General features: G+C 45.8%; 3 protein-coding genes and 2 long non-coding RNA genes across 12 annotated transcripts; all 5 read right to left on the bottom strand.

The window, feature by feature from the left end:
• Positions 1-21,166: 21,166 nt before the first annotated feature.
• Positions 21,167-31,296, bottom strand: LOC146754259 (rho GTPase-activating protein 32-like). 6 transcript variants are annotated; one of them, XM_085527867.1, is made up of 8 exons: positions 30,799-31,296; positions 27,654-28,210; positions 27,167-27,562; positions 26,464-26,871; positions 24,738-25,097; positions 24,057-24,255; positions 23,225-23,370; positions 21,167-23,003 (listed from the first exon to the last, which is right to left on the bottom strand). In XM_085527867.1, exons 5-8 carry the CDS (start codon positions 24,835-24,837, stop codon positions 22,546-22,548), a joined length of 903 nt encoding a protein of 300 aa, XP_085383993.1. In that variant the 5' UTR covers positions 24,838-25,097; positions 26,464-26,871; positions 27,167-27,562; positions 27,654-28,210; positions 30,799-31,296; the 3' UTR covers positions 21,167-22,545. The 6 variants fall into 6 exon arrangements, with proteins under 6 accessions (XP_085383993.1, XP_085383991.1, XP_085383992.1 ...); XM_085527865.1 differs by having other exon boundaries at positions 27,167-27,842; positions 28,072-28,210; XM_085527866.1 differs by having other exon boundaries at positions 28,072-28,210.
• Positions 31,297-34,348: 3,052 nt separating this feature from the next.
• Positions 34,349-35,395, bottom strand: LOC146754258 (uncharacterized). Its single transcript, XR_014939052.1, has 3 exons — positions 35,343-35,395; positions 34,902-34,970; positions 34,349-34,774 (listed from the first exon to the last, which is right to left on the bottom strand). It is a non-coding gene; the product is annotated as an uncharacterized LOC146754258 (long non-coding RNA).
• Positions 35,396-36,374: 979 nt separating this feature from the next.
• LOC146754257 (uncharacterized) lies at positions 36,375-40,573 on the bottom strand. Of its 3 annotated transcripts, none has more exons than XR_014938961.1 (4): positions 40,310-40,573; positions 39,414-39,603; positions 37,202-37,283; positions 36,375-36,605 (listed from the first exon to the last, which is right to left on the bottom strand). It is a non-coding gene; the product is annotated as an uncharacterized LOC146754257 (long non-coding RNA). The 3 variants fall into 3 exon arrangements; XR_014938962.1 differs by lacking the exon at positions 40,310-40,573 and adding an exon at positions 39,730-40,232; XR_014938959.1 differs by lacking the exon at positions 40,310-40,573 and having other exon boundaries at positions 39,414-39,723.
• A 4,010-nt stretch (positions 40,574-44,583) lies between these two features.
• On the bottom strand, positions 44,584-46,999 carry LOC146754256 (myosin-binding protein C, fast-type-like). The gene is made up of 3 exons (XM_085527825.1): positions 46,584-46,999; positions 45,847-45,960; positions 44,584-44,947 (listed from the first exon to the last, which is right to left on the bottom strand). Exons 1-3 carry the CDS (start codon positions 46,594-46,596, stop codon positions 44,658-44,660), a joined length of 417 nt encoding a protein of 138 aa, XP_085383951.1. The 5' UTR covers positions 46,597-46,999; the 3' UTR covers positions 44,584-44,657.
• Positions 47,000-61,419: 14,420 nt separating this feature from the next.
• On the bottom strand, positions 61,420-62,975 carry LOC146754255 (uncharacterized). Its single transcript, XM_085527498.1, has 3 exons — positions 62,886-62,975; positions 62,345-62,434; positions 61,420-61,983 (listed from the first exon to the last, which is right to left on the bottom strand). The coding sequence occupies exons 1-3, from the start codon at positions 62,973-62,975 to the stop codon at positions 61,435-61,437; spliced, it is 729 nt and encodes a 242-aa protein (XP_085383624.1). The 3' UTR covers positions 61,420-61,434.
• Between the last annotated feature and the right edge of the window lie 7,628 nt (positions 62,976-70,603).

Genomic DNA, 70,603 nt, shown 5'->3' with positions numbered 1-70,603 from the left:
TACAGCACATGCATGCTATAAACTGCACTATATTCCACGATACTGTCTCATCCTTGTTGCTCTCCTCTGGTGTTTTCAGCCTGGGTAACGTCAACTGAAGCAGCACACCTTACAGCACACACCGACATAACTAAACACAAGTCACAAATAAGGGAGAAGTGGAGCAGATCATTCCTTTATAAGATTAAAAAACCATCCTGGGGATTTTCTTTGAAACTTATGCCATGCGGTTCCTGAACTTCCTTTTCATCCCAATGGTTCCCAAACACTTTGTCCTTCACAAGACCGTCTTCCCCCCCTGGGGAAAACACAGCATTTCCACTGCTCAAGCATTACAGCTGGAAGGCACAGGACAGGAATTAAAGCACACTTCACTAAGTGAAACTGTTAACTGCATTTAGAGACTGAAATAATGCAGAAAGCCTAAAAGAATGAATGTCCTCTCCTTGCAGAAATGGATGGAGGTTTCAAGAACCAAAGCTCACCATCTGTCTCCCTTTCTGTCACTGAAAGAGCACGCCAGCTCCTTCATAGCATGCCTCTGATCCTCTCGTTTTCCAAGGCAAAAACCTAAGAATGACTCTCACAGGACTCATTAAGGCTGCTCCCCCCTCCAAGCAAAGAGTAAGCACAAGTAGAACTCTGCACAGTGCTCCCAGGAGATGCATGGGAAGACATGTACTGAGGCAGCCAACGCAGCTACTTTCACCTCTCTGGGAAACAGACTGAAAAAGCTGAGGCTGAAAGGACAAATGATGTTTTCAGTTTACTGCTTTAACTTCTCAGCTAAACAGCAAGGATGAGCTGTCCACAACTACGAGCAGTTTTGCTAGTAATTCACATGGCCACTCACTGGAATGAGGGACGCGCTGCTTAGTGACTTGTGTATAGAAGCAGGGAGCACACACATGTCATACAGCACAGGGGTTTAACAGCCAGTATCCTTACGGTGCTTTTTGAAAGCAGCCAGGACAGTCAGGTCACAAAGATCACAGCAGTCTTGACTGACTGATCTTCACTCACAGAGGGGTTCTTGAGATCTTTCCTGTTGCATTATAAAACGATGAGCATCAGAGCTCACACGTACACCTGCACAGTGGAAAGTACCCAACGTTCATTGAAGTCATCCAGGATGCACGCAGCATTCAGAGATTCCTGGTCCTTTTACATACCCACAAAGCACTGTGTACTTCGAAGACAAGGAAGTGGTGTACAGACACACACCTGTGATTGCTTGGCCCCACTGATGCTGTTAGCAGCCAGGTTTGATCAGAGGCTGAGCAGTCAAAAACTCTTTCAGAATCTTATCCACCATCCTCTCTTCAGCTCCCCTGCTGGAGCTGTTTTCACATCCGTGAAAATCTATTAAACTCTAATGTTTGCTTTTGTAACAAAGTCCTCCAAGACTGCAAACAGCCTTCCTTTTCTCTCCCTTTTTACTGTTTAATAACTTGTACAGAAATAGCCATGCTGCAGATCTGACAAAAGCCAACCCACCACAAACCGTGAAACAAACATGCACATAAAAACTTGGGGCAGGGGAGGAAACCCTCCAAAAATCCACAACCTATTTGAGACTTTATAAAGACTCCTCCCAGCCTCACCATGGGGTGTTTGGCCTCAGCCCACCCCCCACAGAAAATATTCTCTTTTTTCCCCTTGTGAGAATACTGACAAATGTGGGTGGCAGCCTGGGGCTCTTCTCCTGGCTCACAGCATTGCCCAAACACACACAGCCCGCCTCCATGCTAAAGTAAAACTGCAGCATTAAAATATTTCTGCGTGCTGCATCTGTTCTCACCACCCACAGTCTTGCTCCTGCCTTGCTGCTCTTGCCTACTGGCGTGAGTATTCCAGCTTTAGATAGAACTGTTTTAGGGATACAGGCCAAGAAGGTTAACGACAGTTAGCTTTTGTTGTTTGGGTTGAATATGGTTAAAATCTGTGCCCACACCCAGTATTAATAAACAGGCTCAGTCCGTGGCAGTGGACAGGTTCATCCCTGCAGAAGAGAACTGTCAAGTGAGTGCCAGCAACTACTCCAAGTCTGTGCAGCACCGCCTGCAGAAAGTGCTCTGTACTCTTCCTTACTGACGTTCTTGGGTTGGATGTCTTTGGGAAAGCTGCCTGTTTTCTGTGCTAGGATGACCGAAATCAAGCAGCTTTCGACTTCCAAATCCATCCACAGTCCAACTAAATCTTGACAATGAGAAGTCCCTGTTCTATAGCTCTACTACATGGACACTCAGCTGCTGGTCCAAACGTGGCACTCTGAAATTATGCAGGTTCTCAAGCAGCTCTACAATTACTGGAAAGTTAATTCCAGAACTGCTGCAGTGAATTGTTTTTAGCAGCTATTAACCTATGTAAATGTCCATCTGTTCTGATTCCTTTCCACTGCTGAGTGTCCAGTGTCTGTTTTGTGATTTGAAGGTGACTGAACGTTACAGTCAGCTGTGAACAGGAAAGGTAACGGGTCACTAAAGCACACAGAAAGTCAGCATCGTTTGTAAGGTGGAAATGAAAAACCATAGTCTTCATTCTGATAGTCCCTCTCACTACCAGCCTTTATTACTGCTGAAATGAGAAAATCAGACTAGAGGGAAAGTTGTAATTAATGGAGTGGAATTAATCCAGGTCACTCTATTACTCTGGCTTTGCACAAGGGTAACTCTACTCCAGTAACTTCAGCTGAGTTTTTCTGGCACAAACCCACTGTAAGCAAAAGCAAAATTTAGCCTCTCGTTTGTTCTCATTAGGCTCCTGGCCCTTAAGCATCAGACTGACTGGAAACAGTTTACAGCCTTCAAGTTAGAAAGGAGAAAAATCTGACTAACAAGAAAAACACAAGTGTGCCAAATAAATATGGTACTGTTTTATAGACTACAGGATCAAAAAGATGCAGAAACACTTGTCTTAAAAGAAAGGTGACAGGGCTTAGCAAGAAAGCACTCTTAATGGCTATAGCTGCTACTGAAACTGCTGCCTCTTGTCACTAATCTTGGGCAAACTGCTTTTTTTTTCTTTCCTCTTAAATGGAAACCATAATCCTGCTATGAAGCAGAGCAGCCACGAATTAAGAGTTTTGGTAGCTATTATAAAAGGTTAGATTTTATGACAGATAAGACAATATTTCTGAGGTTTCTTAAAGCATGACTGTGATGAGAATGACGATAAAAGCACCCCGTGTATCAGGGTGAGCACAGGAGACATTACATATTTTGCAGTCTAAAAGTAGCAGAAAGCTTGTTAGTTTTGAAGTGACTTGGAAACGAGCTGGCTCCATTTTGCAAAGGTTCCTCCCTGTGCTGCCAATCACAGCCTTAGACTCCTTTTCTAGGTCTCTGTCTCTTTATTAGAGCAAATAGGAAGCGACAGTAATGACACCAATGATGGATGCAGTATCTGCGATACAGTTTTCTCCCATTTCTCTCCAGGGATTGGGCTGATTAACAAATCTGAATTTGTGTTTGCAGTCACGGACTATTTATGGGGCTTGAGAACGTCAGCAGTCATGGAACTTCATACCATATATTTTTCATCACCCCTTTTTTTCCCAGAGCAAACAGCCTGTTCAGGAATGACCACGGTTTTGACTGTAATCATTCATCTAACTGCTTATTTGTGCCTATTTGTCCCAGACACATAGAAAGGCTTGGATTGGAAAGGACCTTAAAGATCATCTCGCTCCAAACCTCCTGCCATGGGCTGGGTTGGTCTCCACCCCTTAGTTCAGGCTGCCTATCCAACCTGGCCTTGAAGGCACCATTCGCCTCCAGAGATGAGGCAGAGATGTGGGACGTGCAGAGGCCAATCCTCACCTGCATCGGTTAGGGTCAGTTCAACTCTTGCACAGCAGCCAAATCACTGGTTCTAAGATACAGACTTGCTCTTAAAAAAGCTTGTCTTGCCACAAATCTTTAGTTCTGAATAAATAGAGAAGCTATTTAGAGCTAAAACTAGCATTTGCATAGCCCTGCAAAGACTTCAGCAGACGCCGGTATCTGAGAATAGGAACAAAACGTAAAACATGTTTGAAAGAAGGATGGCCATTCTCAGAAATAACTCAGCAGAGAGCTAAAATAAACCACACCCCATGGCAATGGTTAGCTAAAATATTCTATCCTATCTTTTATTAACTGTAACAAGAACAGACTAAGAACTGCTGACAATACACACATTTTACAGAGAAAACGGGTACCATGAGACATAAAGGACAGTGACGCTGCAGGCCAGGACAGCACTTGTGCTGTTCCTGAGGATCACAGCTCACATGGTTCTGTTTTAGTAAGGCTATAAGTCACTGCATCTCTCAAATCTCTCTCTGCTGGACTGCGTTTCTATAGAGGATTCTTTGTTTGCACCTGGATGTGTTTAAGAGCCGTCTGGATGTGGTGCTCAGGGATATGATTTAGCGGAGGGTTTTTAGAGTTAGGGTACTGGTTAGGCTGCGGTTGGACTTGATGGTCTTCAAGGTCTTTTCCAACCTGGGTCATTCTATGATTTTCTGGAGAAGCGTGTTTGTCCCAACTGAACTTCACATTCATTTAGTCCACTTCCCCGTTCCTATCCAAGGAAGGAACCATCGAGTGTCTTTAACTGTTCTACCCCAGTGCAGCACCCAGGGCGCACTCCCAGGTGGCTTATTTCACTGGTAACCTTACACCTGCTAAAGATCTTGTTGATACGGCAGCATTCCCTGTATTTCCTTTTTCTGGAAGAACTGGCAGAGTGAAACTAACATAAACAAACTCTTGCACCGAGACACCGGCAGACTGGCTTAGCCTGTAATTTGTTTTCTTGCACTGTTCCTCCAGGATGACTGCATAGCTATTTGCAATACCATAAAAAGGTACAAGAGACCAAGCCCTGCCCTTCTCGGTCAGTCATGACCCAGTAATTTGTGGTGGCAACTATCCTAGTATAGTAGGAGGGATGCAACGGCACCATGCTTAGGTGTTTCATGTGTGCCAATAAAATGGAGCAAGCATAATGTTATCTGGAGCAGGAATAAGAACGGTCACTGTCAGGGCTCAGCTCCAGCAAGTCTTCCAGCTCATTAATCACGTGCTCCCAACCCCACTGTAAAGACAGGTTCTTCCCCCAGTTATTCTGCATTTAAATGCGGCCTTGTCTGTAGGTAATGTACAACCTGGGACTGTTCTACATGACGGAGATTTAGATACTACAAGGAAATTGTGCTTCTAAGACGTTTTCTTCTGCAAAACCATTAGCATGATTAGCATAAAACCCGTATGAGACCCCGCATAAAATCCAAAGCAAACATGTAGGGCAAATGAAATCAGTGCAGTAATACCACGGCTTACGTTTGCCCAGAAGGATTTCATTTTCTGCACCCTGAGCTGATGGGGCCGGCCCAGAGCAGGGCCATTGGGATGCTCAGGGGGCTGGAGCACCTCCCGGGTAAAGACAGGCTGAGGATGCTGGGCTTGTTCAGCCTAGAGAAGAGGTTCTGGGGAGTACCAATACTGATTTGCATACCTTTTAAGGCCTAAATCAGATGCTAAACACTACTGAAGTGCTGAAGATCTAAGACAACATCCCAAAAGTAGTTACTACCATTCATATGACTGAGAACAACTATTCTGCCAGGCAGGTGCTCAGTTGTTTTTCTTATTCTTCTTAAAAAGGGGAAAGAAGTACAAACCTTACTGTGAACACAGTGCTCCACTTCTGTCTTTGCTTCCAAACAAAGTGAACTTTATTTCCCCGGGCAGTTGATCTATCAAGCTTCATAGGTTCTTAATCGCACGTTAAACAGATGCTCTGTGATGCACTCTGCCTGGTGAAGCAGAACACCTACCCACTGTGGAATGTTCTCACTATATAGAAAGTGCTGTGCTAAGTAACCCGCTGGTTATTACCTCTGCAAACAGCAAGAAGCTGCTCCCTAATGCCAAGGGAAAAGATAGAAAGGGAAGAGCTACGTGACTATATAACAGAGAACCAGCAGAAAGCCATTAAGCCCCCTCACAGAGCTCCTGAAGCAGAAAGCTCGCTCAAAAGATGCAACAAAAGAAAGCACATGGAAGCCCCCGTTTGTCCTGAGCACACCTTGCACACTAACGTGTCACCCCGCTGACACACTGACTGAGCTTATGATCTCCAAGTGAAACACGGCCCTTCTATTCACATTTCTGTACCATCAGAAATGCCGATGATTTGTGTTACTTCTTAATTTCTGCCTCAAGCTTCTTCATTTATACTCTAAGCCGATGCAAGTTTTCCTTCCAGCAGGCTGTAGGCCACATTGTTCTGTATTAGAAGAGCATGATGAGTTTTATATGTTTTTATTCCAGTTACTGCAGAATATTAAGAAGGGTGAGAGCAAGAGGGCAAAATTCTCCCACCCAAATCTAAGCTGTCAGAATGGAGGGAAAAAAAAGGAGGAGGGGGGACTCTGTGATAATACTGTATGACTCAGAGGCTTTGCAAACCACCTTCAGAAATACGGCTGGGCAGGATGAAGGCTCCCTTCTCTTTCTCTGCTCCATTTACACATTCCCAGGACTTGCTGCAACAGGAAACACCAACATTTTCCTCCAAATCTTCAGGGAAAAAGTTTCATGTTTTTGCAGCTGTGCTGGTCAGAATGCCGCTCCCAGCAGCCCCTCAGCTCCCTCCTTAAACGTCCTCCCACTGCTCAGATTTCTTTTAAAATGATGGTGGAATCCTCACACAGGTTCCCAGCAGCACACACACACTGTTGTGATCCAGCAACAGGTAGCTCAGCTCCACCGCACCATGCTCCACTCCTCAACAGAACAGGGGGGAAATAGGATGGAGGAAAAGGAATCTCACAGGTTGAGGTAAGGACAGGGAGGTCAATCACCAGTTACTGTCACCGTCAAAACACTCAGCATAGACTGATTGCTGTAATTTATTACCAGCTGGAAACAAATCAGAGCAGTGAGAGCTAAAGCAAATGCAAACACCTTCCCCACATCCCCAGAGCATAGACAGCACTGCTCAGGCTCAGCTCAGGCCACCAGCACCACCCTTCTAGTCCTGGGTGGATCTGGCTCTGAGCTGAGCTGGGGCAGCTGCTGGAGACCACCAGAGGTCACTGCTGCAGCTGCCATCAAACTCTCGTCGTGCAGACCCGACATACAGACACAGCCCCATCTTTAAAAAGACACAACTTTGCTGTCTTGCAGTTGACAGAGCAGCTGCTATACAGCATTGCCAGAAGGAATCCAATGCAGCTCAGTGACTACAGCAAAAGACTGAACTTTTTTTTTTTTTCTATTTCTTTGCCTGTTTCAGGATCTGTAAGTTGCTGCAGTGCACGTGATCTGTCCAAAGCTGCAGATGGGAACAAAGGCTTTTTAATTTCCAGGTTGCTCACCTGGTGCAATCTACATTAGGAACTTTTAGAAGTTCCTCCGCAAAGCTGAGAGCATCACAGCAAATCTTCATCTCAACACCTACATAAAAAGAACAGTTTTCCTTTGCTCTCCCTGGCAACATTAAGCACATTTAAGTTGTCAGAGCTCACAAAACAGCCCTGAAATCTTCATCCAGCTTGTACTTTAATAAGAACAGAAAGACAGAGCAGCCCTATAAGTTCACTTACCTTGCCTGTAGCTGGGCACTGCCGCATACACAGCAAAAGGAAGAGGCTGGTCACTGGTTGAGAATATGAATACAGATGGGCTAAATTTAAGCAGAAGGGCCAATATTACAAGACAGCAGCAAGTGAGATACAAGTCCAGTTCAGCTCTTTTCCTGATAAGTACTCCAGCTGAATTAAAAAGACCAGCCAGCTGTATTATAGGATCACAATAGTGATGAAGTGCTACATGTGCATGTTAAATAGCTGCATTCGCACTTATAATGCTTGCCTAAGTACACACTTCCACAACAGTAGGGATACTCCAATATCTTAAAACATATGTACATATATGTTATTTTACAGCAATGAGACCGCACACAATATACAGTGCTAAGAACAGTAACATCCTTCAGTGCAGGTCTGCTGTTTGCAATGAACAGCTGGAAGCATTCCGCCTCCAGACTGGGCAGATCTCCCTTAGAAACTCTCACTGGCCAAGATTTGTCTTACAAGGGCTCAGAAACGAGAGCCGCCTGGGTTGGTTCTGTGTGTGAGCACAGCCCAGCAGCACAGCCCAGCTGTAACCTGAGGGCAGGTGTGGGACGGAACATTGCCCTCAGCAGCACAGAGCTGCCCTCACGCACCGATCTGCCTCACAGGTACTGAGACTGAAATAGCACACCCAGTATTTATAGGCCCACAGAGCACTCCAGGAGGGTTAGTCACCGTGTGTGACGATGGACACAGCCCTCCTCCGTCTAAAAATAGGAGGCTGCAAAGGACTCCTGCAGCAGCTCTGCTGAGTGATGCAGTACTGCTCACCATCAGCAGGAACACTGATTAACTCGGGGTTCCCCTGCGGTTACTCAGTGATATTCAACTCCTGCACTCCTTGCACTGAGCACAGCTAAACTACTACGCAATTAATCTGCGCAACCCTTGATTCTAAACGAGGGCTGGTAACTCTTGCTGACAAATGCACTTGACAGAACTGCTTTCCTGGCACCCCCAACGAGCAGAACACGTTCTTATAAGGCAGAGGTGAGGTCAGCTGAGCCTTTTGTGTCACTTCATTCTTACTGTACACTCACCCAGCGTCAACAGCAAAACATGGCTTTGCAGTCTTCAAAGCAAAAGTGAACTCACTGGATGTGAAAAGCACCTCTGCAGAAATCCCCAAGGCAAACAGGTCAGTGTTAAACAGCTGCTGTTCAGAAAGAAAGCAGGACTGACAGAATGCTGGAAGGTACCTGAGGCGGCTGCACTGAATCTGTGCTGTGCACAGAGCTCTGAGAAAGACAGCATTCGTTCTGAATCCCTTCCAGCACACACCTACACTGATGCATTTATAAGAAGGAATTCAAAAAACCCGACTTCTCTGTCCTTAACTTTCAACTGTACTTTTGAACTTTAGATGCTGGCTGAGGAAAATGCAGGTTTTCAGGACATTGCTCCACTCGGGACAGTGTCAAAAGGGCACAGACTTCAAGAACCTTTCCCACAAGGTGTGTCCCTTCCCGGGCTGTCCTCCGAAAGATGCACGAGAAACACCCACTGACCACAGGAGACAATAAATAGCCATAGGGACAAAGGTGACAGCTGTACAAACATACTTTCAATGCCAGGTTTATCCAGAGCAGCTAAACATTTGGTTCTTAGCCCTTGGGAGCCAACAGATACGGCCTGTCCTCACCATATCCAAGACTAATGAAAGGCAGAGCGCTCCAACATCTGAAAAGCCAAACATGGAGTAAAACAAAGAAGGCGGCTCCTGCCTGCGGCAGAGTTGAGGGAGCCCCGACACCGCTGGAAAGGCCGCGTTTGTTTGCTTGCTGTTTTTCCACCTCCTGGCACGTGCGTGCAAGCCCTCGGGCACAGCTCCGTTTTAGCATTAAAATTACAAAGCATCCGCGGCGCGTCTGACACCGCTCCAAGTCGGCAGCGGCACGCAGCTCTGAGCGAGCGGAGTGGGGCACAAGGAGCACCAAGGGCTGGCACCGGGCGGGCGAAGCGTTGCCTCTGCTGGGCATACAAAGGAAGTTCCTCCTTGTCCTATCACTTGTGTAAAAATGTTATTCCCCTCCTACTTATGTTTAAGTATTGTAAAGCCATAGCGAGGTCTCCTTGAAGCCGGACTGAAAAGCCCAGCTCCCTCAGCCTGTCATCATAGCAGCAGCACTCCAGCCCTCGAGCATCCTCATGGCTTCCTCTGGACCATCGCTAGAAGTTCACAGTTTTCCTGCGTTAAAGACCCCAAACCTGGACGCACTACCCCAGCTGGGGCCATACAAGAGCAGAGCATAAGGGGCCGTGCCAAAGGCTTTGCAGGATCCCAGGTAGATGCCATTAGTTGCTGTCCCTTTGTGCAGTGATGCCAACACTCCATCATAGGTCACCAGGTCACCAGGTTGGTCAGGCACAATCTACCCTTGGTGAAGCTGTGCCAGCTGTCTTGGATCACCTGCTCAACCCTCGTGTGTCTTTTTATTCAGAGGGCAGTGAGGCCCTGGCACTGTTGTCTGGAGAAGCTGTGGGTGCCCAACCCTAGAGATGGCCAAGGCCAGGCTGGATGAGGGCAGCCTGTCCTTGTGGGAGACAACCAGCTGTTGGAGGGAGTTGGAAATTTAAGGCCCCTTCCAACCCAAAGCATTCTATGACTGTATGAATTTCTCAGCTAAAGGCACAAGGAAAACGTAAGTACTAACATACCTGATATTAACAGGCTTTCTCCTGTAACTGCCGTGTTGTCTGCATTGCACCTGAGTCACAGTATGTAAACCCATGACCAGAAGAACCAGTCCCTCAATAAAACAAAAGCATGAAAACAGGAACATAAAGAGTCACATACAAGAGTTATAACTGAGTCAGCATCAACCAGGCTGAATCACTGCCAGACAAACAAGGAAGTTAGAAAACTCTGCATAACAGGTATTTTTAAGGGGAGTTTCCTCTTTCAGATTGCCTGAAGCATTTCAAATGGAATTTAATTTGTGAAATATTTGAGGAGCACTATGGAACAATGGTATTGAAAATCAATTATTCTTCAAAGTTAGGTGCAATTACAGGAGCAAACTGACATGCTTTCTAAGTCCAGTCACCGGACTACTGGCATAGAGTGACAGAAACACTAACTTTATCAGTACAAAAAATCAAATTCAGACCATATCTATTTAATGGCCTAAGGCATAGTGACTTCCATCACAGAATGTGTCAGAAGCACATTGATGCACACACATAGCTCCTTCGTGGGTGGTGTGGAGGGCACACTGCCTGTTTAGTGCGCAAAACAGCACTGCACAAAGACTGACACTGGAGACAGGATCAGCATGTTGGTGATTGGAATGGTGACCAGAATGGAAAACCAGGCCAGTAGCACTGTACTGTGATATGTTTTGGCAGTGTAACTTGAAATACCACTTCCACTGTCCTTAACTATTTTGTCTCAGAAATATTTAGGAGAAATGAAAATTCTGTTATTCGCCGTTTAAAGAGAACATGAGAATTATCCATCATTTCACTTGATTCATTCCTGAAGAACCCTGGAGCTGCACATTCAGTACTAAGGAGCCCAGAGTAAAAGGACAAACCACGGGCAGCGTAAAGAAACAAAAGGTTGCGCCTGGTTCTGTTTAAAAGCCATTCCATGAAGGAGATCCAGCAGTCTCTGTCAGTAGTTCTCACATCTGTGATATCATAATCCTGTGGGGTTTACAGTTATGTTTTGGTTTTTTTTTTCCCCTAGAAGGAAACTATTTTATTGCCAGGAAGAAAACATCTGAAATCTCTAGCCAGCAAAATCCACTAAGGAAGGAACTTACAGACTGCGATCATTCTAACTTGGGCTGGACTTTCTGTCCTAGTCCAAAGATTTCTTTATGCTAAATATCTCCTACACCCTCATCAATCTCTTCAATCAGCTTGACTCCTCACCAGCATCCCTCACCCACAGTTGCTCACCTGTTGATTGATCAAAGACCATCCTTCCCTTTTGATTTACGTAAGCCTCTCCCAAAATAAGCTCACAACCAACATTTAAGAAATTACAGTAATAAGCCACCTACTCTGTGCCACTGCCTACATTATTCAGTCATACATTCTACTTCTTCTTTCCCCCTTATGGCTGTCATGTTTGTTTTTTTTCAGATCATTCATTTTCTGAATCCACGCAGGGTTGGTGACAAGGGCTCCTTATCAGCTATAATCATAGTAAGCAATATTAATAACTGAAGACTTTTCTCCTGAAAACTGAGGTGTCAAATTCAGATGCCTGCATAAGAATGGCAGCTATCACGTAAGAGAAGTTTCTAGCTGCCACAGCTGAGGGACAAAAGCATCGAGCTGTGACTCAAACACACTCCATATGTTCAGAAAGCAAAGAATCCCTACTTTTCATAGTTCAGATAAGACTTCCAATAACTTGAACAGCAAAACCATCAGCTGTGATGCTGTGCCGGTTTGAAGCTGGAATTTGACGGTCATTCGATGTGAGCATGAGAGCAAACACAACAGGGAAGAATCACATGATGAACAATGTGTTCTTCCACACTTCTGCAAAGTTTCACCCAGTGAGAACACAACATCCTGATGTTTTTCCTCCTCTGGTCTCTCAAATCTACTTCTTCTGTTTACAGTAAAGCACCAAGAGAAAGTAAAAGGGCTCACATGACAAGTGTACTTGATAAAGAACATAATAGGATTCGGAAAACAGTAGCATTCCTTGTTAAACAATCGTCTTGCTCCCTATTTATGAAGCTCAGATTTTACTTGAGCTATTTAGGAAAGCACCTTACAGAACAGCAGCTGGTCACGTGTGGAAGGCTAGGACGCATAAATCAGGCCTCAAGTGCAAGGACAGATGAACTGCTTTAACCTCTGCTGTGCACCATGGAAAAAAATCCCACAGACATTTAAACTATTATTGTGGACTCACTCATGGAAAATATTCCACCTGATACCTGAAAACCTTAAACAACAACAGCAGAGAAAGGAATCAGACAGTAACAGAAGCACATGAGCCCTAGAAAGAACAAAAGACAAGGAAACAAAATAATATGGATGCAGAAAAAACACCAAAAGACCCCACTGACATTTAAATGAGATGCAATATTCTGATCTATCAAGTATAATGTACTTCAAGATGTCTAATTACCTTGATGGCCCTTAACTGGGAAACGAGCACAGTTCCTCGTACTTCATTCCTGGCATCAAAGACAGACTTGATCTACTTTCTCCTGCAGCTACACTTGCAAAATACAAAATACAAGACCGTTTTCCCTATGTGGAAATGAGGACTGTGAGCCTCAGCCTTCCTGTGAGACTGGGACGAACAGATTCTGCTTCAGGAGGGAAATCATCCTGATAGTGATGAAACTGACACCCTGAGCAATCAGATCTTGCCTGAAAAATAACAAACTTCAAGACCTTTGGAAGTGAACTCTGCACTATGTTTCCATCTGATTTGATTGTGTTTACAAGTACTAAGAGCACTTTAATACATGCCTGTGCACCACTGCCTGGGTATAATTCTCCTCTGGGAGTGTCATTTTAGATGTTTCACTTACAATGCAAGCAAACAACAAGAAAAGGTCTCTGATGCGTGGCCTTCTGCCTACAGATGCTGTTTGCCTTCACCGAGACCTGCATTCCTTCATGTCCCCTGGGGATTATTAATGTGAGTGGTTTTGTATTTGAAGATCCTTACCTGTACTTTACATATGTCTGAGCTGACACCGCACAGTAACTTAGTGAATTCTTCCAGACTTCAACACTTTGGAATGAAGCCTGCAGCAGATGCAGCTCAGGGTTCTGTGCTCTAATTGCTCTTTATAGTGTTTTTCCCACAGCGAAAAACCCTTCTGTTTCTCATTATGAGGAACACTGACCCTTGAAGGTAAAGCCTGATCAAGTACCTCAGCCATTTCACTGCAGTGCTCTGCAGTGTTGTGCAGTGCTGCATTAAGGTCCTGACAGAACAGTAAGAGCCTTTCCACAAAGCTGTGCCTTTCAGAGTCTGCTCCTTTGTCTTGCACCTCCTCCAATCAAAGCCTGGGAAGCCAAGAATTTGAGGACTTATGCAAACAAGAAGGAAAATATCAATTTACTTCATGTTCTACAAAAGTCCTTCAAACATAACAGGCTATTCTGAAACAAACTGAACAAGCAATTAGGCATCATATCCTGCAAGCCTGTGCTCTATGGGTGATGCCTCCTGAGCAGCAGCAGCTGGGAACCTCCACTAATTCAGCTCCTGCAGACCCAGGTGTGGTTTCTTTGTCTTTGCCGTTCTTTCTACTTGCCCTGCAGATGAACTTAATCTATTAATATATAACAGTAAGGAAAGATTTCCCCTAGAGACAGCAGTGAACTTAAAACAACAGGTAACTGGTTTTATTTTCATCTTACAGAGAAAGAAGTTGAAGTAGTACTTCTAAAATCAAGACCTGAATGTTTCTGAATAGCAACAGCGCTTTGATATCTTTTGTTCCTCCCATCTCCACATCACTGGAATCAGAACTCAAGCAAGCTTGATCTGTAAGATGTTACTATTGACAGTATGTCTGATCAGCTTCAGGACCTACACACAGGGACACACAGACATGTTTACCTTCAAAAGAGCAACTGCAGTGTCCTTCATCGTACACTTACATACATTATGCTGAAATATTTCAAACTTAATTGCACGTGGTCCAGAAAAGACACAGACAAAATGCAAACTGCAACTCTTGAACTCCAAATGTGACTGCAATCACAATTAATTAAATCGCTGCACATCAGGCCATTTCATGCATGTTGGAATTATCACAGCTCCAGCTGCCAAAAGGCAGACCTTGTGCTGTTGTGCTCTTATCCTGCATCTCTCTCAAGCACAGAAACCCTTCACTGAGCTTATGTAATCTGAAGAAAAGAGGAAGAAAATTCATCGTGTTTATAGCAGATCGGGGGAGGAGGCCTACAAAGATAATCAGGTCTAACTGCATGACAGCTTCAGGGCTGAGCACAAGTCAGTTCACGTTGAGGACACTGTCCTAACGCCTCCTGGACACTGCTGGAGAGAAATTTCTCCCCAAATCCAGTGTGAACCTGCTCTGGTGCAGCACTGTGCTGCTTGTGCAGCTCTTCCTTCCACTTCACAAAAGCACCCCATTAGTTAAGTTCTGCTCAGCTGTCCACATCAAGGATCCACGTCAGAAATCAGCACCTACACAAACACATGGTCTCACCTTCAGCTGTGGCAGTCCTGCATACAGAGTGCTTGTCTACATAGCAGTGGCCCTGCTCAGACTTTCTGGCTGCTCCCAGTCAGTCCAATGAAACTGACATTACAGACATTTGGTAACAAACAGCTCAGGTGTGGTCGGGGTGGCGCTGGTTGGTTTTTCTCCCTATGGCAGCCATGAGGTCTTCTCACCATTTGCTTTTGGGTCCCTCTACAAAGTGCAAAGAAACACAGTCCGCTACAGATGAGTCAAAAGAGAAGTCTTGGTCAAGTGCTCTAAATTGCTAGTAAAGAAGCCCTGCTTTCTAAAGAAGCCTATGAAATTACTCATCAAAAGGAACCTGAAACTGAATATATCCCTACATCCCACTTCCCAACATGAAAGGCATTTAAACACCGATACATGTACGTGACATCACTGTATTAAAAATAAAGGAGAGAGCGCTGAATGCTTTTTTTCAGAGCTGCTAGGGAACATCAACACAACTGTCAGCATCATCCCTCAGGGCACCTCCAACAGCACTGACAACTTTGTACTTTACAGGCAGACATGAAGTGAGAACTGGGAGTGCTGTTACAGTCCCAGTACAAAGCAATTGCTTTCTAATTGTGCAGCGGCACGCTTTAAGCTTCACAACCAGATGAAACTTTGTTTTGTGTATGACTCTACGATGACTAAGACGAGCAATTCCCTCCTGGTCTTCTAGAAAACAGACTGAAAACCTGTAATTTATTGATACTAAAAAAAATGCAAAACAAATTCACATCACAAAAAACAAGATGCAAAAATGCCCAAGCCTCTTACCTGTCAAGATAGCAGAACAAATGAAACCTTGCAAAGGGAGTATAGATTTTAGCCAGATTTCAGCTGTGACAATTCAAGAAAACATCTTCCATCTCTTTCTGCTTATCCTGAGGCTGTAATTTTTCTTGTCAGTGAAAACACCCCCCGGAGAGCACGCCATGCTCAGGGCTCCCACATGCCACCTTTACCAGATTATCCTCAGGATGTCAACTCAGGGGGGACCCTCAGCTCAACTGCCTACAAGCAACTTTGTTAAGGGACAACTCTGCTATGAGCACAAGCAGGAGTTTGGTCCACTTATTATTTGGCAAGATCAACGTAGAAGTGCTATTCCCACCAAACGCTCTCTCAGCATGACACAGTTGGGAAGGAGAAGCATTTTGCCATCTCTCTGTGAAGCTGCATGGCTCAACAACTATGTTGTGACACTGTAAAGCCATCCAGGACATGGAACTTTCCCTCTGTGCTTCAGCGTAACCATGACGTGCCTGGGGAGGGCAACTCCAGTCTGCCACTCCACCCTCGTCCTGTGCAAACACACACAAGCTATAGTTTAATTATGGGTATTTACTTTCATTTTAAAGGTTTACTGGGAGTTATCTCACATGCTACCTTGTTTCAACGATACTGTGCTCAACTTTTGATACCAGCAGTTGCTGTACCAATAAAAATAAATCCAACTAAGCAATTATCACAACACAATTATGGTCTAACTAGTACTTGCCAGAGTAAAGGCAAATAGAAGGATGAAGGAGTACAGCCTAGAAGAACGTGAAAACCTACGAACAACATTGTTAAGTATCCATATAGCAGGGAAAAATACCCAAGCAGACAAGAACCGATACACGAGAATTAAATGTTAGAGGCACCAGCTGCCAAGAGTGAGCTGTCTGTTCACAGTGGTCAAACTACACTTCAAAATGACGCCAGCAGACAACGAAACCAGGAATCAGGTGCTCCCACGTCCTCACACCAGGCTGCAGTAGGGCACATTTCTTCTTTCTGCAAACAAAGCCTTGTTCCAGTCACACCGTGAGACTGATTCATGTTATTGTTTGCACAGTCTGACAGTGGTTAAAGCACATTTAATAGAACAAATAATACTAATACCCTCGTGGTTCGCACATTTTACCAATAGAAGAAATTCTAGTTAATAACTTATGTCTGCATTAATCTGAAAATGATTGCAAAGAAAACCTATCATAAAGGAAAGCAGAACCTCCTTAGGTTGTTCAGAATGAACACTGACAGCCAGAGTGTTGGACCTGGGTGTTAAGGGGATGTGTGCAAAGTCATTCTTAACATAAATACTTCTGAAAGAACAGGTTTATGTGACAGCCTCACATGTTCAAGAATCAGTTATGAGCCTGCTATCCGCAGCACAAGGAGGCAGGAGGAATACTGATAAAAGTCTTCAGAGACTCCCTGGTTCCTTTCATTTGCAGCCCAATTTTGGGGGAAATGTAGGTCACATTTGCAAGTTTGCTATAAAAGCGTGTGAAATAGTTTTTTTTTTAAGAGGGAAAAAGCACCCAAGATTGTCACATAGTTTAAATCTACCTCAAGCACACAGGCCTTAAAAAACAAACATAAGCAAAGCTCTCTAGGCAGGAATCTCAGAGTGCCAGGAAGGCGTTTTCTTGCCTCATTTGTTATCAAGCCAAATACAAAAGTTTGTTCAGATAAGTAAAGCTGCAGAGCAGTTGGGACATAACGTATATCTCAGATTTAATCTCAGTTTTTAAGACTAACATCTGATAACCAAAACCACTCTGCTGTAAGTTGCAGACACAAATATGTAGAAATCTGCATGCTTTCCTCTTTCAGCATGCCACAGGACATGGGTTGCCTGGCTTATACATCTCATCCTCCAGGAAAAACAAAAGAAATCCATTCTTTTATTTCATCTATAGCAGGCACAGAATATTATGCAATTACAAGTTCTCAAAACATCATAAATTTAAACAAAGAGATTCTAGCACCTCCTACATGTAGCAGCCTAACCACAGCGTCTCACTCCACCCAGCTGCAGCTCTGCACGGGCACAGCAGCAAACCACGAGGAGGTAGGAAAGCCCAATTCAGCTGCACATCACAGTAACTGGCGTGCTGACTATCAGAGTGGTGGAATCCTTCCTCAGTACAAAAGCTAAAACGATCTGTAGAAACTGATTCATATTGCTACCAAAAGAATCTCTAAAGCTTCAGGACTTTAGAAAAGGAAGGTGAGCTCCTGTCTCAATAGGGCATCAGTCCAAAAGCGGACAGCAATCAGATGAGTTTTTCATAGCCCCACCACAAGCAGAACAGATGAAACAAGGCTCAGGAAGGAGAGACAAGTGAAGTCCTCTGATAAGCACTGCTCTATGAAAAAGAAGTTGGCAATGAGTGCCATGATTGTTTTCTGTTCTGCATGTCATAGAAATGGAAATAATGCTTTGGCACAAATAGCCATCTCTGAATCAATCAGCTGTCCACCACCAGAATCACAGCAGGTGCCGCAGATATGGCAGCTCAGCCTACAAGAGGTGATGGCATCCTTTTTGAGAATAGTTTTGTACTAATCTGACTGTGAAGCCCCACGGGAGCTGGTCTTACCCTCCACTATTGGTATGACTGAAGCTTTGCTGAGGAAATTTTAATTTCTCACTTTCCTTTTTACTATACGCTCTGGGTGTCTGGATGAGGAGCTATGAGATGTGGTTGTGGCAGCAACGGCGATGGGAGGGCGGTTGGACTGGATGATCTTGTAGGTCCTTTCCAACCTTGTGATTCTATGATTCTATGAGAAGCAAAATCACAGAAGATAAGCAGGCAGCAGGAGGGTCTCTCAGTGCCGTGAAACATCCCAAGTTTCTAAAGCCATCTTTCTCTAGCAGATGAGAATATTCTCCATTTCCTACAGGCCAAACTTAGTTAGGACTGAATAAAGAAGTTGAACCCACTGAGAGACCAGGCAAAGGCAGAAGAGGCAAAACTTACACGGTGTTCACAGTCCAGAACAGGAAGGCCTGTCTGTTTCAGAAAGACTTTGGCTAAATGACACTCTAAATGGATACATATAATAGTCATTAAGAACCTCACGTTAAATGAAATCCAGTGAACCCTGGCAAAACAGAAAATGGAAGCATTAAATGAAGAGAATCACCCTGCCACAATTAGCTTCTGCTTCTTCCCTCTCATTCAAAGTAGTTTCAGGTTTGCTGTTGTAAACTCAGCATTCACGAGCTGCTTCTGCACATCAAGTTCCTCAAATTTCAGAAGCAAGGTGTGCAATTTAAAGTTTGGTTCCATTGCAGTTCATTCAGTGCTGTTCTGTTCCAACACATACAAACCTTACTCTTATTTTCGGGCAAAAACCAAAGTGATGGGGTTTGCTTGCTGCTTGCTGTGGCAGATGGACTTACTGACTTTCTGTCTTTGTTATCTCATGGATTTCACTGTACAATGGAATTTTATCTCTCACTGTCTTGTTTGTAAATAGGTGATAATTCTTCCACAGCTTCCAAGTGAGCTGTTAAAATAAATGGAGAGATTTCTTGTAAAATATTTGGATTATCTTCTAATCTACAGGTCATATGCCTTCCCATTCTTGATTGGATAGAACAGCCAGCTCCTTTCGACTCCATATGAATATTCCCCCAAAACACACTTCTTGTGAGAGGTGGTAGAGGTGGGTGAAGCTCAGAAATAAAGGGAGGAACAGATTCTCCTTCAGGAACAGCAATAGTAGAGGCTACACGGTGCCTGGGTTAGTTCACTCAAGAAACTAACAACTATTCCCTCCATGTTGTTCTTCTGTGTTTGCTCTTATAAATGAAGCTTATCGTTCGTGCTTGCTTGTGGATTTGACCAGCTGCACTCTTAGATAGCTGAGAGAATTTCTATCAAAACACTATTTAAAAGCTCCAGCCATTCAAGGAACTTCAGGCTTAAGGTCTGAGATTTAAAAATACATATATATAAATATATATGTTACATATGTTATAGTTATTTGACTACCTTCTATATTTAGTTTACATACCACCGGGTCAGGGAAAGTATAAAGTCCTCCCAGCTCCCAGTCTTAGCCACAAGTTACCTAGAAAAGACAAAGCTTTCATCCTCTGCCTTGAGGATTAGATATAAAGGATCCTGACACCTTGCGAGGTATATTCTTTTTCTGTCAGCGTTTTCTGCTTGTATGTTTCTTTCTTTGTTTGTTTTGTATATGATTTTATTATTATTGTTCTGTTTTTCCTTGCTTACTATGGGAGTTGGAGAAAAGTACAAGGTATAAAACGTCCCATCAACTCTAAAGCTTAATGCCCTTCTTAAATGGTTTAATATGTTCTGAATTGGTCAACAGGGAGAAGTGTTTGGAGGCTGAATGAATGTCTTGCATGTTGCTGTGTGTGCCCTTTATTGCTGTACACTGTAGTCTATGTAAGGACTTGTTCTCCAAACCATCTGAATGTTTGTTTGCCATGATGCAGCAGCTGTCTCCTTCGTAAAGAAGGAAGCACGAAAAAGACCACATTAAATTCATTCATTCTTAGCAGAAAGGAAACAAAGAAAAGAATTTTTAACCTGCTGTTAGCCATGTTTGGAAATAAAAAATCACTGTTTAGAAATACCTGGAAAGTAAGTACACCATTCTGGAAAGTCAAATAAATGTGGTGCAAAGCAAACTGTCTCTGGCTTTGCCAAATCAGGCCTTCATTAGCCAAAGGATCCCTCCCTTTTTCTCGTAGTGATAAAGAAATTCCTTTTATGGTTCTACTATTTTCATTAGTTATTTTGGGAAGATTATCTCCAGTCCAGCAACTCAAAGGTTTTGGGATGTACCTCTGGTCCCAGTTCACCTTGCTGAACCTGTCAACAAAACTAACATCACCTGTCACAGAATGATAGAATCATGAGAGCTGGAAAAGACCACTTAGATCATCCAGCCCAATCATCAGTCCATCACCACCATGTCCACTAAGCCTCCTCTCCTCCTTCTTCACTGACCTTGGTGACTGCAGGGCTGTTTGTCTCACATCATTCTTGCTCATAGCTCTCACATATGCTATGCAGTGGTTTGAACCTTCCTTAACAAAGTTATCACAGAAGTGCCAGCAGCATCACTCCTTGACTCAGCTTTGGCCAGCACTTGAACTGGTTCTGTCTGACATGGGGCAACTACTGGCCTCTTCCTACAGAGAACAACACTGCAGCCTCTTTGCTGCCACAGTCCAGACATTAGACACACATGTGTAACCCCTTCCTTTCACTCCCAAAGTGCACGCACACACCAGTACCACAATGTCCTTGTGCAGCTCCAACACTCTGCACACCCCTGTGCACACACATATATGTGCATGCTCGTCCTTGCACACATACCCACAGACCTACACACACCTGAGCAACCCCACTGGTTTGGGCAAAGGACATCTGAACATCAAGACAGTAGTTTTGGTCTCTGAGTTTACACTTAGAGAAGTCTAATCTGGGACAACACAAGTCAGTGAATATTGGGCCAAATCCTTCTGTACTTAATTTTCTTCATCATCATTGTGAAGACAAATAAAACAACAGCACGTTTCTCATTGTTTTTAATGTTCTTTTATTTCTATTGTACAATAAAATTTACATATAAATATGTTCAATATAAATTTATTTTTCCCATGAAACACCTAGACATTTTATAGTTTGAATAAGAACTGCGTCTGCTTTGTGTTTCTTTCCCATTTACAAAACTCAGTGCTTTTAGGTTTATGCAAAATTGTTGAGGATGAGATCACATTGATCTGCTTGGTTCATGCAATCTAACCTGGATACATATGACATAGGAACGTGGTCATCCAAGAAATTCTCAGGAATCAGTGAAGTAAGATTTAGGGTGATTAGGCCCTGGAACAGCCTCCCCAGATTAAGTAGTCACAGCACTGAGCTTGCCAGATTTCAGGAAGTATTTTGGACAGTGCTCTCAGACACAGGGTCTGATTTTTGGGTAGTCCTGTGTGGATCCAGGAGTTGTACTTGATGATCTTTTTGGGTTCCTTCCAAACTGGGATATTCTATGGTTCTATGGTGCTAAAAGTATGTTTAGTCAACAATGCAAACCATCTCTCATACTCTAATAACAGAGCATAAGATGATTCTGTCTGTATTAGGTGGGATGAACTCAGGATATATTCTGAAGTAGGAGCAGTGTTTGGTCATGTGTTATTTCACTCGGAAAATCTGGTAAGACCATACCATAATTCAGGGCAGACAGCAGGCCAAATCTTCACTGAGCTGAGAAGGTAGCAGGATCTTTGGCAGGTACAAGTGGAGTTCAGACACAGTATTCATGTGAATGAATCACCACATCTTTCTGTTTTGCAAAAGGTGATGTTGATCTCTTAAAAGAGGCCTACATATGCCACAAAGACTTCTGACCACATTTCTAGTGCTCCTACCAGGAAGTTTCAGAGAAAATATCAACTCGTTGTTCCTGTAACATTTCCTCTGAATCTTGTTGGATTTGATGAACTTTGCTGAATTCAAATCAGGGTTTCCAGGGGAACTCTGCCAGTTTTTCAGCAGTGCACTGTGACGTTCACAGCTCCGAGGCAAATCAGTTACATGGACTAACTGAGGACCAAGGATTCTTTTACTTCAGGGTCTCCAGCTCAGGAAGATGCCCTCTGTGATGACAGCTCTTGAAATGAAGAAAAGGGTCTGGGGCCATGAGCTGGCACTCAGGGTGGTATTTTTAGTGATTGGGTATATCCATAAACAGTTATTTTCTGCTCTTATCCAAGTTTCCTCAAGATGGACTTTCCCAAAATTTGATGAGGTGCCCTTAATCTGTCAACATCTGCTTATTCTATCTTCTTCTCTTTTTAAAAATGCCATATTTTAAAATGAACACTGGAAATTTTCTCTTCTAAGCATTTCTTCTTCCAACACCCCATCCCGTTGACTGAGCATGAGCGTGCCTTTAGTCACTTGGAAAGACAGGACTCATCCTTTGCTGTTGAGGAGAGAGTGGCTCGGAGCTCGTGCTGCTGCCGGGTGCCTGGGACTGGAGGCCTGACTCCAAGTCCCCCTCCAAGAGGCTCGGCTGCTCCTCAGTGACAGTGACTTCGTCCTGCTTGGAGGTGCCGCTGTTGGGGCACTCGGGTTGTGTTTGGTCTGGGCTGCTCTGCAAAGGCACCAGGCCACAGTCCAGGCTGGTGACTGTGTTTTCTGGCAGGCTCAGATCAGCCCCTTCAGCAGAGCTGGGAGAAATGAGTGCCTGAACAATGACCTCCTGCTCTCCGTCGCTGCTGGCACACGGGAGGCTCTCATTTGAATTGCAGCAACTTGTGCTTCCCATGAGGTCTCTGTTGATGGAAGCACTCTCTGAGCAATCAGCACTTGACCTGGCTCTTCTGGGTTCACAAGAGCTCGATTCACCTAGGAAGGAGTGGATACACAGGGGTTAGCATCCAACTTCCTCTGCCCATGGAGGCAAAGGCTTCAGAGAAAGCCTTTTTCATCCTTTGGGAAAACAGGGGTCAGCTGAAGATGTCAGGTATGGGCTTGAACGCCAGAAAGAGGTACAAGCCCACTGAAAGCATGAATTCTACCCATGTTGCTGACAAGCAGTGCTTTGAAAGCTGGATTTGCACCCTTACCTGCCAGGACCACGCGTTCTGCTTTGGAAGGCTCCCTGGCACTGCTCTGCAATTGGTGTTTGGCCATATGGGATCGTTTGCGCAGGCAGAAACAGGAACACCAACTGCCAGCAGGTGATTCCTTCCTCTTGCCGGGAGAACATGGTCTGCAGAGAAAACAGAGCAGTCGTGGTGCAGGGTGAGGGAAGAGCTGCACCGAGCCCTTGCCAGCAGTTCCCTACTCCTGGCACTGCCTGCTTACTGCTGAAACACAGCTTAGAAACGCGCTCTGTTTCAAACAGCAGAGGATGCTTCCATTCCTACAGCTCAGCCCTCAAGTCCTGCTGGCTACATTCCTCTCAACCGTGTCAAGCAAGATGCGGAGCATGTGAGCAAAGGCTCAGCAGCAGGACAGGAGCTGGCAGGCGTAACTGCTTTCTGAGAAAATGGTGCAGCCATAAGGGAAGCTCAAAAGCATCTCTGACTCTTACGTTAACACCTCCTTGGCCTCAGCTCACTGCCATCTTTAATTTCTAGTGCCAGCAAGTCCGACCAACAGCTCTGCTTACAGGAGAAGCGCAATTGGTTTCAGGTGCGTGGCCCTGAAATCTGGAAAACCCCAGTGTTTCCAGGTACAGGCAGCACAGGCCAGGATAGACACAAGCGTGGCTTTCTGCATCTTGTGACTGCCTGCCCAACCAGGAAGGAAAGGCACCTTGTGTGGCTGAACTGAGCCCATAGTGCAACTGTTTTTTAGTTGAGTGCTTGGAGATATAATGGACAAAAAATAAACCAATAGAAATCACCTGAACAATGATGATAGGGGCTGGAAAGGGAATTCCTCTTTCTTTACCTTTCAGATGGAAAATCAATGATTGCGTTGAAGTTCCTCAGTACAGCTGCAGGCCCTTCCTCCACTTGTATCTTGCTGCTCCGTGTTGCAACAGGAGAGCTGCTCTGGCCTCTCCTCTCAGCCTGTGCCTCCTGCAGTGTGAGCAGCTTTGTGGATGGAGACACCCACACAGACTTGGGCCCAGGCAGAGAACTGTGCCCTGCAAGGGAAAACCACAGGTGAGATGGAGGAGGAAGCAGCAGCACAGCCATCCCAGTTCTGCATTTCTCTCAGACTTGCTTATCCGAGACACTGGAAGAAGAGGAGCTCAAAATAACCGTGTGCTCAGAGGTATGCTCGTGGCAAAGGACACAGCCACAATTAAGAGCAGCTCACTGTATCAAAAACAGGCAAACAAAAATCCTAGAAAAACTAGGGGGCAGGGATCTCAGAAAGCTTCACAGCCACACTTCAATCAAGCTTCACCTGCTTGCAAAAAATCTTAACAGCAGTGATGGTTTTCTCCATGTAAGGTTTGTGTTTGGACACACTAAGGATCCAGGAATGGGGCACCATATTCTAATCTAAGCCCAGAAGCCTGCTGTCTCCTCAACAGTAATAGAATTTTCAAAGGTCTTGGAGAAGCCCTGGATTGGATGAAGCTGTCAGATCAAGATCAAGCTAATGGAGGAAGATGCTCACCTACTCCCTCTCCCATGGCTGGTGTGGATTTGGAGCAGAAGATGACATCTGTGTGGCTGATGAGTAATTCCACAACAGCTGACTGTATCTGCAGCTCCATGCAAGCAGCTTTTCATGCGCAGGAAGATTGGCTCTGCTGGGATCTGAAGAAAAGGCAGATCTTACAAGTCATTTCCCCGAGGTCACTTCCCCAAGTCTGAATTTCTGTAGCCAAAAACTGTCAAGCTGGGCTCTGGAGACTTCCGCAGTGGGCAAACAGCGATGCCACTGATGTGATGCCACTAATTCTCCTGGATGATCAGAGACACAGCAGTCCCAGCTAAACAAGTGAGTAGAAACTGTCATCTAGAAATTGTGCACCTGGGTTGGGGGACAGCAGAACTAAGCATCGTGTTGAAATGGAAGAAGAAGTTTACCTTAAGAGGTTTGGAGCCCACACTATTGCTAAGTTCTTAGCATGCATGTTTATCACCGAGCAGATCCCTGCCAGAGAAATCAAGTGTCTTATTAAGTCCCATGGGGACAGTGCACTGGTGGTCAGCACTGAGGCAGACTTGATGCCTTCCAAGAGGCATCTGGGGAACACAGAAACACAGAATGACCCGGGTTGGAAGGGACCTCAAGGATAATGAAGCTCCACTCCCCCTGCCTGGCAGGGCCACCTATCTTCCACATTTACTAGACCAGGCTGTCCAGGGCCACATCTAACCTGGCCTTGGACACCTCTACGGATGGGGGATCCACAACGTCCCTGGGCAGCCTGTTCCAGGACCTCAGCACTCTCCTAGTAAAGAACTTTCCCCTAACATCCAACGTTAATCTTCCCTCTTTCAACATAAAACCATTTCCTCTTGAACTGATATTATCGGCCCTTTCAAAGAGTTAACACCCCTCCTGATTATACACACAGCCCGTGCCATCAAGGCCAAGCGGTGCAAGCACTGGGCAGCTTTACAGCCTGATTGCACAGTGCAGCTCCTCGCAGCAGGCATTCGTCTCCAAGTCCACTTTGCTATTAACCCCATTCTACCAATAGCAGGAGAACAGCAAAGGAAAAGGAATTCTCACAACCATTGTGAATAGCTTAAATAAGCACCTCCTGGCACCACCACAAGTGCCATCAGTGAGAGGCAGGATGTGGCAAAGACGTGACTCATGAGGCTAACAGAAAGAAGACCTCAGAGCTGGGGCACTGCTACAACCACTAACCAGGATGGCCAGGGAACTGGTACGTGTCATTTCCAAGACATTGCCCTGAGCTTATAGAGATCCTGGCATACAGCTGCTCGGTCAGCAGAGGGTTCAGGAGCTCCCTGAAATACATCTTACACAGGGAGCTCACGCTGTGAATGTCTTGGACGCTGAGCTCAGGAACCTGCTCCATATTGAATTCATGGCTGCAGAGAAGGACACAGAATTGGGCAGAGGGCTTTGAGGAAGATGAAAACAAGTCCAAAGCCACACAAAATACAGTCAAGAAAAGGAAGGACTTCTGCAGAGCCTTCCATACGGTCTCACATCACAGTTAGAAGCAGGAGAGCTCTTGTGGCACAAAGCTTGGAGCTGGAGAAATCAAGGCTGCCTCTAAGATAGTGCTTGCTAAAAGACTTGTGCTCTAGACACCTCACACCTTCAGTGTTCTTCTTTGGACATATCCCAGGATTTCGGTGTCCTTCTTGCAGTGAGGGGCCAAGAACTGAACACAGAACTCAAGGTGAGGACTCACCAGTGCCAAGTACAGGGGGATGATCGATTCCCTGCTCCTGCTGACTCCAACCTTCTGCATTCCAGTTCCAATCTAAACCATTCCTGCTGTGGTAGTACTTGAATCCTCATTTGGGGCTGGACCTCAACAGGTCAACACATCAGAAATAACACAATGTGCATCTTGAAGACGTGTCTCAAAGCCCAGAAAATCCAACTCTCTGACCTTGGCACAACTCACCAACCAAGAGCCAGGCCTTGACAACTTGGCTGATCTGAGCACATAGGAGGGGGCCAGACAGTGGACCAGAAGTGTCCATTTCCACTGAAGCTCCTTGTAGAGAACAGCACCAATCAGCAGGCGTGAATCAATTCATTCACAGGCTTCGCAATGAGTCTGTTTCTTTATAAAAGAAACCCACATCGATTCCTAATCAAAAAAGGGAGGAGTTAATATGGACCAAAGAAGTTTCTGTTCCTACGCTTCATCCCTCACCCCAACTTCCCTTGCCCCATCCCCAACTCCTGGATGATGCCCACAAGCTTAAAGGCAGGTCTCAAACCCACAGGGCTCCGTTCACAATACTCCATCAGAATGGATGTTACACTTCTTCTATACACTCAAACAGACTGAGCAGTGGTATCTCAGTCACTTAAAACACACAGAAGCATCCAAACCCAGAGCACACACATCCCTTCCTGTGGTACTGCAGCCCACAGCTCACCTTCACACCTCTGTTGATTCCTGGTGTTTTACACACATGCAGCCTCGCTACGGTTCCATGGGTGTCACACAAGACCTGCAGGACCTCTTTCTCCGCAAACCCCACCTGTTGGGTGTTTCCTGTTGGCACTGAACATGAACAAATCTACCGCTGAGCAACAGGACGTGAGACAAACAGCAGAAAACAACCAACCTGCAGAACTAACTCATTTGGGTTGGCCCAGATGTTAGCATGCTCCCTTTCCATGGCCCAGGCCAAGCTTGATGAGCTGCTCCTCGTTTGCAGAGGGGGAGAACGCTGCAGATGGGATGTGGTGGCTATGCACACATCATGCCTTTCTCTTGCTTTTCCTCTCTCCATCTTCCATTAGCAAACAGCATCTATAAGCTTTCCTTCCTGAAAAAATCACTGGTTAAAAACGAATTGGTAAGCTTGCTTTTAAAACTGCCTTCTTTATGCAGCTTGATGCTTTAAAGCAGAAGCTCACCTAGCAATGGTGGGTCAAGTACAATTTGCCCTTGGTCAATCCATGCTGACTATTCCTGAAGATTCTTCCTCTTTAAAGCTCTGTGTACATCCAACCTAACTCCAAAATCTTATCAACTGTGCCTTATCACTTTCCATTGCGTTTTAAAATCCTCACTGACTCCTTTACTTGTTCCCTTGCTTGCTATTTCTGTGCAAACCAAACACTGGAGTTAGGGTTCTTGTAAAATGAACCATGGCCTACAGGTAGAAGGCACCAAAATTTATGCTTAACATACTTTGCTCAATCTGTATCTTACTTCGGTCAAGGTTTACTAGATACTGAAGTATGGAGTAAGCACTATATACAATGAGAAGTAAATTTCTGGATTAAGTGCTATATTTTTTCTGTAAGAAACTAGCACTACATCTTTACACACCTGCTTTGTTCTCTGAGTATTTAGATCAAGCGGAGATTCTTCAAACACTGAAGCTACATCAGAAAATTCCATGGATCCAAACACATCTGGCACATGGCTGCAGTCTGGCACATCTTCATTATGTCAGAGCCTTTTCAGACTGAAAAGAAATGTGCCATTGAGATTCTTTTGCAGAATTAAAAGAAAGATTTCATCAAAAGATTTCATCACTAAAATCTAAATAAGATTGCTTTGCAAGTTCCAAACTATGGCTAAGAGCTAATGCAGGTCCACAAGCCAGCAGCAAAAACTTTTATATTATGTTCTTAATACTGTAATTTTGGATTTGACGTTCATATCAAGAGCAGAAGGGAAATTACTCTTAGAGCTCAAGTCATCTTTCACAGCCTGTGTCAACAAGAGCAGCACCTCATAGCCTTTGGTTTGAAGACCCGGACCACAAGCTAGCTAATGATTTTACACAGAATTCCAGAGTTCAAGTCATTGTTTCTATTAGGGCTGCAATTCTACTGAAAGCCTTCAAGTTCATCACACTGAATTATCACTGGCACCACACATAACTCCACGTTACATATGTGATCACAAGCAACCTGGCAACTTCAGACAATTCCAAAGCACTCCACGTGCACTTTGCTACTAAAGTACAGAAAAAGGAATTAACATCAGAAATAGCTGCAGTCAAAACCATCTAAGAATCCAAGTCTCCAGGAAACAAGGAAAGCAAATCCTCTCCAGGACTGTCTTCTAAAAGGAAACAGATCAGAAAGGTGAGATCTTTCCCCCTTTGATCACCCACTCATGTAACGTCCATGTCATTTCTAAGTATGCTGCCCAGACCAAGACTGAGGATGCTTCAGAAGAAGACCTTCCCTGCTAAGCCAAACAGAACAAATAAGGTACCAAAATATGTAGAGCCAAACATGGAAAGGTGCTCTAAGAAGGTAAGCATCACAAGAGACCAACAGGAATGCTTACACAATCCAAACAATGCACAATGTCTGTTCCACAAGCTGCCAAGAGGAATGTGTGCAGTACTCACAACGCACCATGTACACTGCTTACTGCAGTCATACAACTTCGTAGGACCAGACCAACTTACTGAAACATTTTAATGAACAGACCGAACTGTATGGAACTAAGAGGACAAGTGGTGAGAGACCACAGGCTGAATGCAAGCCAGCAGTGTGCTCTGACAGAAAAGAAGTACAACAAGATCATCAGCTGCATTAAAAAGCAGCACAACCAGACCACGACAAGTCATTCCTGCTTCAACACTCACTGGACCACATCTACAATACTGTATCTGGTTTTTGGCCAGGAAGGATAACAACCTGAAGCAAGTTCTGGGGATGACCTCCAGCCTGTGCAGGGGGCTGAAGCTCCCACTCAGAGAAGAGAAGCTGGGGAGAATGATCTTTGTTCAGAGTGCCTTCCAGTAGCCTTAGATAGAGGGATTTCATAAGATGCCTAGGAAAATGCTCGTGCTGTAATGATTTGCTTTACTGAGAGATACCAGCAGCTTACAAAATGCCAAGCTCTAACCTATTGGTGAGGAAATATTCAAGCCTTCCAGTACCTAACCTGTGCTTCAAGACTTCAGTGACAGAAAATCCATTGGATGGGGCCAGAGGAATGCATCTCACCCCATACCCTCTGTACAGCCACCATTTGTTTAAAGGATCACTCTTCCTTGAGGCACAAAACTAGAGCAGGTTACACAACAGACTGACACCACAAGGGCTTCTCTCTAGATACAAACTGCAGCAAAGAGCATCACAAAAATGGGAAACCAACACTCAGATCAGATCTGTGTCTCTGCTCCGCTCATTAGGAGCATCATGTTTTACTCCCCTTTCAGAGGAAGATACTTCTTCAAGGATAACAAAATCCAGCTCAGCTACACAACACAGTACCAAATAGCAATAATTATCTAACATTTCCTGTAGGGAAAGAATCCTAAGCACAAGTTATTCTCTGAGTTTCAGCTGGAACTGAATTATTTTCTTCAGTGTCTGATACAATACAACGTTTTCATTCTAAAGAAACAATGGAGATAGCGCAGTAATGCTTACAGTTGCTGCCAGGCAGCGTTGTACAGAGCCACAGTCAATCTCAGCTGAGAGCCCAAGGAAGTGAGAAGGAACAGAACTAGGACAGCTGACTTAAACTGGCCAAAGGATATTCCATACTATATGACATATTGTGGAAGGAGTTTTGAAGGGGGTAGAACTTCATGTCAATCTCTTCCACTACTAGGAGGCTAACTGGACACTGATTGGTAGGTGGTGAGCAATTGCTTTTGCATTCATCATAACTATTATCCTTTATCTCAGTAAATAATTCTATCAATTCAATCAACCCATGAGTTCTACTTTGTGTTACTTCTCCCCCCTTCAGTTCTCTCCTGCAATCCACTGGAATGGAGTACTGTAACTTTCTCTCCCAACAGAAAAATAAAAACACATTCATTATTATTTATGGAAGACTAACTACAGTTCAGGCTCACTGGTTTGAGGTCTCTGGGCATAACCCTGACTGTGAACAGAAGCAATTGCTGAAACAATATGTCAAAAAAAGACTGGAGCTTCCTCTTCCAAAAGGTGGTCCTTAGAAACAATGCAATCAAACAGCTTCCCTGTAAGATAAGGTTATCTGAAAATGCATTTAGAGAGTATCAGAGAAAGGTAAGTAACAATGACAGCACAGAAAGCAGAAACTATTTCTTACCTCTATGACTATAAATATTTCTTTGGTGTCTCTCTTACGTGATCCAATGGGCAAACATGTTGATGACTTCAGTTCTTCATGGCATCAATTTCTGTTTTAGCATGAGGCAAGTCATCCTTAAGAGACCATAAAAGCAAGCGATGAGATTGCTAACTACTGTGACATACCAGGTACCACATCTGACTGCTGTGGAACAGAACAAGCACATACGGGACAGTACACAATTCAACATCAACTCAGCAATGACTGACATCACTCCCATAGAAATTCTGAAACAGAGCTGTGAAAAATGAAAAGTAAAACATTCAGCATTTTCATTGGTATTTTGGTAAAGTTGCTGTAATAATGTAACAATAATGTAATGTAATGTAATAACGTAATAACTTCCTCCATTTTACAGCCAGAGAATACTGCCCTCTGAACAACGAGGAAGAAGATTTGTGGTGCTCTGTTAAACTTTTTCCAGCTCTACAGCATCTTTCAAAAGGCAATGGGACCAGTAGGCTGCATTCGTATGTACCATCCCACCTGCCCCCGTGTTCTTGAGAACTCCACAACTCCAACAGAAGATATTCTCATATTTAAATGCCTTTTGGCTTACCCCTACAGTAACTTTCTCCATGATTTTTAGTGCAACTTTTTCACCAGACAGAAGATGCCGCCCGAGTTTTACCTTGGCAAAACCACCTACAAATCAAAACACAGATGCTTAAAGTTGAGTGTGAATTCTTCTCTAATATAATATTACAATTTCCAACTGGTTTAAAAAACAAATTTCAAATTTATACAAATGAAACCTGACTTAGAGAACTGACAAGAGCTGTTAATCTATTCTCAGATTAATTCTAGAGTGGTGAGACAGACTGTTAGGCGTGCTGTTTCTGTACAAAGATGACACTTACCCGTTCCAACTGTTTCATGGAATTCCTAGTACTTGAGAATTTCCTCGTAGTCACTGACAGACATCCTGAATGTGCAAGAACTGAAGATCCTCCAAGCACGTGCAATGAGGAAGTGCCAGCAGTGTTCACATCCTACTTAGGACATATTCTTAGAGGCAGAAGGGACACTCGTGGCAGATCCAGCAATGCTCATCTTCTCACCAACGTGCATCCCCCTCTCACCCAGCAACAACAAAACACAGTGCATGAAGCTGGCTTCACTTAGGTTAACAATATGTAACATCCCTCAGGGCTTTGTGCCACAGAGCAGTAGCAGGGCTGGACTACAGCTTGAGGAAGCAGTGGAAGCCTTTCCCTGTATGGTTACAGTGTCCCTGCACGCACCCCACAGCCAGAGCGTTGCAAGCTGAGCTGTCTTGCTGTTTCTTGTACTCATCCCAATCTCTGCGAATGAAAACTCAGAATTCAGTCAAGGCGCTGATTGAGCACGAGCGTGCCTTTATTCAATAGGAAAAAGGAGGGAGTGTGAGGTCTGGAGGAAAGATGGGACTCATTCTCTGTTGTCTGACGAGAGTGTCTCAGAAGTCGTGCTGTTGCCCGGAGCCTGGGACTCTTGGCCTGATTCTACCTCCCCCTCCAAGATGTTTGGCTTCTCCTCTGTAATGCTGACCTGAGCCTGCATGGTTGTGCTGCTGTCGGGGCACTCGTGCTGTGCTTGGGCTGGGCTGTCCTCGAAAGGCACTCGGTTCAGGCTGGTGCCTGAGGAGTCTGGCAGGCTCAGGTCAGCAGCTTCAGCAGGTATGGGATGAACGAGAGCTTCAACGATGATGGCATTCTTCTCTTTATAACTGATGTTATACGGAAGGCTTTCATCTGAACTGCAGCATCCTGTGCTTAGTAACAGTTCTTCATTGATGGAATCACAGGAAGCTGCATCGTAACATGCCCGGTGTCTTGGAGATATACAAAGGCTCGGGTCACAAAGGAAGGAGTAGATGCACAGCAGTTAGTGTCAAAGTTTCACAAGATGAATCATGAAACAGGTTCTTGACATTTGGCTATGCAGTGATGGTGGGCAGAAGCAAATAGGCTTCTAGCAACAGTGTCACTGCCTTGAAAGTGATCCTCGTGCAGGTCCAGCTCTTGTGTTGACAAGAGACTCATTTGGGAAAGACAGGAGTCAACTGAAGATGTCAGGCACAGGCTTGAATGCCAGAAGGATGTACAAGCCCACTGAAAGCATGAATTCTACCTGTGTTGCTGACAAGCAGTGTTTTGAAAGCTGGATTTGCATGCTTACCTGCCAGGACCAAGACTTCTGCTTCAGAGGGCTCCCTGGCACTGCTCTGCACTTGGCGTTTGGCCACAGGGGAAGGTTTGCCCAGGCAGAAGCAGGAACGCCAACTGCAAGCTGCTGACTCTGCCCTCTTACTGGGAGAACTCATTCTGCAGAGAAAACAGAGCATGCTGTCAGTCATGGTGCAGGGTGAGGGAAGAGCTGCACCGAACCCTTGCCAATAGTTGCCTGTTCCTGTCAATGCCTGGTTTCTGCTGAAACACAGCTTAGAAAAGCGCTCTGTTTCAAACAGCAAAGGATGCTTCCATTCCTACAGCTCAGCCCTCAAGTCCTGTTGGCTAAATACCTCTCAACGATGTCAAGCAGGGACATGGATCCCGAGAATGTTGGAGGCTCCGGCTGCTTCGCTCTCTTGGGGCGGGCCTTCAACAGGGAACGAAGGCAGGAGATGAACTTGCCCCGTTTCTTTGGCTCTGCGCAACAAAACAAAAAAACAAGTTCATTTCAGCCCTGGCTCGGTTGGACGAGGCCGAGTGCAACGCATTCAACAGAACACGTAACAACAGAAAGCATGTTCCCAACAAGGACACACAAGAACGGATTTTCCCCATCCCTGGAGGTGCCCAAGGAGCTTAATGCAGTTCTCTTTCTAAGCTTGCTCAACTCGGGCATTAATGAACCCCCTGAAAGCCACCTTCAGACCCCATTTTACTAACCCGCATTGTCAAATGTAAAATACGCACCTGGCTTTGGCAATGAATGTAGGATGGACTCGGGCAGTTTTCCCCTGATGAGTTCCACGCACTCACCAGGGAAAAAACCAACCTGTAATAAGAACAAAAAGACAGGTGGGCATTAGCCCAAGCCCAGAGCCAAAGGGAAGGTCCTCTGACACCGACACAGGGCAACTGTTTGCATCCAGAAGCCATCCTGTGCAGGCAGAGCAGCTCCAACCGGAGATTCTAGACACTACTGAAGCTGTGCTCTCTAGTCAAAAATGTGTGCCTACCTCAAAGCCACGCTTGCCTCTCCACCAGGGGCTCATCTCCTTTGGTGGCATATCAACAATGCACACGATGTCTCCAACCTGCAAAAGATTGAAACATCAATCCGAGCTTCAGCACAGCTAAAACAAAAGCCTTCTTCTACGACACAAAATATGAGAGTATTCCCGAGGCGTTCACACTCTATACTACTCTCTGTGCACAACAACAAGGAACGCCTGGAACTGCTTACCTCCAGAGAGAGCTCATCCGGCCCCTGGGCGGCGTGGCTCCTAATAACATGGGCTGCCGCAATCGCTGGTACGTTTAAAGATGACATAGCACGCACCAGCTGCGGCTTCCGCATGTTATCAGCCTGCAAAACAGAGCACAGGCCGTGGTCAGGAGATGAGGACAAATCAGGAGGATTTCAAGGTGAGGAGCACATCTGCAGAGAAAGCTGCAGCAAATGCGCTCTATCCTTATCAGGAGCACTTCAGAAGGAGCTGCACGTCTCATCACAGTTATTTCCCTTCCTGGTGTGCATTGCCAGGCCATGCAAAGATGCATCTCTCTCTACCCAGACTCATCAGCAATGGCACTGGCGCAGACAGCTGGCCAGGCCCTTTTTGGCCCATTCTTTCCTGCAGGAGAGTACATCTGCAGCTCCTTCTAATGGTTCAACACAGGGAACAAAGACCGGCCAGAGCTTCATACTGTACCTCCGTCGCCACCAACTCAGGCTCACGGCTGATCTCACTGCACGCAGCACCCATAACAGCAAGTGTGAAGAGCTGGAACAGAGCAGAAACACACTTCTGTTTTCTCTATTCACACAGCACAGTATGGACAGACTTCTTCAGAACTACATTCACATACCATGTGGCAAAACCATGTGGGGGGACAAATCATGGCACGTACCTGGCAGTGAGATCACCTCAAGCTATCTGCAGCAGTTGTCGCTTTGCTCGGATGGAATGAGAGCAAAAGCTGCACCGAGGCAGTGGGCGGAGGGTGAGGAGAGGAGAGAGAAAGAGCAGGTCAGTGAGCAGGGCTAAGACATCCATGGAATAACACACACAGCACAACCGTCCCATCCACTTGCTGCAAGACATGCTGAGTCTCAGGCTACGTGATGCCTGTCCGCCCAGAAACTTTACAATGCTTCCACTACTGAGCAAAGACAATGGAAGAAGCACGGGACAGGTGCCAACTTTACTGATACCCCCTTTGGAACGTGTGTACCAGGGGAAAATTATGTCTGATGGTCAAGAGTAAGCAATACGGTGCTGTGAGCTCCGACAGCCAGCAGTTCTCAACACCTCACTGCCCACCCATCCATCCCACGCCAGCTCAGCTTACCTACAAGCTGCTGCGCACGACGGTGAGAAGAAAAAGGCAATAAAGGCACTAACTACTGCCGGCACTAACTACTGCCGGCACTAACTACTGCCGGCACTAACTACTGCCGGCACTAACTACTGCCGGCACTAACTACTGCCGGCACTAACTACTGCCGGCACTAACTACTGCCGGCACTAACTACTGCCGGCACTAACTACTGCCGGCACTAACTACTGCCGGCACTAACTACTGCCGGCACTAACTACTGCCGGCACTAACTACTGCCGGCACTAACTACTGCCGGCACTAACTACTGCCGGCACTAACTACTGCCGGCACTAACTACTGCCGGCACTAACTACTGCCGGCACTAACTACTGCCGGCACTAACTACTGCCGGCACTAACTACTGCCGGCACTAACTACTGCCGGCACTAACTACTGCCGGCACTAACTACTGCCGGCACTAACTACTGCCGGCACTAACTACTGCCGGCACTAACTACTGCCGGCACTAACTACTGCCGGCACTAACTACTGCCGGCACTAACTACTGCCGGCACTAACTACTGCCGGCACTAACTACTGCCGGCACTAACTACTGCCGGCACTAACTACTGCCGGCACTAACTACTGCCGGCACTAACTACTGCCGGCACTAACTACTGCCGGCACTAACTACACTAAACGCACAAGAACAACAAATCAAGCAACCACTCCGACCACTAGCTCACCCACAAGGGAACACAGAACGCACCGCTCCTCCCCTCATTCCAGCCGCTTATGACATCACCAACGGCCAACAGCCTGGTCCACCATGACCCCTCACAAGGCGGGGAGCCAAGACCACGTGGTCACATCTGATTCCAACACGGCACCACAACATTCCAGGACTCAGTGTGGGCTTGGAATTCTATCCTGGTGTGGCAGCGCAATGGGAGGTGTTAGGGCACAGCTGAAGAGCTGACAGACAACGGACGTTTCCAAAGGAGGGTGCCAGATTAACTCTCAGCATTCTCTTGCGGGGCTCTTAGGAATGCTTCAAACCCATTTTCACTGCCTAGCTCATTTCTAGAAAGTCCAGTTGAGAAATGCTCACTTTGTCTGGGGAACGCCTCTATGCATCATGAATGAAAAAAAAAATAAAATGGGCACGCGACCCTATGAAACTTACCTCTCTGCTCTTGCTGTCAGCCAGACACCTCAGATGAGCATGACGTGTCCCTGCTCCTGAATGAAGATCCACCCAAGTCTGTGTTCCTCTCTGCTCCATCTCTGGGTCTAAAAGGAACACAGACAGAGATGATTACAAGATCCTTTGTGCAGATGAAAGCACAGAGTGCACACGAATTCTCTTTAGCAAGAACTACTACTTGAGAATGCATAGAATCCACACATAAATTTACTTTCTCTTTAACCCTTTTTCCTTTGTACATGATTCCACTATTTATACCCTCAATTAATGATTCATACTGCACATGATGTTATGATGTAGAATATTGACAGCAACAGCACAAAACTATGACAGAATCCACAGACAGTTTTTTGAGAGGTAGTATGAAAGATGAACAGAAAGGAAATAGATTCATTAAAATAACCTTGTTAATCCTCTCCCGGTCAAAAAAGGAAGACTTCTGGGCACTGTTACCAGCAGCTCCTAGAACACCTTGCACCACAAACTGCGGCACATACATTTTCTTCCCACAGGTCCCTCACCTCCCTCATTAGTTTCAGATTCACTCAGGTTAAAATACATGGATCAGAACAGCCATTCAGTTCTGCTTAGGCAGGATCCCACCGCCGGGATGTCTCCCAGTCCCATTCCCTGCTTTTCCCAGCACCAGTTGGGGAAAGGAACAGCAACTGACATCACCTACCCAGACTTCTGCAGGGCCTTCCATTTGGTCTCACATCACAGCGAGAAGCAGGAGAGCTCTCGTGGTACAAGAGAGTGGTGGGCTGGAGAAATAAAGGCTGCCTCTAAGATGGTGCTTCAAACAACATGTGGAACTGGACATGAGACATGAAAGACAGGGCTACATGCCCCAAAAGGGGGGAAGTTCCAGTTGCTGCAAGCCATCGAGGTAACCAATAGAGGGGCCCTGACTACAGCCTGGGCGGGGAAAGGGACAATAGAGTATACTGGGCTGTGTGGATTAGGTGGCCTGGCACATCTCAACCACAGAAATATAAAGCCTTGGTGGACACTGGCGCACAATGCACCCTAATGCCCTCAAGTCACCAAGGGACACAACCAATATAGATCCATGGAGTGACTGGGGGTTCCCAAGAATTGACTATGTTGGAGGCCGAAATAAGCCTCAATGGTAAAAACTGGCAAAAACACCCTACTGTGACTGGTCCAGAGGCTCCATGTATTTTGGGTATTGATGACCTTAGGATGAGATATTTCAAGGATCCCAAGGGCTATCGATGGGCCTTTGGGATAGCTGCTGTTAACACAAACTGCGTTAAGCAGCTGTCAGCTTTACCTGGTCTGTCAGATGATCCTTCTGCTGTGGGGTTGCTCCAGGTAAAAGACCAAGTGGTACCAATTGCCACCAAAGTGGTACAAGACAGCAGTTCCGCACCAATAGGGACTCATTGCTCCTCATTCACAAGCTAATTCGCCAATTAGAGAATCAGGGATTGATTAGCAAAACTCACTCGCCTTTTAACAGCCCCATATGGCCAGTGCGTAAAGCCAATGGAGAATGGAGGCTGACGCTGGATTACCGCGGCCTGAATGAATTCACACCTCCATTGAGTGCTGCTGTACCAGACATGATAGAACTCCAGTATGAACTGGAGTCAAAAGAAGCAAGGTGGTTTGCCATCATTGACATTGCTAATGCCTACTTTTCCATCCCATTGGCTGCAAAATGTAGGTCACAGTTTGCTTTTACCTGGAGAGCTGTTCAGTATACCTGGAACTGTTTACCTCAAGGGTGGAAGCACAGCCCAACCATTTCCATTGGTTGATCCAAGCTGTCTTGGAACAGGGTAATGCTCCCGAACACTTGCAGTATATTGATGATATTGTCGTGTGGGGCCATACAGCAGCAGAGGTTTTCAAGAACAGAAAACAGATAATCCAAATTCTTTTGCAAGCTGGTTTTCCCATTAAGCGCAGCAAGGTGAAGGGGCCTGCCCAGGAAATCCAGTTTTTAGGTGTAAAACGGCAAGATGGGCATCGACACATCATAGCAGATGTGACTGACAAAATCACTGCTATGTCTCCGCCCACCAACAAGACAGAGACCCAATCTTTCCTGGGAGTAGTGGGCTTTTGGAGAATGCATGTCCCAAACTACAGCCACATAGTGAGCCCCCTCTATCAGGTAACGTGGAAGAAGAATAATTTCTCATGGGGTCCTAAGCAGCAGCAGGCTTTTGAGCAGATAAAACAAGAGATAGCCCATGCCGTGGCCTTGGGGCCAGTACGGACGGGACAGGATGTGAAAAACATAATCTACACTGCTGCTGGAGAAAAGGGTCCCACTTGGAGTTTGTGGCAAAGAGCTTCAGGAGAGACCCAAGGCCGACCCCTGGGATTTTGGAGTCGAGCATATAAAGGGTCTGAGGAGCGCTATGCTTAAACTGAGAAGGAGATCTTAGCCGTGTATGAGGGGGTTCGGGCTGCTTCTGAAGTAGCTGAGACTGAGGTTCAGCTCCTTCTAGCACCTCGCTTGCCTGTGGCCCCCCTGTCACGAACACAGGTAAATTTTTGTTTAAACCGTGACAACTACCCAGAATGCTGCATCAGGGAATTTTTGCCTAGAACTTTAGAGAACTATTTTTAACTCAGAAAGGTCAGAGATAGAAAGTTCACACTGATTTCTGGGTCACCAGCCTCACCGTACATCAGCATTTTTGGTTTTTAAATGATACATAAAGTTCTCAATGGCACTGCTCTAGTTGGTAGTTCTTTCCCTTTCCATGCAGCTCGCTCTGTGCATGGCTTGTGAACCGCTATTCAGGCCAGACAGCTGCAGCCCCAAAGACCTGCCATAAATGTACAAATTCTACCAGGATAATGTCTTGGTAGTGGAGAAACAGGATGCGCAGTCATATGGCTCTCACACATACCTTGTACAACCAGCTTGGCTCTGGACTGGGCATCACCAATGTCACAGGTGTACACGTCACTGTCACTTTTCTCCAGATTTCTTATGCTCAGCTGCAGGTCTCGTCCTTTCTGTGCCATCTCGTATTTCCTGCCAGGCCTGAGCTCAGCAATGCCTTTCCTCCATATGACGGTGTATGAGCATTTCTCGCACTGAAATGAAAAAATTGTAGTTCCACTTTCTTCAGTTTTCAGATCTGAAAGTTCCTTGATAAAGTAATTAGGTTTTTCTGGAAGGAAAAGAGGGGGATGAGGGTGTGGGACAAAGGGATTTGTTACCCGAACAAGTCTCAAGCATACAGAGGTGTCCTGAATCTCCTTTGCCCTCACTTCTAGAACATCACATAGAGATGCAAAGAATCTAAGAAGTCCACAGAGTCCACCCATTTACATAGGTTTGATAATTCCAGTAGATATCTGGAAAGTTCAATACCATTATACATGCGCTGGTAGGATCTCATCTGATAAACTGCATATAGTTTTGATTACACATATTCAATATAGACTAATTCAGATTGCCATCTTTTCTTGGCTCACTAACAACCAAGATCATAGAACCATAGAATGATCACAGAATCATAGAGTGGCCTGAGTAGGAAAGGACCTCAAAGAGTATCTAGTTTTAAACCCCCTGTCAAGGGGCCACCAACCACCAGACCAGGCTGCCCAGATCCACATCACACTGGAGAATCATTCGGTTTCCAGATTATTTTAAGGAAAAGATTTTAATCCATCATATTTTCTGAAAACTAAGAATTGATCCTGCTCAAGGAAACAGAAGAGAAAAACATCACCCACAGGCTGCAGATATTTACCTCGACTTCTCTACATGCCATCCCCAGTGTGCTTTTCAACTCACCTTGCACAGTGACCCTGGCTTTTGTTATGGAGTCCTCTGTCTCACAGGGGTACTCCCCACTGTCCTTGGCAGTAGAGTCATGGATGATCAGAATGGCCCCAGTTCCCTCCTACTGCAAGTCGTACTTCTGGCTTTTTCTGATTGCTTTGCCATCCTTGTACCACCTGATGTTCAAATCCGGCTTTGACAGCTCACAGCTCAGGCTGATGTCCTGCCCTGCTGCTGCTGTCTTATCCTCCAGCTGTTTTGAAACCTCAGTAGGTTTTCCTGGAAGAAAACATTGCTTTTTGAGTAACATACACTTAGGGTAGGATGCCTCTCTCAAAATACATGCATCTACATGCTGGAGATAAGTTAGAGAGGCACTTGCAACAGACGCCATCCTACAGCCAGCAGTAATCTGCAAAGTACAGACAATAGAATTCCAGGCAGCATTTATTCTCTCTTAAATCTACCCAATTGAGGATGATGAACCATGTCTGAAAACTGCCTCTCTCTTCTCTCCACTCATCACACTGGGAGCCTCGGATGATGCTCTCAGATGCACATGCTCTAGATAGGAATTTGTTGTACAGCTAGATGATGTGAAGGCCATCCCTTCAGCTTATACTTAGAGGATATTTGCTCCCACAGTTCCCTCAACAGATCATTCCTGATTTACTGTTAATGGAACAAGCTGTAGTGAGATGCCCATTTCCAACACTACCCCAGTGCTTTGGGTAGTTCTCACATTTGTGTAAAATGTTTTGTCCTTTTACTTATTTTTAAGAGAAATTCTCAGTGCTTCGAGGTTTAAGTAGAAGGTTGCTATTCACTTTAACCATATTATGAGTTAGCTCTCATGACAATCTTATCAGAAGACAGTTGAAGGAATCAGACCCCAGAATCTCTCCCATCTCATTACCTTTCACAGACAGAGAGGCTTTGGAGGTTAGACCACGGGCAGTAAAAACGACTTCCCCAGCGTCAGTAGGAGTCACACTTTTGATAATGAGAGTATATTTCCGACTCACGTTAGAAGCTTTAAATCGCCCACCATTTTTCACTCTGCTTCCATTCAGTGTCCAGTTGAACTCATCAATGCTTTCATGGGACAGAATGCATTCAAAAGTACAATCTTCGCCCTCCTGGATTTCAGTGGTTTTCAGCCGTTTGGTAATGCCTCTATTCAGCTCTGGAAGGTAAGAGATACGTTAGTATGAGGTTTATATGGAGAAAAGGCATTTGTGACTGACATGAGTAGCAGTACTGGTGTTTTAACTTAGGATTTGCAGAACATGGCTGCATTCCTTACTGATGTATTCTCTAAGACATTCTCCACTCAGAATTACCAGAAAGCTATAAAAAAAAAAAGAGACATGAATCTCTTGTCTTTGCTCTGGAAGAACTACAATTAGAGCAGCTCAATCCATGGAGCACAATGAAGATTCAATGAGCTACAGAGGGAACAACCTAACAGAGAGGACAACTCTAGGATGCTGCGTGAGAAAAAGGGTTTTGCCTACGACAAGAAATTAAATGTTTCTATTAGCTAATTTGTTACCATCCTACCCCTACTGGTGTTCAAACCATTTCTCCATTTTAGGGATGTTTAGAAAGGAAATATTTCCAGGACATTCTTGATGTGTTTGGTGATTTTCATGGCAAAATGAGATACATTCACATCAAAAGCAATGGGAATTTTCCAGACATCACTGCGCTAAATTGCAGTAATACACTTCTATTGTAGAAACTATTAAGGCTCACGGGGGAATAGGTGTAAGACATAGTGACCACACTGAATGTGCTTTCAGCACTCCTTTACTTTCCACAGTACTTAACCTGAACGCCGACCTTTGATTTGGCAACATCACGGACAATATCACAGGTATAGAAACCTGCATCTGACTTCTCGAGGTCATGGATAAGGGAATATAGGGTCTTCCCAGACTGTACCAGCTCATACTTGTTGCCAGAAGTGAGCAGAACACCGTCCTTCTTCCACACTGGTTTGACCTTCTCTTTAGAGACTTCGCATTCCAATTTAATCACACCCCGCTCCTCACCAAAAACATCATCCAAGGACTTCATGAAGACAGCAGGCTTCTCTGCAATTAAAAGGGCAAAACAGAACAATGTGATACAGTAGTTGAGACATTTCCAGTTGCTTTCAGATTTTTAAAGAGGGATAAATAAATCTTTACCAGTACTGACAACACCAATATAGAACCTAAAGCGGTTTCATGTGTGTTGACTGAATGCACTTTATGGAATTCTGAACTAATCAGTAGGAGAATACAGGGAACAGGAGGGACAGCCTGCATTGCCGGTGGGTGGGACTGATATCATATGAAGTAATTGGGATGCAGCTCTTCTAAAGCTGGAGAGCTGGCATTGCCCTCACACGGAGCACAGCTCATACAGCAGGCCACAGGATTAAGAGGATAAGATGCTGAACACTTTTGATTTTCCTGTTTTATTGACTCCTTTTACCTATCTTCTATTTCACACATCAGATGTTTATACTGGGGAAAAAACTTCCACCAAATGCAAAAGAAAGGAGAAAGAGGAAATCCTTCAAACTCTGAGCGCATAGAGTAAAAGAACTTAATTGCTGGGGAGAGCAGATTAGAATCACAGTACCCTCAGAATTGGAAGAGACCCTTAAAGGCCATCTAGCCCAGCTCCCCTGCAATAAAAAGGGACATTCACAGCTAGATCAGGTTGCTCACAGCCTGGTCATTAGTCATCCCAGAGGCAAAACACACACTGAATGATCTCTCCCTGCAGTCATAAATCCTTGGAGACAACAGCATTGACACTGCATGGCACTGAAGCAGTAAAAGAAACTGCTCTTGTAACTCTCCTTGTGCTAAATAAAATGATGATAAAAAGCAATGGAATGCTTTGGCAGGACACCAAAACCATCCTCCTTCGTTGATATCTGCTGCAATGGAACCTTCCACAGGAAGAAAGCCTCTGACTTGTCACCCCAGAGAGGTCAGCTTTAGAAGCAGGACTGCTGCACAATAGAATGAACTGGAGCTCCTTAGCATCTCTTACATCCAGGAGGGGTGTGATCAGACCCACCTCTCACCTTCAGGCGCGCGCTTTCTGACACCTTGTCTGACTTCACTGTCACTGTGCCAGCATCCTCAGGCTTAACCTGCTTCATTGTCAGTGTGCAGCAATTGCCAACGTTCTTGATGTCATTGTAATTGTTGGTGTAAAGGAGGCTGCCATTCAGGAACCATTCCACGTCCTCGTCATCATGGGACAGCTCGCAGGAGAAGACAGCAGAGCTCTCTTCAATTTCTACATCCTGCAGGTTACTTCTACATTGCGGGCTGTGAGGAAACAAGGTGAACTGTTACCACTGTTACTATAAATCATACTGGGATGTGTTAGAATGGTTGGACTAGATGATCTTTGTGTAATCTTCTCAGTGAAGATTATACATTTATAAAGTTAGCAGGAGAGAACGGCAGAAATCAACCCCAAGAAGAGAAATCTGAGGTGAAATAGGACATGTAAGAGACCACCCCCCCTGCTCATACCTTCAGCTGTCAGCGTGGCCTCAGTCTCTGCAATTCCTTGCACTTGTACACACCAGCATCATCGGGCTTCAGCATCAGAATCTTGAGCTCTGCTGAATGCTTATCCCTCTTGATCTTGTACTTCTCAGAGGGCTTGATGAGTGTGTGGCCTTTGAACCATTTCACAACCTTTGGAGAAGGCCTGAAGTCACAGGACAGGATGACAGAATGATGTTCCAAAGCTGTCTTGTCCTCCAACTTCCTGGTGATTTCTATATGGTAATCTGCAAAGCAGGGGTGGAAGAGAAGAAAGGATGAGGACAATTGGAAGAAGAGTAAAGTCTCTTGCGTGTATTCCATTCCAATTAATGTCATGTTCACAATGGTTCTTTGAACGACTCTAAAGATAAAACAAACGATTGTCTATAGGGAATGCCATTGACTACATTTCTATAAAGTAATACTGTATATTATCTACCAAATGCAAGGTCCAGCTCTTGTTCTGTGCTTATTAAATTGCTCCCAATTGTTGAGGCTTTTATTCAAATAAGAGTGAGTTGAAAATATAACAAGTACTTTAGGATGTGAATGGAGACTCTTACGCTGGGGACAACAGCAGATAAAAAGCCGGCAAGTTTCTTTCAGATGAAATCAATGACAAACTGCATCAAATTTAGGTGCTACCAAACTTAACCTTGTCTAGTTCAGAAATACAATTAATTTCACCTGATTTGACTTCTTTGGTATAGCCAAGGACAAAACCTCAGCTCTGTAGATCTGAATAGTAAGCACATCACAGCTATTCAAACAGATCTTTGCACAGTGCAGTGTTTTCAAAGCCTGGATATGTTACCTCTGACAAGCAGATTGGCTGTGGATTTGGATTTGCCAATTGAGAACTGAATGGTGCTTGTCATATCAGTGGTGGTTATCGCTATGGCAAGCTGGTGGATGGTGCCTTCTTGCTGCATAATCAAGTTTCTGCCAGCCTGTAAGACTTCCCCACGTAGATACCACTTGGGAGGTTTCACAGAAGGAATGGATATCTCGCATTCAAATTTGGCTTTTTCAGGCTCAGTCACATCCTCATCACACAGCTCCTTTACTAGATTAATGGATTGCTCTTTAAGAAGGATGGAACAAGAGAAAGCAGAGATTTAGAAGGAATGTAAAAAACCCTTACATTATCACCCCACTTACTCACGTCAGCATTACTGCACATGAACACTACACCTATCAGCTCAGAATGCCTTGAAACATCATTAAAAAATAATAGAAAGAAAAGAATGTTGTTAAGAAGTCAGACAATAAGATTGACAACCTGAAAAGAGCCCAGATCTTCTGATTCCCAGTCCAACATCTAAATCAAACCATGACCTTCCCATCCCGATATCAAACTCCTCGCATTACGAAATGGAAAAGAGGTTCAATGAAACACGGACATTGATAATTACTTTGGTTAAATACAGCAACTTAGCTCTGAACAACAAGTTTTCACCTAGTAAAGGTCTCTGTAGCTCAAATGTAATGACTCTACTTAGGAGAAATTCATTTTCCAGGAAGTTCTTGCCCTTATAATTTTAACAGTGGCAAAGCTGGGGACTGAACTCTTGAGTAGTGTGCTAACTCAAATGTCTCCCTTTTCTTTATCACACTTAACATCATATATATACCCTGACATTGTATATATTAAAAAAAAAACCAAAACCCTGTGTTCTTTTCAAACAGCAAGAGAAAATGAAGAAAAGGTCAAGCTATGTTTTTTATCCCTCAACGTTCAAACACAAATCTGAAGTCTAAACGTAGAAAATCAACCTCCTAAGAAAATAATCCATCTTACTTTGCAAAAGTAAATTCCAAAAGAGAAGCTGGATGTTTTGGGGGCAGAAAGGTAGGTAGGTAGTTTTTATTTCTGTGAAAGGCCCTGGTGGTGTTTAACTTCCTTGACATTAAAGCAAAGGATGTTAGCTCGTTCATAACATAAGATAATTTAATCAAAATCGTCATCAGAAGCATAATTACCTTTAACTGTAAGATGGGCACAAGATTCACGAGATTCTGCCTTTTCTGCTACAGATTTTATTTCTGATGCATCCTTGACTTGGACACGTGTGTAAGTCAGCAAGTAGCTCTTTCCTGAAGCAGAGAACCAAAGAGTCACTAAGGCTGGAAAAGACCACTAAGGTCATCTAGTCCAGCCACCAACTCATCCCTACCAAACTGTGCTCTTGAGAGCAAACCCACAACTACACTTGGCTTCCTTGAGCAAAGAGCTCTGAGGCACATGGCCAGGCTGAGCATCATCCATCTGGTTTCACAGCATCACTGCCTGTTCTCTCATGTCAATGAAACCACCCATTCCCCCATGTCCACATCCCCACCAAAGTGTAATCTAAACATGGCTTCTACAAGGACTGACCGAATGTGGCCGTCGTCACCTTCAAAGTACCTGATACAGAAGGATCACACTCACTGTCAGACAAAACCTCTTTGGAGAGGTGAACTGACTGCCCTGTTCACCCCCACGTTGGAAATAACTGCACTCATTTCCTACCTGCTCCTGGCAGTGTGGGATGGTGGGATAGCATCACACTTCCCACACTAAGCTTCCCACCTGTCACTTGTTCCACCTAAACCTCAGTCCCAAAACAAAAGGGGAACTCGCTTCTGAACCCTCTTCACTTCATTTCAGATGTCTTATATGCTTGATCTCTAACCCACCCCCCACTCAGGAGAAAGATCCCCCTCTTACACCCTACCATCTTGCTGCATTCTAATGTTGTCATCAGCCTTCAGCTTGTTGTCATCTTTGTACCACTGGGTCTGAACCTCATCATGTGAAATCTCACAGACAAAAGATGCACTCCCATATTCATTCACTTCCACATCTTCCAGTGGTTTAACAATCTTGATATCTCCAGCTGTGAAATACTAGAGACATATTTGTCAGGGTATTTCCAGAACTGAGTGCAGCATCTTTTCCTTACACATATTTGCATAGAAAATAAGTAGGATTATGTTTTATTCTAAACCATCATCCATTCCTGAGTCATTTCTCTCTTCAACACAGTCAATGCATTATTGCCCTTGAAATTAAAGATAGACTTACTAGCTACAATGGAGCTCCCTGCAAACAGTTTTCATGGAAACCAGAATCTCATTTATTCTAAAACCTTTCAAGCAAAATTAAGGGTAGAAAAACAATAGAACTGACTGAATCTTTAAGGTCATTTAGTTCCAGTCCCCCTGCTATAGGCAGGGACACCTCCCTCCACACCAACTCTTCTCCTCAGGGTCGAGGCTTCTCTCAAATCATTCTCCTCTAAGCCTGTGCCTGTGCTTGGGATTGCCCTGACCCAGGTGCAGGGCCTTGTACTTGGCCACACTCAAGTTCATGAGGCTGCCAAGGGCCCACCTCTCCAGCCTGTCCAGGTCCCTCTGGGTAGCATCCCTTCCCTCTAGCACATCAACAGCACCGCTCAGCTTGGTGTCATCTGCAAACTTGCTGAGGGTTCATTTGATTCCACTCTCCATGTTGCCTACAAAAATGTTAAATAACACTGGTCCCAACACCACCCTCCATCTGGACACTGAGCTATTGACTGCAGCTCTCTGAGTGTGACCATCCAGACAGTTCCCTATCCTGCAACTGGTCCATCCATCAAAACCATTTTTCTCCAGTTCGGTGACCAGGACGTCATGCAGGACAGGATCAAATGCTCTGCACAGGTCCATGTAGATGATGTCAGTTGCTCTCCCATTATCCACTGATGCTGTTACTCCATCATGAAAGGCCACCAAGTTTGTCAGGCATGGCTTGACCTTGAGGAAGCCCTATTGGTTACCACCATCACCTCATCTTTATTTTCCAAACTATGCCAAGGAGAACTAGACAGAACTCTACAATGTCGTGTCACTACAAACCTGTCTGAACCATTGGCTTCTCTGCATGCTCATCACTAGTCTCTCCTTAGCTTGTGTGCCCACAATGTATGGGGAATGTCAGCCACAAATCTTACCTAGGGGACATCTTTGCTTCAAAGTCCCTTGAACATCACACAATCCCTTTTAACTCTCTAGGTCTGCACTTATTTATGTCAGAATCAGACCATATTTCTGTGCTGCTATTTCCCTTTCCTTCTGAAGGGCCTGGATACAACTTGGATTAACCTCAGGAGCAGAGTTCCTGCATAAAACAGCCAGTACTGAAACAGCAACCCAGCCTGGTTGCAGACTGAGAGAGAAAATGAGAGTTCACCGCCTGTGAATAATGAGACTTCTCTTATTTCCCTGGGAAGTAATGCCCACTTTTTTACTTTGACAGAGCTCCTTCCCATCCTAGAAGGGAAAATATCAAGTCAAATCTACATTAGTCCTTCCATCTCTGCACTGGGCAAAGGCAGCCTTCAGATCTATGCTTAATTCACCCAATTCCCTAGAATTAATGGAACTGTACTTACTGGAACATATGCTGACGCTTAAGCACAGTGCAGTGTTTTCAACATGTAGGAATGGCTATAGAACACGCATAAATTCTGGCTGACATATGACAGCTTAAAGCACTGCAGAGGACTGTTAACAAGCCCGTTTGGACATCACCTTGAATAAATGATGTTATCCCCAAGTAAGGGAAGGAACAGCTGAGCACCGGGGAGGTACACAAAGGGCCAGAGCAAATTCTCACACTGTCAGGTGCAAAGAAAACTGAGATTTCACCCTAAAACCCAGTTCAAAACAAGGCTACAAAATCCTGGCTGAGAATTTCTGAATGCTCACCAGTTGTTTCCAGCTCGAAGGTCATCTTCTGGCCAGCAGCCTCGCAGATGTATTCTCCAGCATCTTTCTTCTCCAGCTGCTCCACAACCAGACGCCGTGTTTTGCCCACAGATTCCATTCTGAACTTTCTGGAGGAGGCAAGCAGTCTTCCATCCTTGTACCATTTTACTCCAGTTGGATCCTGTGCTACTTCACAGCTGAGGGAAGCACTTGCTGCCAGGGCAGCACTCACCTCTTTCTGCACCTTCTCCTGGTTTATAAACACAGGTTTTGGCTCTGAGGGAAGAAAAGAAAAACAGAAGGACTGAAATGAGACCACCTTGTAGGTTTGTATGTACAGGTTGGAACAGGTTTAGGTTACCACTTGTGCCCAAACTAATAGCCTTCACTAGAGAATATCAGCTCTTCTGTTGAAACTAAGTGTCAAATCTAGGCAAGAAAGAACCTAGGAACTGAAGGAACCAAGAGGGTCCTTGAACACCAGTCCCATGGTTGCAAGTCACTATGCAAACATATTGAACCCAAAAGAACATCTGACCTGCAGGCAACCAAAACCTGAGTTCCTTTTGCTTAAGACCCACTGTGAAACATCAAAACACATAAACATGTGATAGTCAAACCACTGGCTGCCTTTTCATGACCCAGAACAGTACTCCTGGCTTCCTGAACAGACTCCTCATGGCCTCTACCATTGCCACAACTGTGACTGTCAAAGGCACAAAGGAAATATGCTCACCAACGCAGTCCTTTGTTCTTTGTGTGTGATTTGCAGATATCTATCTTACTTTGAGCTCTGGCAATAGTCAGCTCTACCAGGTCTCTTACTGTGAGTAGCAGACTCACCTATCCAGATGCAGCCTCCAACATAAAGGCATAGTAAAAAGGCAGTGTACTACTAGGAGAAGTTCCTGCTTCTCCTGCCACGAAAGGCTGCACGTAGAACATGCACTCCAGCCTCACTGCACATACTTTTCTTAGTCAAATGTTTCGGTGAACAAGAATTACAGTTTGGGATCTCAGGCACAGGAGAGATTTGAATAATATCTTGAATATTGCTTCCACTGTACATATATCAGTAATTATTATTCTACAGACAGACTGAAACAGGTCTTTGTGCCATACTAAAACCAAATACTTGCTACAAACCCAGGCAATCAAGTATAGGGGAAAAACCTCAGCACAGACTACTGCAACTGGATCACTGTATAATAGAAACTAGATTTTACTTTACTGATCTCTGCTGTATTTCAGACAACACCTGTCTTACCTGTGACATGAATCTTGAAGGTGAGTTTCTGGCCAGCAGCCTCGCAGCTGTACTCCCCTGCATCTTTCTTCTCCACCTGGCTCACCACCAGCCAACACTGTTTGCCCTCTGACTCAGCCTTGAACTTCTTGCTCGAGGTGATCAGTTTCCCCTCCTTGTACCACTTCACCTCCGTCTTCTCCTGGGCCACCTCACAGCTCAGTGTGGCATTTTCGGTTGGTGCAGCCTTCACCTCCTTCTGCACCTTCTCCTTGTTGAAAAAAGCATCTTCTGCTTCTGGAATTGAAGGCAAATGGGCACATTTAAGACATGAATCTTTTCTACACAGCCTTCCCCAAATGCCCAAATTAGTCTTTGGACTGTACCGTTGAGGACAGCTTTCCCACTCACATTTCCTGACAGTGCTATGAACTTGTATTGGCAGTAACTATGCTGGTACTATCAAGGATAGCAATTACAAGCAAAATGGTAGAAATACAGAAGATATAAGGAAAAGCGAACTCACCAGAGCTGAGACAATCCTCCCTGGCAAGCGATCTCCACGAGATGCCGCCTCAGTGAGGGTCAGCCCTTAAATGAGGTCTCAGAGGAGGTGGAGTTGAACTCCACCCCTCCAGGGAGCACAGCTACATAACTTTCACCTGTGCTCCCACAGCTGACCCCACACTTGCCTCAGCTGATCAATCAGTGGTTCACATTGTGATCTCCCATACAGAACTGAATGCCAACATCTGAACTATATCAATTGCCAGTGAAGAACTTCCTCCCTGCCAGACCAAAACAGTTTAGATAGCCCTAAACTTGTTTTCAGTTCCACCAGTATCATGTTCCAAAATCTTCAAAAATTAAAAAACACCCCTTTCCCCACTGTCCAGCAGCACACCAGCATACGCAGTCATTGAAAAGTCTGTTTCATACAAGGGGACAGGCATTAAATTGTCCAAACAAGCTGACAGCTGTAAGTTGCTTTGCCAGCAAAAGCCAGGTGAGGGTCAAGATTAAATTCTGTTTGTGATTAAGTCATAGTGAGGAAATGTATTTTTCTCACCTACTTATTTCTGAAAACAATTCTAATATCTCCTGAGTTTTCAGAGGCAGTAATAAAATGGTTTCCCCTATGGAATCATAGAACGGTTTGGGTATAGAAGGAAGCTTTAAAGATCATCCAGTCCAACCTCTTGCCGTGGTCAGGGACATCATTCACTAAATGAGGCTGCCCAGGGTCCCCATCCAGCCTGCCCTTGGACACTCCAATGATGAGTCACCCACAACCTTCACTGGACAATCTGTTCCAGTGTATCACCACCCTCATCATAAAGAACTTTTCTCATGTCCAAACTGAGTCTACCCTCTTCACTTTTGAAACCATTGCCCTTTGTTATGTTGCTATAGACCCTGGTTGGCCTTTTTCCACTTTCTTATCAGACTCTCCTAATAAATGAACGCCTGTCTTCCTCCATTTCTGGAAAGAAAAGCACCAGCTTGAAGCCTTTCTATTTTTAAGCATTTCTTTTGTACCTGCTATAGAGAAGAAAACAAAAGAAAATACGGGAAAACCTTTTTAGTTGCAGGTTTCTTTAATTTAATAGAAACCACCAATGCTGCCGTCTAGCATTGTGACCAAATGCTGTCTCTGAGACTATTTAGGAAGAAGCATTTGCAGGGGTGTGCTTGTGCCATGAAGATACCTTTAATATTCTTTAATTTCCCCTGTAATTATTGACTTCTCATTTTGCTATCATTGCATCTACTTGAGATCCCCAGGGAAATTCCCGAATTATTTCCAGCCTGTCTTAAGCTGAGGCTACCCAAGTCCTCTGTGTTCATAGCTTCAGAAGGCAAACAGGAATGTACACAAATTAAACAGAATTTAAGCACCGTCTACATCACTGAATGCTGGGGTTGAATGTGTCAAACCACTTAACTTTCCCCTCCTTCTTTGCTGGGGGGTTCAATACAGTCAAAACAATTTCTCTCACCTGTGACATCAATCTTGAAGGTGAGTTTCTGGCCAGCAGCCTCGCAGCTGTACTCCCCTGCATCTTTCTTCTCCACCTGGCTCACCACCAGCCGACGCTGTTTGCCCTCTGACTCCACCCTGAACTTCTTGCTCGAGGTGATCAGTTTCCCCTCCTTGTACCACTTCACCTCCGTCTTCTCCTGGGTCACCTCGCAGCTCAGCGTGGCATTTTGAGTCAGTACAGCCTTCACCTCCTTCTACACCTTCTGCTTGTTGATAAAGGCATCCTCTGCTTCTGGAACTGGAAAACACTGGGTAAAATATACATTACATATGAACAACTTGTGACTGGAAGACATTAAAAGTTGCTTCTATGTTGTATTGGACCATTTCCTGGAGCAACACTGCTTCACAGTGTTTATCACACATTATAATGCATCCTCAGCACAGTCCCTATGGTCATCCCATCCCTCTGGGTAGTCTTTACTATCAGCTAGGACTCCTAATTTTCAGATTTCTTTTAATGAAGACAATGACAGATCTTCATCTGTGTGTCTTTTTGATATTGCTCCACTCTACGCTGGAGAGCAGCCAAATACAGCTCAATTATGAAGACCTCAAAATCAGGAAACCATAGAAATTTAAGAGCAGAAAACCATCTTTTGACTCTACCATATGGCAGTGATATAGCCCTTAATATTGTGAATACTTGGCCTACATTAGGTTTTGTAGCTCGGTTTTATGCATAAAGCATGGTTTTCTACTCTCAGCAACCCCTGATTCTTCAGAGAACTGGCTGAGGTCATCTCCTCTTAATACCTAACACATATAGAAGAAAGTGTTTAAAGCCCACCTTACCCTTTGTGTCAACAAATGGAGTTAGCATCAGAAAGATAGCAAGTATAATTAGTTAGGCATACACACTTCAGTTAAGGGGATTCAGTTAATCACTTTGCTAAGTGGGATCGATTGATACATTGAATCTTTTATTGATTACTTTAATGACTGTTTTATCTGATTCTCCTTTTACCAACAACTGGTCGCTGAGAGCGTTCATGCTAGCTCCTATTTGAGGCGTGGGAGAACAGATAAACCCTAAATAAATGGGCTTCCATTTCTATTCCATGGTTTGCCCTACAAAAGGCTGTAGAAGTGCAGAATATTTATGATGCACTTACATCATGGACTTCTCTAGTGCTAGCCAGCTTCTAACAGCAGAGCAATTTTGAATAAGCTTCCTATGCTTGTTTGGGTCCCAGGAAAGATCCCAGGGTCCTGATGTTGATACCAAGACAGAGGCTCCAAGCATGAATGCAGGACTAGCAGGTGTGAGGGGGATTGACATTGCCTTTTATTTGCAGTGGAGACATGGAAGACCACTCATTCAGATCATTCATGCAAGCATATTCAGGCATACCCAGCTCAGGTGACCGGGAAGGCTCCTGCTCCCCAGCAGTCATGGCAAACCCTTCCATGACCTGTCCCCTATCTCCTTCCTCCCCGCTGTCACTCTGTGAAGCCTTCTGCTGCCATCCCTTTCCCTTCCTTCATGACTTTCTCCTCTGCATGCTGTCTGAATTCTGAGTGGCAGCAGCTGCCCAGGAGGGTAAGTTCAGCTCAAGTTCCTGTGCTGCTGACCGTTGCAGTACGTGCAATCCCAGGATTCACACCACAGCTCTACCACCAGCACTGCAGTCCACTGAAGGCGAGGGAGCAGGGCAGCAAGCCAATGCAAGAATGCAGTTGATACACTCTACATTTGATCTCCCTGCTTGTATTGACTGTAGAAGCATCATTCTCTCCGCCCATCTTCAACAGCCCCTGTTCTGACTGATGATTTTCAGGGAAGGTTCAAGTTGGATGTTAAGAAAAACTTCTTCTGAAGAGGAATGGTGATGTGGTGGCACAGCTTTGCAGGGAGGTGGTGGGGTCACCATCCCTGGGAGTGTTCAATAACCATGGAGATGTGGCACTGAGGGACGTGGGCAGTGTGCATGGTGGGATGGGTTGAGGCTGGATGTGGGGATCTTTGTGGTCTTTTCCAACCACAATGATTTGATGAAGATCAGAAGGCTTGCTTATTAGCAAGACAACAAACATGGCCTAGACCAACCAGGTGATGCAAAACTTCTCACAAATGCAATGGAGCTTTGGCCCACTTCAAATAAGGATTTCAGCGTGCACCACAAATACTGAGATAATGAGATGGCAGAATCAGCCCTCTTTTTACTCTAGTTTTCTATAGGTTTCCAAGGTGTACAGCACTTGTTTCTTTTAAGCAAGAAGGTCTAATCTGCATCCCGTAATGCTCAACACTCAGCACCTAACATTCAACATGTCCTTAAAATGGGATTGTTCTGTGCTACCAGTGGAACCCTGGGGTAGAGGAACCCTGAAAATCTTTCTGAGTGCAATGGTAAGAGGACAAATTAAGACTCAGGAAGCCATTGCACTTTGGGAGAAGCTAGTAAGATGAGGATTTCTGTAGTGAAAGAGCCAACCACTCCAAGAGTACTCATAATCCCTCCTGACTTTCACACCACATCATTTTGCAGTGAGTGCTGGACTTGCACGTCATGTTACGGTGGTAAACATGAGAAATACAGCAACGGTAGCTAGGCAAGCACTCTCCACGTATGGCAGAGGAGGAAGTATTACATTACCCTGTGCAGCCATGAGCTCATCCGGTCTGAAAGAGAACAGAAAACCTTTGGTTTCTGAGGCAAACAGCTAATAATAGCCCTCAGCTAGCAAAATTCAAGTGTAAAAGCACTACATTGCTGGGTTTTCTCCCTACGCCTCTGCAATAAGATGTGGGCTGGCTTTGGCTGCTGAGGATTAACTTGGTTGATTCCAGCTGTTGCCATAGTCTTTCTGTAATCGTTCATATTTCATTTTCTCTGACAGATACCTCCCAAATCTACCCTTTCTGTAATCCACTCTTTGCTGAAACTGCCAGTTTCCTGAGCCAAAAGCATGAGCTACACAACTCACGGAACAGATCCAAAGGCCCCAGAATCACATCCACATGGTGTGGGAAACGTAAAAGCTGATAGTTTAGAGTCTACACCACAGGCAGCAGCAAAACTGTCTACTACAGGAGCAGAGATATATTGCACACCAGGGACTGAAGGAGCAGAATGCCCCAAGATGGAGAGAGCAAAGACTGCAACCTTTACAAGGGAACAGAACGCAAGCTATGCCCTGCAAGGACACCAGGTCTGCGTGAGCAGAAAGGCAGTAGACTCCCAGTACAGTTGCTCCTCCACATAGCTGATCAAATGCCAAACCTTGACCAGGATTAAGCTCCAATGTGTTCACTGCCATAAGAAAGAAGAGGAGAAAACAGATTCCCTGTCCTGATCAGCTCAGAATACAAGACGAGAACTGTAAAGTTAACAGAGAACAAGTTGACTTATGAGCAAAAACCAGTAGAGTGCAGCTACAAATAAAACAGAAGACAAACCCTCGTCATCAGCCAGCTCACTAATGGTCACTCAGAATGCAGCTGATGTGCCCATGGCTATCTGGAGTCTAAGTTAAAATTTACTGGATCTTGTGCAAAATATACTGACACCAGAGCAATCTCTACTGCAGCTGGAGTGAGAGATCTGCCTCTGTTCTAAACCCTCAGACTAATGAGAAACGTACAATTAGAAAGGTATCAATGGATTCATGACTGGTCATTACATTTACAGAACATGGAATGAATGGTTGTCAACGTGGGATTCAACAAGCCAAAGGCAAGTGCAATGCCTCTGACTAAAAGTTCTTAGGACACCAACAACCAAACCTTCTCAGTGCAGCCACAGTAGAGATCTGTAACTACTACTGTTGAAATATCAACTGGTAGAGCAGTGTTGCACATTGTACAAATCACAGTTGGACATCCATGGACAGCTGATGATAAAGTAGTTGTAGGGGAAGAGCTGGATGAAACACTGTTAAAAACAAATAATCATTTTAGTTGCACGTTTGTAAGCATTTCTTTTCATCCTCCCCAAAACAGTTTCATGGCAGAATCAAGACACATTCACACAGACGTTTCCACAGCCAGACTATGGAATAATCAAAGAATATCAACCAAAATGTGTTTCCTACCAGTTACATGAATCTTGAAGGTGAGTTTCTGGCCAGCAGCCTCGCAGCTGTACTCCCCTGCATCTTTCTTCTCCACCTGGCTCACCACCAGCCGACGCTGTTTGCCCTCTGACTCCACCTTGAACTTCTTGCTCCAGGTGATCAGTTTCCCCTCCTTGTACCACTTCACCTCCGTCTTCTCCTGGGCCACCTCGCAGCTCAGCGTGGCATTTTGAGTCAGTACAGCCTTCACCTCCTTTTGTACCTTGTCCTTGTTTGTAAACACGTCTTCTTTCTCTGCAGGGACATCACAACAGTCACACCGTTTTGCTGTAGTCTGCTGCAGAGCTAACTCCAGTTCCCCGTTTTCACTATACTTGACCTTCACAGGGAGCATTGTGATACCTCATTAAGACAGGAAAATACTTTCCCCTCTATTTTGCCTTGGGAAATGATAAGCATATCATTTCATTTCATATGATATCATATCATATCACAAAGCTAAACATTTCGCAGTCTGATAGCAGATTTGGACATGAGATTTAGAACACCTGCATGCACTGCTGAACCTCCTCCCTTATCTTTTTTTCTTCTCATGTCTCTCTACATTTCCAGTAAATCAGAAGGGAACGGCCCTCTAGAACAGGTTGCCCAAGGAGACTGTGGATGCTCCATCCCTGCAGGCATTCAAGGCCAGGCTGGATGTGGTTCTGGGCAGCCTGGGCAGCTGGTTGGCAACCCTGCACATAGGAGGGGTTTGGAACTGGATGAGCACTGTGGGGCTTTGCAACCCAGGCCATTTATGAGTCTGATTATTTGCATTTTCCACCTCATTGTGTCATTCAAATTTTGTAACCAGATCTCTTCAAACACCTCCCATTTTCTCACTCCTTGCATGCCTGGTGTGCTCTTGCACTGTAACCCTGCAGACACCAGATGACTACAAGAGCTGCACAAGTTACCCTCCTTGCCTATTGTTTGTTGCAGTAATTCATTCCTGGATGGAAAAGCACATGTAGAAAAGTGTTGCTATGACACTAGATAACAAAGAAAGTCCTATAGCCAAAATGTTTTGCACCAGAGAGGCTGTCAGTTGATCCTCCAAATGCAAGACACACCAAATGAAGCGTTCCTTTATCTCTGGGATTTCAAGCATTTTCTCACCTCTGACTTTCACCTGGAATGTTGCTTTGTCATCTTTTGTTTCACAGCTGTAGCTCCCTTGGTCTTTCAGGGTCACATTTTTGACCATGAGCTTGCGGTGCGTCCCCTGGGAGATGATGCTTGTCCTCTGGTCCTGCTTCACCTCTGTTTGATCTTTCTTCCATATGAAAGCTCCGCTTGCAGCTGACACCTCACACACTAGCTCCAGGTCTTCAGAAGGACTGACTGATATTTCTGGAGTCGTTTTGGGCTTGTTGACCGAATTAATGGCTTCATCTGAAGAAAAAAAGAGAAAGTGGTTTACATCCTGACTCAGGCTTATTCAGCACAGCATGAAGATACAGTCAGAACTGATTGTAATGTCTCTGCTCATTACATTTGGGTGATCGAGTTTCACCTCTGGAGGTACTCACATACAAACGTGTGCTTGATTCTCCTGTGTAAAGGAAAGAGTAAGTTCTATGCAGACAGTTCTTATTTCTTTTAATCAATTCTGTATTCTGCACATGTTCTTCTGAAGCTAGAATGAAGGCAGCTAAGTAACATGTTTGCAATACATTAACAAACCTATTTAACACCTTGTCTCTAAGCTAACAAGCAGCGTTTGATGAGCACATCAGTATTTCATGCCCTTCATTCCATCCAGACAGAACCTGCCTGAGGAGCAAGCTGATGGCTGTCAGCTACAGGCAGACCTAGCTTAGTATTGCATTTCTTAGAGCAACAACTGTTGCTTTCAGTCACTGAATATGAATCCTTGGGACCTGATGAGGTGCATCCATAGGTGCTGAGGGAGCTGCTGGAGGTCGTTGCTGAGCCGCTCTCTGTAATCTGTCAGAGGTCTTGGAGAACTGGGGAGGTGCCTGAAGACTGGAGGACGGCCAGTGTCACTCCTGTCTTCAAAATGGCAAGAAGGAAGACCCGGGTAATTATAGGCCGGTCAGCCTCACTTCTGTCCCAGGGAAGGTGATGGAACAGCTTGTGCTGGATGCCATCTCCAGACAACTGGGAGAAAAGGAGGTTATCAGGAGTATTCAGCATGGGTTCACCAAGGGGAGGTCATGCTCGACCAACCTGTAGGCCTTTTATGAAGATGTCACTAGCTGGGTGGACAGGGGGAGAGCGGTAGATGTAGTCTACCTTGATTTCTGTAAGGCTTTTGATGCTGTCCCCCTTGACATCCTTATAACAAAGCTGAGGAAGTATGGGATAGATGAGTGGACGGTGAAGTGGGTCGAGAATTGGCTGACTGGCCGAGTGCAGAGGGTTGTCGTTGGTGGTGCGGAATCTGGCTGGAGGCCTGTAACTAGCGGCGTCCCCCAGGGGTCTGTGCTGGGTCCGGTCTTGTTCAACATCTTCATCAGCGACATTGATGAGGGGATAGTGACCACCCTCAGCAAGTTTGCTGATGCCACGAAGTTGGGAGGATTGGCTGACACGCCTGAAGGCTGTGCTGCCATTCAGAGAGACCTGGACAGGCTGGAGAGCTGAGCAGTAAGAAACCAGATGAGGTTTAACAAAAGCAAGTGTAGAGTCTTGCACCTAGGGAGAAATAATTGCATGCACCAGTACAGGCTGGGGGAAGAGCTGCTGGAGAGGGGCTGTGCTGAGTGGGACCTGGGCGTCCTGGTGGACGACAGATTGACCATGAGCCAGCAGTGTGCCCTTGTGGCCAAGAAGGCCAATGGCATCCTGGGGTGTATTAAAAAGAGCATGGCCAGCGGGTCGAGGGAGGTGATCCTCCTCCTCTACTCTGCCCCGGTGGGGCCTCCTCTGGAGTGCTGTGTCCAGTTCTGCGCTCCCCAGTACAAAAAAGACAGGGATCTCTTGGAAAGAGTCCAGCGGAGGGCCACTAAGATGGTGGAGGGCCTGGAGCATTTCCCCTATGAGGAGAGATTTAGCAAACTGGGTCTGTTTAGCCTTGAGAAGGGAAGGCTGAGAGGGGATTTGATCCAGGTTTATAAATACCTGAGGTGTGGGTGCCATAGTGGCGTGGCTGGTCTCTTTTCAGTAATGTGTAGGGACAGGACTAGGGGTAATGGGATGAAACTTCAGCATTGGAAGTTCTGCACGAAGATGCGGAAGAACTTCTTTACGGTGAGGGTGACGTAGCACTGGAACGGGCTGCCCAGGGAGGTGGTGGAGTCTCCTTCTGTGGAGATATTCAAGATCCGACTGGACGCCGAGCTGTGCGACGTGGTGTAGGGAGCCTGCTTTCCAGGAGGGTTGGACTCAATGATCTCTAGAGGTCCCTTCCAACCCCTGCAATTCTGTGATTCTGTGAGGCAACCACAGCCTCACTGGGAAGACTGTTCCAGTGTTTCACCACCCTCACAGTAAAGTTCTTCCTGGTATGTATTCTAAATCTACCCTCTTCCAGTTTAAAACCATTTCCCTTCATCCTGTCACTACATGCATTTATAAAAAGTCCCTCCCAAGCTTTCCTATGCACTCCCTTCAGATACTGGGAGGTTGCTATAAGGTCCCCCTGGAGCCTTCTCTTCTCCAGGCTGAAGAGCCCCAGCTCTCTCAGCCTGTCCTTCTAGGGGAGGTGCTCCAGCCCTCTGATCATCTCCATTTCCCTCATCTGGACCTGCTCCAACAGCACAGTGTCCTTGTGTTGGGGTCCCCTGAGCTGGACGCAGTACTCCATGTGGGGTCTTACGGGAGCAGCGCGGAGGGGCAGAGTCGCCTCCTCGACTCGCTGGTCACACTTCTCTTGATGAAACCTGGGATATATTTGGCCTTCCAGGCCGCAAGCGTACACTGCCACCTCGTGCTGAATCATCTGAGACCCCCAAATCCTTCTCCTCGGTGCTGCTCTCAAGCCATTCTCCACCCAACCTTTATCTGTGCTTGAGATTTCCCCAACTCAGGGCACTTGTCCTTGTTGAACTTCATGAAGTTGACATGGGCCACCAAGTTTGTCACGTCTGACTTGCCCATGGTGAAACCATTTTGATTACCACCAGCCACCTTGTCTTTATTTTTCCGTGTGGTGCAGTAGGGCCTTCAGTTGGATCTACCCCGCGATCTTACCAAGCACAGAGGTGAGACTGACTGGCCTGTAGTTCCCTGGATCTTCTTTTTTCCCGATCCGGAATAGGGGGGTTATGTTTCCCCTTTTCTGATCAGTGGGAACTTCGCCAGACTGCCATGACCTTTCAAATACGATGCACAGCGGCTTGGCAAGTTCATCCACCAGTTCCCTCAGAACCTGCGGATGGATCCCTTGGACTTGTGCAGCTTCAGATTCTTTCGATGGTCTAGAACCTCATCTTCACTTACAGCACTTACAGATCCACCTTCTCCAAGTTTTACTGTTGCTTTCTGTAGTTTGGGCTCTGGGCCTAGAGCACTTGCCAGTGAGGCCTGAAGCAAAGAAGTCATTGAGCACCTCAGCTCTCTCTGTATTCCTCATGACCAGGCCTTTAGTTGCCTTCCAGAGAGGGCCCACATCCTCGCTTACCTTCTTTTTAATCACTGATATACCTGTTCCCCTTTCTGTCCCCAGCTAGATTTAGTTCTGCCTGGGTTTTAGCTTTCCTAACCTGATCTTTGAGGTTCCCATACTACTTGGAAGAGGAAGTTATCATCAGCACATTCCAGAAACCTCTTTGATTTCTGGTGCAATGCTGTGTTGTCCCTCCCACAGATATCAGGGTGGTTGAAGTCCCCTGTGAGGACCTCATCCTCCATGTCCTTCTTGTAGTGAGGAGCCCAAAACTGAACACAGTACTTGAGATGCGGCCTCACCAGAGCTGAGTACAGAGGGATGATCACCTCTCTGCTCCTGCTGGCCACACTGTTTCTTATACAGGCCAGGATGCCCTTGGCCTTCTTGGCCACCTGGGCACACTGTGGGCTCATGTTGAGCAGAGCATCGACCAACAGCCCCAGGTCCCTTTCCTCTTCACAGTCATCCAGCCATTCTGTCCCAAGCCTGTAACACTGCATGTACCCCCAGCAGAGAACAACTACATCCCCCAGAGGATTGCTTGCTGCTCTGTCACCCTTTATGTTCAGTGCAAAAGATAAAAGCCATCCGTATATCACTTGATCTCCCCTTTCCTTTTTGATCCCAGCAGCACGAGAACTCCCTGGGTTGTCTCACCTCGGCTTTAGAATAAGGACTTCAGTTTTCGGACACACTTTGTAATGTTATTTTTTTAATTTTTTTTATTGGTTTTAATTCTAATTCTGATACTAATTATGATATATTGTACTGTAGTGTGTTATCTTGCATTCTGGTATCATCTTTGGTCAATTAATTAAACAAATTAAAACGAATTAAACAAATTAAAATTAATTAAGCCAATTAAAACTAATTTGTTGCCACTGTTTTGGTTTTTGGCCAATCTCTCTACTTGTTTTCCCCTTTTTTTCCTTTTCCCTTCACTGGGGCCTGGATGCTTCTAGGGACTCTGGAGTTTGTTTTTGGGTCAGAAGCAGTACGAATGCTTCTGGGGAGTTTGGAGTTTGTTGTTGACGCAGAAGTAGTCTGGATGATTCTGGGGACTCTGGAGTTTGCTGTTGGGTCAGAAGCAGTACGAATGCTTCTGGGGAGTTTGGAGTTTGTTGTTGACGCAGAAGTAGTCTGGATGATTCTGGGGAGTTTGGAGCCTTCCCTGCCCAACGCAGGTTTGGGTGACTTCTCAGGCAGCTTCATTGCACGCCCTGTGCTCCATGAGTCTCCCTGAAGGCCACGCTCCATCAAAGCCACATTCCTTCTGCATTGTCCAGACAGAAGATTATAGCATGAAGGAGAGGGGCCAGCTGGTTTATGAAGCATTGTGGGTCTGATTTTCGAACCCGCAATGTAATCCACGGGACCGGGCTGGAACTTGTCCCTGGCCATCTGTAGTCTGTGGATCGATTTCTTCAAATTGGAAATCTCCCGAAGAAGCTCATCCTGGAAGGGAACAGAGGGTTTATGCTTGGTCTTGTCTTAGAGAGTGCTTCCCACCCTAAGTACTGCTGCTTTACGCAGAAGAGGGCAAGCACACTGCTTCAGCCTTGCAATGAGGGCAGAAGAGAACGGCTGCCACAGTGCTCTGCTTGTAAGCAAGCAACTTTCCAGGCTGCCTTCACACCAGCACGCTGTGCTAGCTCAGCTCTGAGCTGAGCTGTCCTTTCCATGCCTCAATGCCTAGACCACCAGCCCGCCCCTCACCTTTTCTGCTTTCCCCATCTCCCTCAGATCCATCAAGTAAAGCCCGTGCCCTCAGTGCCATGCTGCTGACACGTGCCTACCAATACTGGGCTTTGCCTACCTCTTCTCGCCTCTTTGCTTGCTTTTTCTCCAGCTTCAGCCTGGTCAGGTACTGCCTGTACTCGTTGAACTCCTTCAGAGTGCAGACAACCTACAGAAGAGACAATGACAGATGGCTGTAGTGTCAGGCCCCTGCCTGGCAGACTGGAAAGCCCTCCTGAGGAGACCCGTGTTGGTCAGCCCAACAGCCAAACTTACGTCGCCATCCTCGGTGACCAAGCCCCGTTTCTTCAGGTTCCGCAGGTTGTTTTTGCGGTTGTGGAACTCCCGCAGATGCGGGTCATGCAGGCTGTTGTACTCTGTGCACAGATTGCGACTGTACGGATCTCTCAGGTCAAACTGAGGAGAAGGCTGGTGGAGCTGGAAGAGATGTGTTGTAGAGTGTGAATGGGGAAGGAGAGAGCAGCAAAGAGACAGAGACACTTCCAAGCTGCTCACACCCACAGGCTGGCCTCTTGCCTCTTTCCCAAACAGTCATGTCTGGGTTTTCCTAAGTCCTCCAAGAGGGAGAGCAGAGGGTTGCACCCTCCTCCAGGAATGACCCGGTCTCCACATTTCTGTGCCTGATGGGTGCCTGGCCCCAGCATCCCAACACATGGGATTGGCATCCCAACACAAGGCCTCCTTGGCATGGCGGCAACCCCAGGAAACAAGAGCCCTTTTTTGACGCTTCCTTACTCCTCTCACCTTTTCCCCCAGCTTTCTCCTGGCGAAAAGGAGCTTGGTGCCGGGCTGCACAGGGATTTTAACCCCGAGTGGAAGGTCCAGCAGCCAGCTACCTCCTGCTCCAACTTCCTGTCCTCTGGGTCGGAGCTAGAAAGACAAAGACACGCTTGGACACTCAGACACTCCATTCCCCTCTCCAGCCCACCTCCGCTCCCTTTGGCAGCTCCCTCCCCACTTCTGTAACCGATGCTGGGATGTGCAGAGAGGTGCGATTCCCTGCAAGCCTTCTCCAGCACCAGCATGAGGAGAAGTGTCCCTCAGCCTCTGGAGAGCATCTACAGCCCCAGAGCAGCCCTGCATACCCCAGGCTACTGCACTCAGCCCTCTCTTGATGTAGCAGCGCTCACCTTTCCGCTCTTCCCCGCTCTGCTCAGAAATTCATCTGGATTTCGGAATCCAGCACTGCAACAGCACTCCATGGCTCCTAGTAGGAACTCTCTGAGAGCTGCAACCCTCCGCTACCACCTCTCGCTCCAGCAGCAGCGAACTGAGGCCACCCCAGCCGGAGTTCCAGCCTGCAGCTTTATGTCACGCTCACCCACTGTTGCATCACAATGACATGCAATGACATGCGGCAAGCCTGCAGCTGCATGGAGGCCCTTCTGGGTGCACTCGTGGTAAGCTGCTCCAGCTGGCCCTGCTTTGAGCCAAAAAGGCTTGCTGAGTCCTGAGGCCTGCTGTAGGCTTCCTTGGTTTCTATCACAGGTGATGCTGCACGTGGAACAAATACCTTCTCGGGTTGTCCCAGAGCTTGTTTTATAAGTAAATGACACTGAAACAATGTGGGAGAGCTGGCCTGTTTTTCTGTCCTAGAATCTTAGAATGGTTTGTGTTGGAAGGGACCCTTAAGATCACCTCGTTCCAACCTGCTATAGACAGGGACACCTCGCTGTAGACCAGGTTGCTCACAACACATCCAGCCTGGCCTTGAGTGCTTCCAGGGAGAGGAGGGATGCTGAGGAGGTGGAAATAGTGAACGCCTTTTTTGCTTCTGTCTTTAGTGAAAGGGCTCTCCCTCCGGAATCCCAGGCCCTGGAGGTTAATGAGAGAGTGTGGGGAATGGGAGATTTCCCTTTAGTCAGGGAAGAGGTGGTCTGTGAGTGCCTAGGAAACATTAAGGTCCATAAATCCTTGGGACCTGATGGGGTGCATCCACAGGTGCTGAGGGAGCTGCTGGAGGTCGTTGCTGAGCCGCTCTCTGTAATCTATCAGAGGTCTTGGAGAACTGGGGAGGTGCCTGAAGACTGGAGGACGGCCAGTGTCACTCCTGTCTTCAAAATGGCAAGAAGGAGGACCCGGGTAATTATAGGCCAGTCAGCCTCACCTCTGTCCCAGGGAAGGTGATGGAACAGCTTGTGCTGGATGCCATCTCCAGACAACTGGGAGAAAAGGAGGTTATCAGGAGTACTCAGCATGGGTTCACCAAGGGGAGGTCGTGCTCGACCAACCTGTAGGCCTTTTATGAAGATGTCACTAGCTGGGTGGACAGGGGGAGAGTGGTAGATGTAGTCTACCTTGATTTCTGTAAGGCTTTTGATGCTGTCCCCCTTGACATCCTTATAACAAAGCTGAGGAAGTATGGGATAGATGAGTGGACGGTGAAGTGGGTCGAGAATTGGCTGACTGGCCGAGTGCAGAGGGTTGTCGTTGGTGGTGCGGAATCTGGCTGGAGGCCTGTAACTAGCGGCGTCCCCCAGGGGTCTGTGCTGGGTCCGGTCTTGTTCAACATCTTCATCAGTTACCTTGATGAGGGGATAGTGACCACCCTCAGCAAGTTTGCTGATGCCACGAAGTTGGGAGGATTGGCTGACACGCCTGAAGGCTGTGCTGCCATTCAGAGAGACCTGGACAGGCTGGAGAGCTGAGCAGTAAGAAACCAGATGAGGTTTAACAAAAGCAAGTGTAGAGTCTTGCACCTAGGGAGAAATAATTGCATGCACCAGTACAGGCTGGGGGAAGAGCTGCTGGACAGGAGCTCTGCTGAGTGGGACCTGGGCGTCCTGGTGGACGACAGATTGACCATGAGCCAGCAGTGTGCCCTAGTGGCCAAAAAGGCCAATGGCATCCTGGGGTGTATTAAAAAGAGCGTGTCCAGCGGGTCGAGGGAGGTGATCCTCCTCCTCTACTCTGCCCCGGTGAGGCCTCCTCTGGAGTGCTGTGTCCAGTTCTGGGCTCCCCAGTACAAAAAGGACAGGGATCTCTTGGAAAGAGTCCAGCGGAGGGCCACTAAGATGGTGAAGGGCCTGGAGCATTTCCCCTATGAGGAGAGATTTAGCGAGCTGGGTCTGTTTAGCCTTGAGAAGGGAAGGCTGAGAGGGGATTTGATCCAGGTTTATAAATACCTGAGGTGTGGGTGCCATAGTGGCGTGGCTGGTCTCTTTTCAGTAATGTGTAGGGACAGGACTAGGGGTAATGGGATGAAACTTCAGCATTGGAAGTTCTGCACGAAGATGTGGAAGAACTTCTTTACGGTGAGGGTGACGTAGCACTGGAACAGGCTGCCCAGGGAAGTGGTGGAGTCTCCTTCTGTGGAGATATTCAAGATCCGACTGGACGCCGAGCTGAATATACCAAGGCCAATTGCTATGCCAGGCACATTTATGGCATCAGTGAACAAATAATGCCTTAAAAATTGTAATAGACAGGAGCCATCTATTCTTTTAAAACTAGGTGACCAAAGAAGAACAGTCCCTCTAGAGTCAAGCTGTTAAGAACTAACAGCATCAATCAATATCACATAGATAGATTACTTCCCTGCCCTAAGACCATCTTGTGACCATTTGGTGCTCCTAATTAAGCCCTCTTGATGGCATTTTGTCTGAGCCATGTGACATTTTGTGATAGGAGTTACTGCTAGTGTTCCCTTCACCCTACACCAAAGTAGGAGGTATCCATTCTCAGGGAATCATGCAGGCTTCCTCTGTATCTGATGCTCAGAGACAGCCCCAGAACTTTTTAAATCTTAGCTTAGCTCTCATCCAATAATGTTCATCAAACAGTGCAACTTGTCCTTTGGGGATGCCTTTGTTCTGCATCAACCAGTTCCAACGGAGTCTTCTTGGCTTGTTTTAGATCAGTTTGTCAACAGATAAAGCCAGGGTCTTTGAATTACAAAGTGAAATTGCAGAATGCATGATTCTCAACCAAACAGAACAGGAGGTGGGATGCAGGGTGAATACCTGAGCCAACACCACCTGCAAGCAATCCTTCAATATCTTAGGAATCTCTAGCCATCCCAAATCCAGTGTTGTGCTTGATCTATCATCTCTGCTGAGTTTTTAGCTAGCTGATGGTGAGCATCATGGTGGTGATGGGTGAGCAGTCGGACTAGAGGGTCTTAATCAACCTTAAGGATCCTGTGATCAGAGGAATGTGAATGTGCTGTTAAAGGTCACAAGAGCTGCGCTGCAGCATGAGCATACACAGCGAAAGGTTTTCAGTAGAGCTTCAGTTCATAAATGAGGACTGGGTTATGGAAAATAGGCTCAAGATAGAAACCAGAAAACAGATCTTAACGCCAGGTTCTGTGAATGCAGCCAGCTGAATTTCACAGATCTTGAATTTCAATGACAATTTCTTGTGTTATTTTACCCTCCAGCTCCACCCTGAACATGAACATGTCAGTGACAAGCATTACTCCTCCAGGCTTGACCTGACAGTGCTTTACTTGTACTATGAGCTAATGCCAGGAAGAGCAGGAAAAGAGTTTCATCCACGTGCCTTCTCCTTCCTTAGTAAAACCAGTGTGAAACTGCAGCCACGTCAGGCTGAAGGAGACATCTCAGATGTCCTGCCTGGATGCAGGAGCTCACGTGTCAGAGGATGTCTGGCACGTCAAGTCTCATGGCAGTGCAGTGCATGACAAACTGCAACAACACTTTCCTGTGGGCTCCTTTGGGCACGAGGCCCAGCGGGTGACACACCTCTGGCTGCAGCTCTTCAGAGCCTCCCAGCAGCCACGTGATGCCCATGGGAGAGACACAGCTGACCCGCACAGCAGATGATTTACCAGCTAGCTCTGGTTTACAGCAAGAGAAGATACAAGTGGCAATGCTGAATGGTGAAATACTGCGAGTGTGTGGCATGGGTATAAGATTGGTGAGCCTGAGGATGTTCAAAGTCAGGCTGGACAGGGCTCAGAGCACCTGATGGAGCTGCGGTGCCCCTGTTCATTGCCAGGCAGTCCAACTAGCTGACCCTTAAGGGTCTCTTCCCTATCTATGAGATACACGAAAGCTGATTCTGCAGTAACCAAGCTACCAACAGCAGTTGTTTGTCTTACAGCTTGCCAACACAGGTTTTAAAATAACAGCATTGATTACTCATTTGATAGTCACATTACAGTGCAAAGCACATGGAAACGTCCATCAGCTAATTCAGTTAATTCTGGGGGCAGACCTGCCAGTATGAAATATTATGCTAACATGACAAAGAGAGAGAAGAAAAGCAAAATTAAGACTAGCTGACAAGCCTTGGCAGGAAGTTCTGCTCTCCATCAATTTAGTCCCATTATTCAGTTCTGTTTGGAGCTTTCTCCATGTCTCTCTGGAGTTTGTTCTTTGAGAAGAAGCAATTAAGTAAGCTCTCCAATGCCAAAGTGCATACACTAGGGCTTTGTTGTTTCTCCATGGATCAACAAGGGTGACAAGCCAGCAGAATATGATGAAGAGCCTCATGCATACTCAGTGTAAAAAAAAAAAAAAGGCAATTGTTGCTGGGAAGAAGGTGCATTTGCATTTGTGTCATCTGCAGAGGGTACTGCAGAAATGGAAAGTCTTCCACTGGAGAAAACAAAGGGCTCTCATTTATTGCAATCAAGGCCCAGCGTGTGGATCTCAGAGATCAGACCTACACCCTGCAGCAAAACAGAGACCTGCGTGGGAAAGTTAAGTTTCTCTCTACATCTGTGCAAGAAAAAGCCCACCATGGAATGACAGCTAAGTAAACATCCCTGTGACTCTTCACAGGTCTCTTCTACATTTGGGATCACTGCTACAAAAAGAGCTGTTTACATCATCTCTCGTGGCCACCCTGGGAGAAGAACAGGAAGACTGGGATGCTCTTTTTCCTATCTTTCCCTTGATTTCCTCTATATCTTAGGGACGAATCACAGGACAGAACACAGAAATCAAATGGCTCTACAAAGCAGATTGGCCAGTTCAAGTCAAAACAGCCACTGAAAACACCCCAGATGCTGTCTGACAACAGCTGGACTGTCGGGGAGTCAGGTGAATGCAGTCTGCTGGCCCTGGGCAGGAAGAGGACAGCCCAGACTGTCACATACCTTTCACTGAAAGCTGATAGAGCATTTTATCCCCCTCACAGATGCACTGATAACTTGCAGCATCATCCATGGAGACGCTGTGAATTTTCAGGGTGTGTTTCTTCCCCACAATGTGCAGTTTCTATTTTTCACTGGCCTTGAGCTCCTTCCCATCCTTCATCCACTCCACAGTAGCACCTGTGTCTGAAAGCTCAGCCTGCAGTTTGGCTTCCTCACGCAGCCGAGCGGAGATCTTTTCTACATCTTTGCTCTTATTGGTAAATCTCACTGCAGCACCTGTCAGGAGCAAAGGCCTCGTTAGTTCAATTGATATCAGGCTAACGTGGTCAATGTTTGCTGCAACATCTCTGAAAAAGTATCACCTTCTGTTCCTGCACTCATTACTGTGTCAGTGCTGAGCAATTCAAGATATTTAATTTGTTCTTCTTGCCGGATTTACTAAGTAAAAATCAACCAAACATCTCCTTCTACTGATTAAGAATGCTCTAAACATGCTTCTGCGGAGGTTTCCACCCAATGACAAACAGCTCCTCCCATAATGAATCTTTATTTGTTTTATTTTGTCATGCAAAGCTGATTGATAGAGATATTATTGGAATGATTGCTCCCCTACTTCTAAACTATTCCAGTGCAATCAGAAAGGCTGTCTGAACCTGGAGCTGAAAGTACTGCTCTATGGTGATGCAGTGGTAAACCTGGTGACTGAAGGCACTGACCAGTAGCTGTGAACTGCAGACATTCATCAGCTGGCATGGAGCAATCTGGTTCAGATACCAAGCAGCTGGGTAGATTGGCTTACCCTACACTCAGTGCTATCATGTTTAGGTCATTACCAGGACTCACATCAGTCCATGGGATGCAATTTCAGGTATTTGGTACAGTCAGTGAATGCCTGCAGCCCCAGTTCTAATCATCAGATCACAGCAACTATGCCTTGACTGTAAGAGGAAAGGAGAAGGATCAAAGCAAATACCTCTCACTCTCATCTTGGTGCTGACATCAACATTTTTGGCAACAAATTTCACTTCTGCTCCATCATCCTTCTTGGGGACGTTCTTTATGATTAGGCTGTGAGTAGTTTGGGTTCTCTTGATGATCCAGGTCTCGCTTTCCTGTAAGACTTTACCATTGAGGTACCAAGTGCCGCAACACGTTGTTGTAAGGTCAATAGTAAACATGGCATCCCCTCCAGGTACAGCTTCACCAGTTGTTAGGGGGGATTTCACAACCAGGACTGGTTCTGAGGAAGAACAACATGGATGTCTTAATGCTCTTTAGATGCAAGTCTGGTATCTCATTTAGAGATGGAAGATTAAATCATAGGGACATTTCTACTTCTCCCTTTGCATGAGTGCTGGAAGAAGCACTTCTATGCTTAAGATCTGTTACAGATCTTGCACATATGAGATATCAAAAGATAAGGATATTCATGTCCCTGTCACAGAAACATAACTTGTATCACTTTAGTGGTAGCTGGAGGTTGATATGAGATAGGAGAACTAGGAATAAGGGAAAGCCTTTGGTGTGTTAATGCACTACTATCCTTAAAGTCAAAGGAAGCATCTTTAGGGAACCAACACAGCTGCTCAGCACACACTGACCCATTTCCACTGGGGTTTTTGTGCTTACCAAGGTGCACGCTCCCTGGGAATTCCAGAGACGGGCTCTGTCCATGCGCATTGACTGCAGACACTCGGAACTGATCATCAGCCTCTTCAGACAGATTGCTCACCGTGAACTCTGGGACGGGGACATGAGACTCGTGGCACCTCACCCACGTGAAGCCAGTTAGTTTATTGGGTTCCACATGTAGCCATTGATTGGAATGGGGCAGTGCATCTTCGGAGGGGTCCATGCCAGCATCACTGAGGTTTCTGTTTTATTTTTCACCACGGGGTCAGCTGGAGGCTGGGTGGGAGGTTTTCTGGGAGCTGAACAGAAATAAATACAGAAATATTAGCATAAGGTCATGTAGGCTGGAAAAGACCTTCAAGATCAGCAGACTCAACTTTCAGCATGACCTACTGAGTCCCACCATTAACTACTGTGCTACCTGAGGACATACATGACAAGCTTATTCCTGCAGGTATTTGCATAGTGAATATATTCACCCTCTGGTTGCTTTGGAACATTTTAGAGGTTAAAATCCCATCAGACTTTTTCACTGTGTGCAGCCACTGATACAGGCAGGAGGCTGGGAATTACCTGATGGGCTCTAGTTACAGACTACTGACACAGTAAAGGATTGAT

The sequence above is a fragment of the Coturnix japonica genome, chromosome W, assembly GCF_054131305.1.
Source record: "Coturnix japonica strain WE chromosome W, WE-NBRP24, whole genome shotgun sequence".
NCBI classification, from domain to species: Eukaryota; Metazoa; Chordata; class Aves; order Galliformes; family Phasianidae; genus Coturnix; species Coturnix japonica.
This window is presented reverse-complemented; position numbering and strand designations above follow the sequence as displayed.

Bases quoted from the DNA above. Each gene is read 5' to 3' on its own strand.
- LOC146754259 (XM_085527869.1), bottom strand. From the start codon at position 24,837: ATGGAGCTGCAGATACAGTCAGCTGTTGTGGAATTACTCATCAGCCAC. The intron at 23,371-24,056 runs GTAAAGAAAGAG...TTTTCTCTGCAG, and splicing joins ATTGATTTTCCATCTGAAAG to ACCATGTTCTCCCGGCAAGA. The intron at 23,004-23,224 runs GTAAGGGTGCAA...ACTCCTTCCTAG, and splicing joins AGAACGCGTGGTCCTGGCAG to GTGAATCGAGCTCTTGTGAA.
- LOC146754256 (XM_085527825.1), bottom strand. The intron at 44,948-45,846 runs GTAATTATGCTT...TCCTTCTTAAAG, and splicing joins TGCCCATCTTACAGTTAAAG to AGCAATCCATTAATCTAGTA.
- LOC146754255 (XM_085527498.1), bottom strand. From the start codon at position 62,975: ATGCCAAGGAGGCCTTGTGTTGGGATGCCAATCCCATGTGTTGGGATG. The intron at 62,435-62,885 runs GTCATTCCTGGA...TCTCTTCTGTAG, and splicing joins CACAGAAATGTGGAGACCGG to GTTGTCTGCACTCTGAAGGA. The intron at 61,984-62,344 runs GTAGGCAAAGCC...GTTCCCTTCCAG, and splicing joins AAGCAAAGAGGCGAGAAGAG to GATGAGCTTCTTCGGGAGAT.